The sequence below is a fragment of the Pinus tabuliformis genome, chromosome 5_1 (assembly GCF_031772625.1).
Source record: "Pinus tabuliformis cultivar Carrire ecotype Pingquan chromosome 5_1, CPIR1, whole genome shotgun sequence".
Taxonomy (NCBI): Eukaryota; Viridiplantae; Streptophyta; class Pinopsida; order Pinales; family Pinaceae; genus Pinus; species Pinus tabuliformis.
In genome coordinates, this window is record NC_142305.1 from 783,036,694 (window position 1) to 783,108,782 (window position 72,089).

The window sequence follows — 72,089 nt, forward strand, 5'->3', positions numbered from 1 at the left end:
TGGACAGTTCACAGGGCTATGGCCTTCACCCAAATTAGTGCAAAAATGGGTGGAAAGAAACTGGAATGCAACCACACAGGGGAAGATAGCAATACGATTTTGTGGAAGGGGATACTACACATTTCTCTTTGAAACAAAGGAGGACAGAGATTTGATATTTAGAAATGGACCTTACTTCATGGACTCTAGAGGTTTATACCTGAACAGGTGGATGCTAGACTTTGATCCGGAGATGGATGTCCCAAATGCAATGCCTGTGTGGGTCAGGCTCCTGCATCTTCCTCTTCACTGCTGGGGAGATGAATCTGTAAAGGCTATAGGAAATGCAGTGGGCAAATATATTGACAGATGTGAGCCAAAAGACAACATGCACACGTGCGCAAGAATATGTGTGGAAGTAGATCTTGGAAAAGGCCTCCCAGAGGCAATAAAGATCAAGGTCGACTAGTGGACACACATTCAGTAGCTGGACTATGAGCAAGTACCATTTAAATGCAAGGTATGTCACGAGTATGGTCATTTTGCAAATAGGTGTCTTAAAAAAATAGAGCATGAAAATGTAGAAGAGCAAGAACCTACATGGGAACAAGTGAAAAGGAAAAAACCTACCAATAAGCAGATCACATCAAATATCTATCAGTCCCAAGAAGCAAATGAAACAACCTCTCAGCTTCCAACGAAGGTTACTCCTCCTGATCACATAACTTTGAATCCTTTTGAGCCATTAGAAGACTCCTTTGATCCACCCTCTCCCAAATCCCCACCTTCAAACCCCATCTCTTTAGCTCTCATATCCTCCCCCAACCCTATATCCTCTCCACCTCCTCCCTTAGTGGACCACATTCTAACTAGAAACAAAGCCAAAGAAATCCCCCAAGCCTGGGATCAGCAAAAAAAAGTGGGAAGGAAATCCAATAAAGAAATCAGAGATGAGGCAATAGCTAAAGAAATGGCCCTAGGAACACAACAACCAATGGATTCATTCCTTGGGAAACAAACAGGAAGTCATGAAAAAATCAGCAAAGAGGAAAGGGAGGACCACACCAACACAACAATAAATAATGATAGTGGTCTCTTGGAATTGTCGTGGCCTTGGCACCTCCTTTAAAGTCAATGCAGCTTGAGACATTTTAGCCAAGGAACAACTAGACATATATATGATCCAAGAGACCAAACTAAACAAGCAAGAAAATCAAAAAATGATTCAAAAACTAAAAAATTATGAAGGAGTAGTTCTAGAAGCCACAGGAGCATCAAGAGGAATCAACACCATTTGGGATAAAATAAAATGGGAATTAATAACCCAAAAAATCAGCAGACACTGGATTCGAACAGAGTTGAGAAATATCAATACAAAAGAACAGTATAGCATTATAAATGTATACTCCCCAAACCACTATAGAGAGAAAGAACAGTGTTGGAAATCAGTTAAAGAAGTAATAGTAGAGAGACAAAGTAGGAACTTAATCTTGGGAGGGTACTTAAATCTGATAAGGAATACAGAAGAAAAATTTGGTGGAATCTTCCACAACGATCCGTCAAGAGAAGCTCTTGAAGGAATAATAGAAGAACACAAATTAATAGACATTCTGCCAAGCAATGGAAAATACACTTGGAACAACAAAAGAATAGGAAAAAACAATATAAAAGAAAGGTTGGACAAAAATTTTATTCATGAAAGCATAACAGCTGCTTATACTCTTGTGAAAAGTAAAATTGTTTAGAACTCAGCTTCAAATCACAAGCCGGTGGTGCTAACCTTGGGAAAGTTGGAAAATCAAGGACCCCTTCCCTTCAGATATAATTCAATTTGGGACAGCAAGGAAGATTTTGGCAAAAAAATAAAGGACAGCTGGAAAAAAAGTGTCACAGGATCTCCCCAGTATGTTTGGGAAACTAAGCTAAAGAACCTAAGGATGCACTTAAAAAATTGGGCAAGAGAAAATGATCTCCGGGACAAAGCTAGGAAAATTGAATTGCAAAAAAAATGGATAATCTTTGCAAGGAAAAAGAGAACAAGGAAGAAAGTAAGCAAGATCATATACAAGAAAAGGAAATATATCTGGAAATATATAAGAAAAATAGGCAAGAAGAAGAGGAAAGTAGACTGAAATCAAGATGCCTCTGGCTAAAATCCGGAGACAAAAATACAGCCTTCTTTCATAATACAATGAAAATAAGGAGGTCAAAAAATCAGATTGAATAGATTCAAGTAAATGGTCAAGAAATAAAAGGAGTTGAAGCAATAAAAAATGCAGCCCATAAACACTTTAAAGAACTCCTCTCAACAAGTGACCAGCAGGCAGCTAATGAAGAAATTTTGCAGCATATGAAAGAAAAAAAGAAACCAGCAAAACAGGGAATTAAACAAAGAAATTACTGAGGAAGAAGTCAGAGAAGCTGTGTGGAATCTCCACCTTGATAAGGCACCAGGTCTAGATGGGTTTACAATGGCCTTTTATAGACAACATTGGGAAATTATCAAAAAAGATCTAATGAGAACGCTCAAAAATGCTTTTCAAAAAAAAAGATTGGAGGAAATACAAAATCCTCCTTCCTAGCCTTCATTCCCAAAGAATACAATCATACAACTTTTAATATATATAGGCCAATCTCCCTTTTCAACTCGTCTTATAAGATACTCACCAAAATTCTAGCAAACAGAATGAAAACATTACTTCCGTAAATAATTTCAGAAAACCAAAGGAGGATTTGTCCCCAAGAGGCAAATCACAGACAATGTGATAATTTTTTAGGAGGCTATTCACAGCAGTATCCAAAGAAAGGAGAGAGGAATTATTGTTAAGTTAGATATGGCTAATGCTTTTGATAGAGTTAACCATAACTTTCGTGCAGAAACTCTCAAAAAGTTTGGCTTTTTAATAAATTCCATAGAGATTATCCAGGCATGTATATCAAATCCACGGATAGCTCCATTAATCAATGGATGGCCTAGTAAATTTTTCCAAAGCACATGAGGGCTAAGGCAAGGTTGTTCGCTTTCTCCATTCTTGTACATCATCATGGCTGAATCGCTGAGTGCTATGCTGGAAAATCAGAGAAAAGAGAAAAAAATAACAAGGATCCAAATATCGAGAGGAGTCAAAGATATAAACCACTCTCTCTTTGTAGATGATACCCTTCTCATAGGCAGGGCATCATGCATTATATCAAGACGATTCAAAAAAGTCTTGGATGAATTTCTCTTAGCTTCAGGAGGAATTTTAAACAACTCCAAATGCATAATTTATTGTTGGAATACCCCAACAAAAACAATGCAGCGTATCTCACAAATACTGGAAATACCTTTACAAATAAATTGGAGCCACTTCACTTATCTTGGGCTACCCTTAGCAAAGGAAGTGGTAAAATCAGAAGTCTGGAACAAGCAAGTGGAGAGAATGAGGGAAAAAATTCAGAACTGGGGAGTGATGTGGCTCAACCTGGCAGGAAGAGTGACACTGATTAAAGCACTTCTCTCGGCCTTGCCTATATATCAGTATGCAATCATTATGGCTCCGGAAAGTGCCCACAAGCAAATGGAACTGATAATTAGAAGCTTCCTCTGGCAAGGAGGAAAACAAGATAATAAAAAATTCAACCTTGTTAGATGGGAGCAAGTTACTCTTCCCTATGAAAAAGGAGGTATAGCAATACGCCTGCCAGGACTAATGAACATTTCTCTAGGGACAAAAAATCATCTAGAGAATGATAAATGGGAACAGTCACTGGTGGGAAAAAGTTCTAACAATGAAATACTTAAATTGTCATAGAACAAAGCTGCTCACTGATACTATTCTAGACAGGGCATGCACCCAAATCTGGAAATTGGTTAAAAGGATAATTCCTCTTACTATAGATCAAATATCCAAAAATCTAGGGAATGGCAAAACAATTTCTATCTTGGAGGATAGAATAATGGGGGAAAACCCCTTAAATCAGCAACAAAATTTAAGAGGACTTCAGAGATGGATGGAAGAGCAAACCACTCTTTATTCTATTTCGGATTAGGATCAGAATAACTGGGTAAGATGGAAAAAGCTGGCTACACCACCAAGACTAAAAAGTAAGTGGGAAATTTTAAAAGTTCATCTGGAAGGGGCCGCGCCCATCAACAAAGAAGAGCAAGATGACTTTGTTTGGAACCCAAATGGAGGGGATTACATAGTGAAATCTAGGTACAACCTCCTCCAAAAACTTCACAATCAAAACGATTCGAGTCTTTGGAAGGCAGCTTGGAAATCAGAGAGTTTGTCCAAAATTAAAGTCTTCACCTGGACCCTTCTCAAAGGTAAAATTCTTACCTCTAAAAATTAAAAAGAAAAGGAATACAAGGGCCCTCAAAATGTGTCATGTGTCGAAAGGAGGAAGAAACAATCCAACACCTCTTCATAAGCCGTATGGTGGCGAGGGAGTGCTGGAAATAGGCAACAAGTCCTCTAGAAATAAACATAAATCCAACAATTCAGTTGAAAACTCTTCATAAAAACTGGGATAAAAGCTACCCATATACAAAGAGAAAAAAGGCAACAATAAATAGGATATGGAAATGTCTCCATTCAATCCTATGTTGGCAAATTTGGTTAGCCCGAAACAAATGCATTTTCAAAGAACAAAAGCCAAATCTAGGCAAGATCCTAGCAAAAACTTGGAGCCAAGTTGCAGAGATAATAAGTACAAATGGAATCTCAAAAATGGACCAAAACAATTTACAACAAGAAGAGAAAGACTGGTACAGCAAAGCAATGTTAGAAAACAAAGCAAAAGCAGAAGCTATAGCAAAAAATAAAGAATTTCACACAAACAAGAAATGGAAATTAAGATTGGAGGATAAAGAATTTGCAGAATGGATAAAAGAATAGAAGAGACACATTCTTTTTTTTTACGGAGCTGCAAAAAATAACCCAGGTAAAGCAGGGGCAGGTGGAGTTATACTAGATCCAAATGGAAAAAAATAATAACCTATGAATGGAGCCTTGGAGAAATGACAAACAACAGGGCTGAAGCATACAACCTTCTCCTAGGCACAAGGATTTTAAACAAAAATGCAATCAAGGACCCTATAATAATAGGGGACTCGGCTATCATAATAGCCGCATTGGATGCCAAAAGGGACTTCAAAAGCATAGCCATCAACAAAATCTATCAGAGGATTAGAACAAGTTTTGGAAGTCTGGGAAAAATAACCATAGAGCATGTCCTGAGAAACCAAAATAAGGACGTTAATAGCCATGCCAACAAAGCAATTGACATACCAGTTGGGATTTTCAAAGAGAATAATGAAGTTTATGAAGAAAGTATACCATGACCCCCTCACCCAGTATGAGGATCGAGAAAGAAGATATAGATTCGAAGAATATCACAAGAAATATTACAAGGGGAAAAAATAAAAAAGAAGAATTAAAACATCGATTCAAGAAGGAGATTACATGAGGAAAACAGAGAATATATGTCAATAGAGGTTCTCAATTGTAATCATCCTTGCTCAGAGCACATGATTCTCACAATCCCAAAAAGGCTACGTTATATGATGAATCAAGATTTCAATTTTCCTCCTCTCCTAGGCAAAGACGACATTAGTCATGTCAATCACGAACACCTGGACTGTAATGGTATTGCAAGTAACAGTTAGGTCTCCAAGTACACCTGCGCAGGCTCCCAGGCGACACGAGACAGTATGGCAATCAACAGCAGTAGGTCTCTCCTCAACAGAGACCAATAAATTAGGAACAGAAACCACAAAACACTGAAGAAATGCCGCAAAGTAAGAGTGAGGAGACAGATGAAGAATCATCGCACAAGAACCGTTGGATCTCAAAGATCAATGGATGAGGATTGACTTCAGTAGTAGTGGAAGAGGAACTCAGAGAAGCCATCACAGCCATCGATGGTGGCAGATCTATGGTCATTGGGTGCTAACATGCTCGAGAGTTAGTCAAAGAGAAAAGGCGGGAATATAAGCAGGAATGGTATTTCGGGATGAGAATAAGCGGTAAGCAGTTTCAAGAGGGAACCACCTGATTCCACTCACCGATGGACACATAACAAGAGGGTGGAGTGAGAATACCGCTTTATTGAGCAGGTATTCTCCGCACGATTTTCCCACCCGAAATCCCTGATAGCCATTGGATCTATCGCGAGTGGATCAACGGTGGTGGAGTGACGTGCAAGTTGATTGATCAACGATTGGAGGTGTCCGTCAGATCTGATGGAGGAAAATCTACGGTGGAGATTGAGCCTAATAAAGGTAAGCATTGAAAATCGCGTCAAGGCTATGGAAAAGTCAAAAATGTTATTTCCCGTGTGTTTGGGTATATTCCCTCTATACGAGGATAAAGGTTTCTGGTTAAGTCCACTTTATCCAAAGTTAAGTGCGGGTTTGGTTACCATGCGAGGCTTAAGGAGATCAAGTCAAAATTTGGAAAGTTATCCCATAGCTCAGAACCACGACACTAGCACTATAGTTTTTGAAGTTTATAGAAACAGGGTTGTAAAAGTAGTTGTGGGGACTGCACTCCCATTTTGCGCACTACTTTTAAACCAGCCCTCCTCTGAATGTACAAGGAACTATCTTCCTTTCCCTTTTTTTTCTTTTTCTTTTTCTTTTTTTTGCAATATATAAAAAGTAACCGACTGTGTTAAACAAAAAAAAAAAAAATAAGAACCTTTCCTCGTAGTCCTCTGAAGACTCATTTTCCCCTTGAATCATTTTCAAAATATCATCTCTATTGTCCATTTCTCTACAATAATATTGATTATTATCATTAAAATATTGCTACATTTGATCCCAAGTGGTGATATTATTACCTTCATGGCTTATGAACCACCAAACAACTGCATCCTTCAAGGTGGAAGGAAACAACTTGAGTTTCTTCTCATCTGACACAATAGAAAACTCGAACATAAAGGTGTTAGGATCCTCTATGATTAAACCGTAGAAGTGTGGAAGAACATATGGGTTAATATTTTTCATTTTTTCTTCTCCATTTATCTCTCTAAGGGGAATATAAACACTCCATGTTGTCTTTATTCAAACATAGTAGTGGTTGGATTTGAATAATTTTCTCCTCTTGCAAGCTCCTCAAACATCCTTGCTTTCTCACTCAAAAGGGCCTCAAAGGTCCATGTAGATAGGGAAGGAGGCTCACAACGAGGTGAAAAGGGCTGGTTGCTAGTAGAAGACGGGTTTTTGGTAAGAATTTTCCTGTCTTGTCCCTAATTCAGCCAGGAATAAAAGAAATAAATTATATAAAACACACACACACATATGCTAATGTTTTTTCTTTTCTCTTTTTTGTAGAAGACAAAATAGAAGGAGAGAAAAAGTCAAAGAAAAAGGAAGTACATACTTCGACACCTCCCCACTAACAACGCCAAAAACTGATATCCCTTTGTATTGTAGCAAAAATGTTGAAACTCTAACGATATTAGATTTAATTATCAACCCAACATTCATACAAACCTAATAGGGGTCGACATTGTATGCGCATTAGACACTATCGCCTTCCTCTTTCAATTCTTATACAGGTGGGAGGTACTGGAGTGAACTTTAGATGAAAAAAACTAGGTTAATTTGTTGGAGTAAGATATGCTACAGGAAAGTAGATTTGTAGAAATAACTTGAAAAAAATGAAATGGCACACACACCTATGCTATATGCATCAAATGAAAAGAACACTTGTTGGAAATAAAATATTGGAAATCTAAAACCTAAATTGTAGAAAATAACGCTAAAAATAAATTGATAAAAGCATCTATGGGAAACTTTGTGAGGTCTCACTGCTTCTAAATTTCACCATCAACATCCTAGACATGTTGTACTACTTCTAGGAGGGTACACCAAACATTTATTGCTAAACTAGGCAAGACAAATGGATTATTCATGTGTTGCTGCAAGGTTCTCTGTTTTTCTGTATGAAGAGTCCATCGAGTCCATAAGATAATTAGAGTGTAAACCTAGGATGACAGAAGGAGATAGTAATGATGGAGAATGATTTCATTTAAATAGTAAAGGTTGGGGACAACCTAATGTAGTTGTATGATCACAAAACCAAATTATGTTTGTCTCCTCTAGCCATAAAATCAACTATACAAAAAAATAAGTTCCAAAATTTATAAAAACAAAAGGAATGGAATGGAAAATACTTCAAATATGCATTAATAAGTGATATGATTGATCAATAAGTCTGACATATTGCATAAATGACCTACAAATAATAACTTTTCAAGATAAAATCTACTTAATCATGCAAAAAACCATCAAACTGTAATTTCTAGAAATTCTAATGTTAGAATCTAAAAAAGACAAATGAAAATAATAATATCAATATAAGTACAAGAGGACTTTGAATCTCCTAAGGTGACCCAACCTAAGGATGATTAGAGTCCTTGAAGAAGAACCAAGCTAAGATCTAGAATAAGTCACTACTTCCATTAACCGAAAATGTGTTCTTACATTACAATAATGCAAAAATTTCTTGGGAATACAAAAATCCTAAGCTTGATTCTCTACTACCCTCTAGGGCCAATTTGAGCTTGTTATTTATACATAAAGTGGGGATTAGAATCGTTGAGAGGAGGGCTACATTTCCCTCCAAAAATCCTTGAAAAGGGGATCTTGTCCCAGATCCAAATCATGGAAATAGGAGGAGGCATTAAACACCCTAAGACAATTGATTTAAACTCTTTCTACTACAGGGATCAAGTCCCTAAAGTCTCTCCAGTGTTGGATTTCTCCGAATCTTCTCAATATCTTTGTAAATCTTGCACAATAAATATGTTAAGGAACATAAAATATGAAAACCACATCAAATTATTTAGGAACTCATTAAGCTAGGAAAATATACCAATAAATGAAAAATATGGGGTCAAACATTGTTTTATGTGCCTAGGAGTGGACTGATGAGCCTTATAATTTTACCAATTTTATGGGCCATCATCAACATTGACCCATCACCCTTTTATTTTCTTTTTGGTTAAGGAATTCATGCCTATGTCTACTATCCTTCTTATTTGACCTTCCCTTTCACTTAAGCAAGTGTGTTTGGTGCTTGCCACCAATCTTACCTTCATCAAGTAACTTATGTTGGTCCTTGATCAATAAATCACAAAGAGTGTCAAAGGTGTAGTCCTTACCATCTTTATTGTGTGGTCTCTAGTTGTTGTGTAATGAGGAACAAAACTCATAATAATGTGTTTTTAGATTCATTAGGAGAAATGCAATGAGTTTTCCATCATTCTTTGGAAATTTCTTCACACATTCCACCAATTTCAACTATATCTCCTTGAAATAAGTTAAGTAGTCCTTAATCCTTTCAAAGGAATGTGGATCAAGAGATATCAACTCATTATCTAACTACATTGCCTGAATTGTGTTAAACTTGTCAAACAACGTCTTCAACTTCTTCCAAACATCATGAGGATAATCAATCCTACTAATACGAAAATGAATTTCCCAAGAAATATATGTCATAATGACCCCGAAAACCTTATATTTATTTCTATTGATGACAAACTCCATTTGGTCATCCTTCAGATCTAGAATAGTGGTCTTTGTATACCAATATCCCTTTTCTCTTCAATAATATTTCCATGTATAGTTCCCAAACAACATAATTATGTCCATTAAAAATAATTGGTTCAATATTGGAAGCCATATTCAAACTTCTAATAGACCTAAATTATTCAAATATGTTCCCGTCAAAAAATCAATAATCCCAGAGTCAATCACTACAAGAGTCAACTCAACACAATTTAGAAATAACAAGGCTAGATCTAAATCGATAACTCTGACACCATGTTGGAGAATGAACCTGAATAGAGAATAGATAACAAAATATAAAAGAAATATATAGAATAGTTCTCACATTCCAAGATGATTTTTGATGTCTAAAGACACCATTACAACACTTCAGCACAGTTCCTAATTATGATCAAAACATCACAATGCATGATCGATATGATTATGATCTGATATATTATAATCTAATGCATTATAATTCAGTTCATAGGTTCCTTTGTTTATAGTGTATAAATCTAACCAATTTCCTTAAAATGTGAAAGATCCATTCCACAAATGGGTATCATCATTTCCAACCATTTCCTTGAAATATGTTCTACTATGTTAGATGTTTGACTATTCTAATTCTAGTTTACTCATCTTTTGTCAGCTAGTAAACTACCCAAGTCGGCCCATTTATTCTATCAATCCCATCCATTCAATTGATCATAAAGGCAACTACTTTACTAACCAACCACTTAATTGTCATGAATCCATTGATTGACTATCTCTTGGTAGTCATTTCCCTCTAGATAAATCCTTTTACATATTGCCTTTGGAATCTCCAAAGGCATGATAATCCAATAGGACCTTAGGTTCCAACACCACCCTCCACTTATATTTTCTCAATGCTATTATTCTAGTTGCGGCTTGTGATGAATATCAATTATGAGATGTTTTTATGACATCATTTCCTCTAGGTTATTGTTTTCATTTATGAAAGTATTGTAGTAGATCTTTGTTTTAACAAGAACAAGAATATCTTTCTATTAATTCAAATCTGCAAAATTTGTGCAATTGTTACATTAGAAGAGTCAGACAAAATTTGGGACTTAAGCTAGATTGATATTTTGAAACCATGATTTCTTCCAAGAACCTTATCCCCAAAATTTGGATTTTTTTCCTAGCTACTCTACTATGAATAAGCGTATATATGCTTAAAAACTTATAAAATTAAACAACATTTATAGAGATACATGTATGAAATATAGATAGTAGGGACATCGTATTCCTTGACTACTTCCTATAGAGGTGATTCTATATCAATTTTGCGACCTATTAAGAAATTATAGGTTATTGAGTGTTAGAATGAGTCGATTCAGTTGAACCTCTATCCACTGTGAATTGGAGATTTTCTACTTATTAAAGTAGGAATACCAACTCATCCTCATTTCTCCAAAGTATGTTAATTTTTTCTACCAAGATTCCATTATTGTTGTTATGCTTGAGATATATTTGTTGTGGTTCATGAACAAAGAGAAAATTTCCTCTTGCATTTGATTTACTCTTTCCCAGAGAACTCTAATCTTTGTGTCTTTTGAATTGGCAATTTTGGGGCACCAAGTTCATTTCCATGTGTGTATGTCTCCTACTATAGAGCTAGGTAGAGTGAATTCGAAATACAAAAGGATACTTAATTTACCACTGAATCCATGCCATGTTAGAGAGAGCATTGAGTATAGAAAATATATCTAATGGCAAAGCGCTAACCTCCATGAGATGACCTCCTAGAAACTTAAGTGACCATGAACCTATTAGTCTTAGAGGAAATAATTTCTATCCTCAGGAAGGACTCTGAGTTTGAAACAACCATCCCTATCTGTCAAATGACCAAACACAAGGAACCATTGGGACCAATTCTTTACACTCTTACATCCTCTAGCATAATATAGCTATGATTCAAGTAGATAAAATTGGGCTTACCATGCAAGGATACTCATAAAATCTTTGAAAAAATTGTAGTAATATATTCTTTCTTCCCAAACCAAGAAATCTCTCATAGATGCCAAAGCAGGGGCCTTGTGAAGCATGATTAAATATAAGACTATCACATCACTTTTATGATTTGAGGGGTGTATTCTATTAATATTTCCTAATTCAAAATGATTTCCAACTTCGTTCACACAAACTCTATTGTTGTAAAGAATAAATGAGTGTGCTAGACCACAAGGAGTACCCTGTCAAATTTCATCCATGTCGCCTTAACCAAGTATGAGCATCTACATAGTGTCATAGTGATGTACTTCATTGTCCTACTAGCCTAATTCTTCATATATCCTATGTGGTGGAGTGAATGTGTAGATATGATAAATTGGGAACTGTGTTTTTGAATGTGAGGCACACATGCATGTTCTTGTGGGAGATAGGAGGTAATTTTTCCCTTTCTTATTTATGGGGGAATCCCCTTTAATATAATTTTGTTTTAATGGTATTGTACATAGATTGCTAGAGAGTTTCCTTCTTAAAACTCATAGAGGAAACCCAACTCCTTTATTTTCCAAAAGTCTGCTAATTGATTGTGTTTCTTGAGGATGTGGTAGATTTCATAATTTTCTATCGTTGATAGAGGTCCCTCAATTTTTTATTTTACTATGGTCACCATGTGGATATGTGTTTGAAGAAAATTATTTCTTAAACTTTGTAGGACTATTTGGGAGTCTCCGGGATGATTAAGCATTGAATTCCTTACTCTATTGATAGTGTCAATCTCTGGTAAAGAGCATAGGCTTCACCTTAATTGTTAGATATTTTCCTAAGCCCCTAGGAGAAGGCTGATTCTATATTTTCATCAGGGAAAAGAATAACCCCTCCCACTCTTGCTACCCCTAGATTTGATTTTGATGCTCCATTAAATAAGAGAATAATCCCTATTCACGAGGACATCCATATCTTTGAATCCATAAATGAGAGTATTATTTTCAATTTTCAGCCTAGTAGAGGTATTTGGGAAGATTGCAAGATGATTGAAAGTTGCTTATATTCAACTGTATCCACCCATTTCAAACATGAGTCATGATCAACTCTCAATTTCCAATGCTCTCCCACCAACGTAAAGCTCTTAGAGAAACTTCGTGTGGATGTGTTCTCTAAATTTAAAATATGACATTGTTCCTTACCAACAAAATTTTCTAGCACGCACATCTAGGGATGCTATACCAGATTTGTTGAAATAAACATTTCCTTGAAACCTCCAAAGTATTTTTTGTTCCAAGAGCCAAATAATTGCTTGATTGAGTTTGGCCACTAAACTTGAGCTAAAAGAGATTGAAGAGAACAATTTCATACTTCTATTGAGAATATGCAATGAAGAATAATATAGGGCACATTTTCATTTACACTACAACATAATGGGAAATAAGACAGACCTTAAATATTCATCTTTGCTAGATTTTCAGCAGTGAGAATTATCTTATGGGCTAAAGTACAAAAAAATAAATTAATTTTGGGGATTCCATTTGGTTTCCGTATCTTGGTCCATAATCGTGATTTCGATGGTCACCTTGGGGAAAAGAAGAGGCAAATACCTTTCTTTTATTGAGTAGGTTTACTTTTTCCAGCCCCACATATCATCCTCATGGAGGTGGTTGGGTAAGTTTCCATATAATATTTATTTTAATTCATGTTTTACTTCTTGGAGGTCTCTTTTATTTTTGTATGAAACCAATTCACCATCCAAGGAAATTGATTTTATGTTGTTTTTTCATTGTCAAATCTTAGCCTAATTATGGAAGAATTTGGTTTTTCTATCTCTTTCTTGCAACAAAAGACTTCTTGATTTAAGTTTCCATTTCCCTTTTCATGTTTTAAAACCTTGTGATGTTGATTGAAACTTTTTTTCTTGTTGCAAAATTTCAAATGAAATTTCTTTCCTTTCTATTTTTTCTTACGCCTCTTCAATTTATCCTTGCATCTATGGATGTCCTTCTTTTCTTCATGTCAATGATGTTTTTCCCATTGTTTAAGAGCTACTTTCAAGTCTTTAATTTTCTTTTCAAAAATATATTTTGGGGATCCAGTTGCCCATTTGTTCCAAGCAGAGGCTATTTGATCAAGGAATCCTAAGGATTGTAGCCATAAAAAATTGAACTAAAAGGGGAGGGGGCGTAATTTTCTTGAGGTGTCAAGGGTAAAGAGATTGGGTTATGATATGATCCCCCCCCATGATATAATTTTTGAAGAAATCAAGAGAGAAATATATAAAAAGAAGCTTTCCACCAAGAATCCACCTAAACAGAATGTTAAATATCTTGGTCCAATTTTATTTTTGTTCCAAGTGAATTTCCTCGAATCTAGTTTAATTTCTACTAGCTCCATCGAGTACATTATATCTTACATATGTTCTCTTAAAGGGTCTCTCATTGGGAGGCCTCCTCATTTTTCCCATTGATAAAAAGTTAGAGTAAAATCCCCTCCAAAATAATGTGGAGATGGAATTCTGAGTCTTTAAAAATAACAAGAGAAGACCAACAAACAATTTATCATTATAAGTTGTGGGAATGTAGACATTTAAGGTAGAAAATACTTTTTGAGATGGGACATTTAACAAATTATTTTCTAACCAATAGTCCAAGTTGACCTTTGACACAAGTGTAAAAAAAATGTCATACAATAAAGTGCACATACCTCATGAGGAACCTCTCAATGCCAATATTTGCTTTGAACCTAATCCCCTGCAATTCCAGGAGACGATTTTCATCATTTATTTAATGAATTTGAATCCCTGTGAATAAGGGGTGGGTATTTCTGTTTCCTTGATGATTTAACTGCTTTGGTAAGAGCCACATATATTCTTTGATGTAGTCCCATTTCCTTATCCTTTTATACTTGTTCTTCCATAATCTCTATTAGAGTTCCTCCCCACCTTTTGGATATGTTTGTTTCAATTTAATCCTTTCTCTTTATCCTCCTCAAAATTGTCATCCAATGATCTTATTCATAAGGCAACCTAGCTCACATGTAGAGTTTGCGGTGAGAGAAATACTTCTTCTTTTGATTCAGGGGAGTCTTCGAACTTCTATTGGTTTTGAAGGTGTTTTATAGGAGAGTGCTCCATATTTCCTAGGTTGAAGAGCTTATGAGGGTTTCATTTCTCCTATTTTTTTTCCTCTTGAGTTTCTCCTTCCTCTTCTACAAATTCCAAAGCTTCAAATTTATTTCCTTGCATAGCATTGTTTTATTCCTTACTTGAGGCCAATGTTTTCCCTTCTTCTAGCAAAGGAGGGAGTTAGTTTGCATCCTCATTCTTGGTGGTTCCATTATTTTTCTCCCCAAATTTTTGGACCATATTATGACATTCTGGATCTCTCCTTCCTTTTGGCTACTACCATTTGGCTCTTTCTTCTTATGGCTACAAGTTATCTTTCCCTCTTTTGGAGTTTCTTGCAAATCGTCCATATTCATGACACAATTTATGTTTGAAGGGGAGTTGATCATAGTCAACTTCCTGAATAAAGTATCAATTATCTATGAAGAGGAGAATTTCTAAGGGTAGGCCTTTATCAAGCTCTACTTCCACACAGATCCTTGCACATGCTTGCATTCCCTCTCACGGCTCAACTTGATCAATATATTTCCCTAGCAAATTACAAATAGATTCGAAGGTTTCCTTATTCCAATAATGCATGGGGAAGAATGGAATTTTAAACCACACTGAAATCAGCGAGGGAACATCATTTTTAGGATTAAAATATGGGTTCCACCAGTCTAGATATAACCCTTGAGGTCCCATAAAATAGGGACCCGTTTGGAATATCAAGTCATGATATAATTTCTTTTCATATGGGAAGGTAAAAACCCCTCTCCCACAAAAAAATAGATATTTGACATTTTATTAGTGGTTTCTAATTTTTGTCTATCCAAACATGAAGGGATTTAGGAGAGGGCTAGATCCCTATAAATTATCCCATTATTTCTATTGTAGCCAATTTCAAATCCATTGCTCTTGATTGAATCATTTGAATTTCTATCTTTGGAATTTCCTCCAATTTAAAAAAAATGATGGTTTGGCCTTTGGATCTCAAGTATTTCCTACGATTAGCATGTTAAAAACATTGACATTAGGGTTGGAGTGGGGCAGTGGGGGGCCAAGTCCCCCAAACCCTTACACTATGGGAGCTCAAATCATTGGTTAGGGTTTCATGATCATCGGGCACATGACAAGCTTAATGGTAAGCACTTGATACTAAAGTATAATAGGTGATCTTATTGGAGTTAATTATCTTGACTTTCATTCTGTAAATATTACTAGTCATACCCATATTGGAGCAAAAATCCTTGAGTATTCTTAGGTTCTTGTAATGATGACAAATAGAAAGAAAAATGATGACTATACCAACAAGACTAGCCATTGCAACTACTTCTTCCAAATAATCTTCTTACTTGTCAATGTACATGCCAAAACGGGTAAAAGATAAGAGACAACCTTGCCTGATTTACATATTGTAATAAATTTCTTCCAACTAACCTTTAACTTGAGAAACACTTCAATTTCTTTATTCCAATGGTTGATAGTGAGTATGGTGTTAAATATATATATATATATATATATATATATATATTGAATTTAAAATATATTTAAGAGATTGAATATTTTTATTAAATTATTTTTTATTATTTAAATATTAATAATTATAATTGAAAAAAAAAAATTAAATATATATGAGAATTTGTATTTATTAAATATAGGCTACATACCACTATCATAATTTTACATTAAAGTTTTTTCAATGGGATGGACCATACACACAACTACCATAGTTTTACATTAAAGTTTTTTTAATTAAATGGACCACCATCATTTAAAAATAAATAAATTCAAACACAAATTTAAAATTGGGTTGAGTAAAACCAAAATGCATGAATGTATACAACCACCATAATGTCAAAAAAATTAAAAATTAAAACACAAATTTAAAATTGAGTTGACTAAAACCAAAACGCATGAATGTATACAAGCACCACCATAATGTTTACATTAAAGTTTTTTTTAATGGGATGGACGATACATGCAACAACCATCATCTTTAAGCGTTGACATAAACCAAAACCCATGAATATGAAATAACATATAATAGGCTGCAAACCACACATTGAATGACAATATTCACATCAGGTCCTTATCTTAAACTAGCAGAAAGGAACTTTCTAACTTTCTATGCATATTGTAAACTTGCAACCACACATTGAATGACAATATTCACATCAGGTCCTTATCTTAAACTAGCAGAAAGGAACTTTCTAACTTTCTATGCATATTGTAAACTTGCAATCATTCTTAAATTAATAATACAATTTTTAGCTCACAGTAAATCTATATCACCAAGTTCTTCTATTTGTATGGCATCTAGTACCATATTTGAATGGAAATCAAAACACTTAATAATTGAAGTTCACTAAATAGAAGTAACTTATTAATGGGTGACTTTTATTTCAGGTCATCTGAAGGACCACATAGAGACTTTCTCTGTCAAACAGTTTAGGCGACAATCTCAAAGAGGACCACAAAATAATATAAAAAGAGCAGAATCTATATAAATAATTATTTACATATAATCCTTTGAAAGATAACAAACTCATTAACTCCATGGTGGAGGGAGTATAATTTCCTAGCTGGTTGCCATACAATTTCTTACGAAGGACCACAAAAGTCACTCAGTCATGGTGGGTTCTACGTACTTGAATAAACTTAACAGTTGATAAAGGTAAACTGTTATAGATTGAGTTATGATTAGTCAATGGAGAGTCACTCAGTCATGGTGGGTTCTACGTACTTGAATAAACTTAACAGTTGATAAAGGTAAACTGTTATAGATTGAGTTCTGATTAGTCAATGGAGATGATCTTAAAGTTGACCAGAGATACCCACTTATCATTAAGTATCTCTTATGATTAGCCAATGGAGATGATCTTAAAGTTGACCAGAGATATGTATGATCTCTTTCTGAGAATCAAAATTAGATAGGGATCTAATTCCAGAAGTGGATTTAGATTTGGCCCCACTTTACCATGGATCCCATTTTATTATCCCCACTGATGAATAATGGCTGCACTGTTCTGAGAATTACGTTTTTTAAGAGGTTAATATACTGAGCACCTGTCACTGTAAAACACCTGAATTTTACCCATTGACCTCGCTGGTCGAATTCTAACATATTCCTCAAACATAAAATCCTATAAGAATGTCCAAACATTTTGATATATATATATATAAACAGCCACTAAAACTGAGTACACAAGAAACAAAAAGATTGTAAATGATGCTGGTTATTTTGTTGTACTTATCAACTCTGTTGTAGCAGAACAACTTTCAGAAAGTTTGATGAAACTGTAGAATCCACCCACTAAAATTACTAACCAGTAATTCTTTCGGAGCAAAACCCTAACAAATAATTATTTGTTTGACAGACCAGATTACAAGAGCGTGACTATTTCTCTCTATCTTTTCGATCAGTTTGTATTCCACACAGTTCGTTTTGTTTGTAAATGATAAAAGGAGTGGAAAGGCCGGTGTCTCCACTCCATAAAAGGTCTTTCCATTCCATATTGTAAATAAATAAATTTGTACAAATAAATTGTTATTGAACTGAGAGGCTTATTGTACAGCTCAGTATGATTGAGCTGAGATGCTTATTCTATAGTTCAGTATGATTGATTGAGTTAAGAGGCTCATTCTATAATCTAGTATGATTAGCCCAGTATGATATGTAACCACATCAAAGTTGAAATTTTGCTCATTTTAACTAAAATAAAATAAAAAATTCCACTTAAAAAAATTAAATCCTTTCAACTTATATTAAATCTTTATTTAAAATAACTCTATAAAATTTTTATTTAAAAATACTTTTAAATACAAACAAAAAAAGGTAATTATAAAGTAAAATGAAAATTGCTAGATAAATTTGATCTTCAACCATTTCTTTTGACCGATGGATCAGAAAGGATCACATCTCACTGTAACATCTCCACTTACAACTCATAAAATAACGATTTTTTTTCGACACATTAATGGTAATCCTATTCAAGTACACAGTTGGCACAAATTTCTGATGTAAAAACGTATCGTTATTACTCACAATATCCTCTTGCAACAAATATCCTCACCAAGGTTAAATTTAATCCATTATGCTTCTTGTAATTTAATCTATTAAGCTATATATATATATATATATTTATTTTAAAGGAATGAAGGATTTTTATATTAATAAAAGTTGGATTATGAACCAGAACTTTTACTCAAAATCTCATAAAAAATTTTGAGATAATCCATTCGAAATATTTGTCAACTCTAGAGTTGCAAATCCTTCTTATACCAAATATATGACCACTATAAACTTGACAAAAAGGCCTAAGTAAAAAGTGGAATTTACATAATAGCAATAAAAAACACGGAGATGAAAATACAATATACACTACTTAGAAACTCAAACCTTACCAACAACCTTTACCAACATCATCAGGCCCCCTCGAGCTATGAGTTCTCTTCCTTTCCAAAGAAACATTAGAAAAAACTCTTCCCAAGTCGCCTATGTGTTTCCAGTCTTAATGATGTCCAATGCAAAAACCCAATCACAAAGAGAATAAACCTCCTCACACAGACCTTCCAACAATTACTCCATATTTGTGTGGGTCCTGAGTAACTTGGCCTCCACAAAGAGCTGAAATGAACATCTTTGCTTTTCAACCATATCCTCCAATTGTTGAATAGAGCCTAAGAGCATTTGAGCTGCATCCAACAACCTGTCAAGCAACATGATGGTGTTAACATTATCCAAAGGTGTCAACCCAACACTCAATGAGTTAACACTGTATTAAGAATTCTCCCCACTCCTAGATCAACATGAATTAAAGGAGCTTGTATAAACTAGAAGGCTAGATGATTCAATAAATAGGATATCTTGCCACAAGCCAAAATGCACGAATATTTCTAGGGCCATCACAAAGACCTCCAAAGAACAGAGAATAGATAACTGATACCACAGGATGACAAAATTAATTCCATCTCATTGCACACTACACTAAACTCTGCAACATATCCCACCATGAACAAATTAAATAGACAATATGCCCATCATCGAAGAAGGTTAATAATCCATGCCACTTATAAACAACATTAAGACACCGGGAAGGAGCCTTGAGGATCTATGGCCAGGAAAAAAAGGTTATTGGATCATGAGGCCCTTCCACTTTTGGAGATGAGTCAAGGAACATAATGTGTTGGAGGAAGACGACCGCATGAATTTTATCAATAATGATTGTATTAATTGGGAATAATTATTCCTTGGGATTCCAAACATAGTTAAGGAATGGTGAAAACGAAAAAACTAAGGTGTAAGTGCACCTTCATAATCCAATCATAGTTAAGGAATTGGGAAATTTCTAAAACAATGATTCATTTCAAATCTGCTTTCACTCAAAGTCGAACCTTTACAGCTAAAGTGTCTGCCACAGAATTCAAATGCCTACACCTGGAAGAGATCTAATTGCTCAAATTAAGAGAATTTTTTGAAGCATGGGAGAAGAATAGCATATCACTTCTTAGCCTTGGTCATTTGTGAGATGACAAACATTGAATCTCCGAAAACTAATAGACAAGTAATATTCTTCGCAATAGCTATTTCCAAACATTTCCATAAGGCGAGATACTAAGCTTGATTGTTTGTGGCTAGGCCAAAGTCCCCATGCAGATTATGATACAATAAAACACCTCTGGCTCTTGCCTCCCCAGACTATGTATTATTAGGCTTTATAAGTTTTACATTTTAATCCATCAAGAAAAATGAATTCTGTCATATTTTAGTTTGACCTATCTTTTAAAGTGGATGAAATAATAAAAATTATTATACATATTTTAATTTTTTAAGATTAATTTAATAAAAAAAATTATATATTAATTTTTATTTAAATTGTTATATTATTTTTAATGTTATTAATATTTTTATTTTATATTTTTCCTTTTATCATATAATTAATATTATATATTCTAATATCATCTTCAAAATTATTTTATAATTTAATAATATTTCATATTATTCATCCTCCATTTATATATTAAATAGTTATTTATCTTATATTTTACTTAATGATAATCATACCTTTAATGTTTTATGTTATTTATTTTTTCTTTATTTTATATTTTAAATAATTATTCATCTACCATTTATATATAAAATAGTTATTTATATGATGATTATATTTTAATCACTTGATCATAATTATAATATTACAAGTTATTTTCTTTCTCTTTATCTTATACTTTAAATATTTAATTATAACTATATTTAGTAATAAAATCATTTTGTAAAAATATATTTAAAAATTTATTCTAAATTGAAGAAAATATATAATAAATTTTTACTTATCCCAAATGTACTAAACATCTATTTATTAAATATTATCTTTAAAATATAATTTTTTAATCAATCTTTTTAATCATAAAAATTTTCATATACCAAAAATTTATTTCTTCTAAGATTAAATAAAATTAATTAAATAAATTTGTAACATTATTATTACGGTATTAAATTAAAATATGAATTTAAAATAGAAAATTTGAAATGGAAATCCTTAACAATTGTTACATCATTAAAAATTGTGTAATATTTCATATTATTCATTTCCATTATATTAAATAATTATTTATCTTATACTTATATTTTAATTAGTGAATCATAATCATACTTTTAATGTTTCATGTTATTTTATATTTTAAATAATTGTTCATCTTCCATTTATATATAAAATAGTTTTTTTTTAGAATGGAAAAATCGTAATCTTTCATTATGTGGAAAAATTACATGTAGTAGATGCCCAAGGCATATGCAAGTGCTGTTGGCATTGTTTAGAGAAACCTGTACATATTCAGTATGTTTGTCTATATATCATCAAAAAATATATACATAGATTTTTGGATAAAACTAAGAAAAAGCAGTGAAAATGTATATATTTAGGGCCTTTCCACCCTATGGTAATCCTTATCTATATATGGCCTGTGGTGATATTGATAGAAATCTGCTCCCATCTGTTCAGAGATCATCCACAAGCCTCGAGGTAGTAGTGAGCCCTCCTTGGAAAGCCTGTCAGCATCTTCATTATATTCCCTGTATATATGATGACAAGAGACTGTGTTAAACACTACTTTGAAATTGTTGACTTCATCCAAAATATTTCGAAGTGAAATAGCATGACAATGATTTTTATTGTTGAACCAGTTGATAATAATTTTTGAATCCCCATAGATTTGAATGGTAGAGAAATCATGAGCTAGTGCAAAGTGGAGCAGATGTCTGAGGGTGATAAGCTCGACATAATTGTTTGTTCCCTCCCCTAGTCCTAATTGGACCTTATAGAAATGCTTATCAGAGATATATAATATGAAACCCCCTCCGCATCCATGTGTTTGGGCTGCTCCATTGAAGAAAGCCCATGGCCTAGTTTTGTCAATCCGTCCGGGGGCATAGGTTCTACGAATGTGGGAATTTGCATCTTCAGGGATGTCATGATAGGATGCCACAACCTTGGTAATGATGAGAGGCCATCGGACAGTTGCATCATTGAAAATTATATGATTTCGGATGAGCCATATAGTCCAACAGATGATGAGAGGAAGGCATTTTTTTTTTAGCCCTGGTGTGCTACGTTCTAATTGCTCCATGCTTCTAGAATAGTGGGACCCTGCCATGCATTCTGTATAGAGAGATGTTGTGTTGTAGTTTGCCAAAATTGGGCGATTGTCAAACAGAGAAAAAACAAATGCTCGTTGGTTTGAAAGTCTTGTTTGCATAATACGCATCAGATCAGGCCATGTATGGATCTGTGCAATAGGGCTTTGCCTGTGGGGGTTTTATTACTTAATACACTCCACATGAAAAGGTGCACTCACGGAGGAGTTTTCATTTTCCAGATCTGTTGCCACCATTATTTTGTATGTTCAGGTTTGTGATCCAAGAGAAGGTGGGTGTAGCCCATCTTTGGGGTATATTTCCCATGCTCAATTAGTATCCATACTAGTTCATCTGGATCGTCATTTATACACACATGAGCTTCAAACAATGTCGTTAGATAAGTTTCCCATGGCTGTTGCCATTGAATAGGAATGCCCACTTCAGGGGCTGACCTCTATTTATGTTTGATGATAACATTGCGCTCACGATCAGCAATATGTGCAATCACTGTGGTATCTCTATGATGAAGATATTGAATCAGTTCAGGTGGCAGCTGATACCTGTTTCCCCCTCCCCCATCCATGGGTCAATACCAATGCGTATAGAGTTACCATTGTTTATGCGCCATGCCAAACCAAATCTGATGAAAGGCAAAGTTTGTAGGATTGATTTCCATACTATAGAGATGCCCAAACGAGGCCAGTCTGGTAGGCGAACCCAGTCCAATATTTGTTGGGGAGGGACAGGCCAAGAACAGAGTGATTTGAATGTGAACCCACAAAGGGAGGGTGAGATCGCAGGTTATAAGGGTGAGGGGGAGCCAAGGGAGAAAAGGATGGGGAGGAGGATGCCTCTGGAGTTAGGGAAGGGGAAGTAGTGGAATAAACTAGGTGATGGGAGAGAAGGGGGTAGGGAATAGATGAGGGAGAGGTGGATCGATCTTGTACAGATGTATTATGTTGATGATGTGAAAAAAATGCATAAGTAGAAGATAGAGCAGGGAGCGAGGGGAGAGAAATACCCGAAGCACGAGCCGCTTCAACTACTACCCTGGCTCGAGTTAGAGGTGGAGATAGGGGTCGCGAGGAGTAGCCTGTAGATTGCAAGACTGGCTGAGTTGGGGTCACCTTTCGAGATGGAATGGGTACCGCTGATGGTGCCTTCCTGGGGATGTCTGAGGTATCCCTTCCATTACCATCCTCCTTTTCCATAGCTTCTTCCAGGGGTTTTTGGACCAATGGGCATCCCTTATATAGATTCCCGACCTTGTGGCAGTGTCGGCATCTAAATGGCACCCCCTCGTAATCAAGAATTTGAACCCTAGTGAAGTTATGCCATTGTAGAGTAATTTTTTCCTCCAGGCCCTCCCGAGTATCCAGATGCACCAGAATGCAAGCTAGGGTTCGATTTTTGGACTGTATTATGGATTTGTCGTAATCCAAGAAGGTGCCGAGGGTATTCCCAATTCGCACGAACACTTCTTCTGACCAGTACTAGAGGGGTAAACCTGATAGCCATACCCATAAAGGTCTAGCTCCTATTTATTCTCTTTCTGGATTGAAGAGAGGGCTCCATCTTTTGAGCAGCACAGGAGCCATTTCGATATGCCAATATCGTGCGAGTGCCATGTTTGTGTATTCTTCAAGGGAAAAATGAAGTGCAAACCATCCTCGAGGGAGGATCTGTACATCCGGGAGCTGTATGAATATCTGCCCCCAGATCTCTTTAACCCACAACCCCAATCGCTCTATCGTGTAGGTTCTTCCATGAACCCTACCCACCAGGACTTTCCCTGCCTTGTCGGCCACTTCACCCATGGTGAGTCCTTCCCCGAATTTGATGGTGTAGTCCTTGCCAGATGCCTTGACGCACCTTATTTTCCTCTTTCCTATTCTCAGCATAGTAGGGTGATCCTGCAACGGATCCGAGGGGCTTTTTGCTTCTGGATGAGGCTCCACCAACCTTGCTCGAATTACCGGAGTGTCGAAACAACCAGAAGGAGGAGCTGAGCCCTGAGTCGCCGCGCAATAGACGGGAGTGCCATGGGTCTTCAGTGCCTCTGGTGCCGTATCAGTATCGTTACCTGGACGAGATGGGGGGTTTTTGGAGAAGCAGTGATCTGCAGGGGGAGAGGGGTCGAAAAGAGGGGACGAGCAGGCGGCCAAAAGGTTTAGGGTTCCAGGAGACAACAACGGACAGTCTAGGGCAGGTGAGTCAATGGAGAGAGTCCCAATGTGAAGGGTGGAGGCCGTAAGCCTGGGGAGGGAGACAACCAGCGACGGGTTCGAGCAAGACGATGCTGAGGATGGAACGGGTGCCGATTTAGGGTTAGGGTTACAGAAAATAGACTGCTCCGGGTAAGGGTCCGGCGAATAATCCACGACGTCCAGCTCCATTCCTTCCATGTTGAGCCTAGGAATGATAGGCAGTTACCATCAACAGTTGGGAGCACATGCAAACAAGGGCAGCGGGTTGCGGAGGTAGCCTCGGAAGTTATGGTGCCTGCGGCTAATCGTAATCAGAGTTGTGGCTAGGGTAAGAATAGTAAGAGCTACAGCACGCCATCCTCCACCCTCCCATTTATATATAAAATAGTTATTTATATAATGCTTATATTTTAATTACTTAATCATAATTATAACTTTAATTTACATGTTATTCACTTTTTCTTGATCTTATACTTTAAATATTTTATTATAACCATATTTAATGAATAAAACTTTAATTTTGTAAAAATATATTAAAAAATATTCCAAATTGAAAAAATTATATCATAAACTTTTACTCATCCTAAATCTATTAAATATTTTCTTTAAAATATAAACCGTTAATTAATATTTTTTCTCATAAAAATAATTCATATACCAAATAATTATTTTTTCTCATATTTAAATAAATAAATTTACATTATTATCATTATACCAAATTAAAATATAAATTTAAAATAGCAAATTTGAAATGAAAATCTTTAACCATTTTTACATCATCAAAAATTGGGCCTTCAAAAGTTCATTATCAAAAATTTACACACAAATTCGATTTCTTCCCATGAATGTAAATTTGATTTTTTTTGTACTTGAAAGATGTAAGAATGAATCTACTCTAATATAATTTAACCAAATAGATCCATTTTAACATAAACTTAGAAGGATCCAATTTTTTCAAGTGCAATTTTTTATGAGCCTACATTATTTAAATGTTTTGTATAGTTATTTAATTTTTTTTTTAGTTTTTTAATTTTTATTTTTGCGGATATAGAAAAATTTCAACTTTAATGACAGATTATTAGTGTTACACATCATACTAACCTATAAAATAAACTCGTCGAACTTAATAAAAAAAATATAATTTAAAAAATATATATATATTCTACATTAACATAATTTATAAATCACAAAAATACTTTTGTAAAAGTTAGTGTAATTTATAAGTCACAAAAATACTTTTGTAAAATACTTTAATCAATTTAAACATAATAATCCTATTCCATTCCATTGAAATCACCAAAATATAAGTCACAAAAGTACTGTTGTAGAATGCTTTAATCACTGTCACATAATAATAATAATCATATTCCATTCCATTAAAATGCAAAACTCAGTTTATAGGATCCGATTTTCGTATACATCAAAATCATGGTTCTCTCTACTGTATTTGTTCCCTGTAACACCCAGAGAAATAGCGGTTCTGAGGAAGAGGGATATTTATTGATTGTAGAATGTATCTAAGTATTTTTTTAGATGGTATATTTTTAGAATATTTTGAAATCTGATAATTCAGAAATGTAAATTGCTTGACTTTTCTCTATCAAATTTAAGAATATTTCTTTTTTAATTTTTAAATTCCAAAATATTCCCTGAACCCTAAATTAACCTAAATTCACCAACTTTCCTTTTGCATGAATCTATTACTTTTCATCAACAGGCCCAAACGAATATGCAGGATGCATGATTTCATTGATGCTTCTCTGAGTGCAGTCCATGGGTAGCCCTAAAAGGGCAAGTGTTTTATCCCAGACTTGGAGACATTTATCAGTATTGGCAGCTTCTCCAGAAACTTTAGCTTGCTTGCAATTGGAACTGTAATATATACATCCGGCTGACTGGCCTTCCCGTCGAACCTCTCCTGCAGTGGCACAAAACAGGACACTTCTTGCACCTGTGCCACATATAAAACTAAGCTTATATTTCAATAAATAAACCAACCATTTAACACTAGGTTCAAAATATCAATAAAAATAAAAATTTTAAAATTATTAACGTAGCATTTTGTTTTGTTTTGGTGTGATCTAGACGAGTGTGATCACCAAAAACAATTTAGATATCACTATGAATGACTACTCAAACCACATGCAATCATCTCAAAACTTACATAACCTAACAAATCAAAAATATTAATCTATAAATGATTTTCCACCTAAACACAACCTCCAACACATTAATAACGTACCTTCTGCAGCATCGAATTTCCAAAAAACTATGACTACTCAAACCACATGCAATCATCTCAAAACTTACATAACCTAACAAACCAAAAATATTAATCTATAAATGATTTTCCACCTAAACACAACCTCCAACACATTAATAGCGTACCTTCTGCAACATCGAATTTCCAAAAAACTATAAACGACTACTCAAACCACATGCAATCATCTCAAAACTTACCTAACCTAACAAACCAAAAATATTAATCTATAAATAATTTTCCACCTAAACACAACCTCCAACACATTAATAACGTACCTTCTGCAGCATCGAATTTCCAAAAAGACTTTGCGCTGTAGCTAGGGACAGCTCCCATCTAGAGTGATGGTACCACTATTGTTATAATTTGTTTTGAAGAAAATGGTGATCACAGAAAATAGAATATGGGAAAGTTCTGAAAGGAATAGCAGATTACCACAATATTTGTGCCGACGATCCCTGGATTAACAGCCATCACTTGGACTGCTGCTTCTCTACGAAGTTTGCTCGACAGAACTCCCAGGAACATCAACTGCAAGAATTTATGTAAATTATCATATGCTTTATGAGATGATGTAAACAGTAATTCTTATTCTTATTTCAATTGCGGATTCTATATATTTGATGAACAATTTTTATTTTAATTGACTATGAATAAAGTCAACTATATAGTGATATTTATAATATATATCAGATTATAGATTTTATGAGCAAAACCTAATTTTACGGGAATTGTAGACTTTCCTTATACCATTGAGAGTCAAGACTTTGCCCATGCCATTGACGTTGTTAATAGAAGTTTTGTTTTTTAAATTTATCATCAAAATACAAATGGCTGATCAAAATTACTTTTCTAATAATTATTAGTTGATTTTAGGTTTTTTTTTAAACATACTTTTTTACAATGTATTATAAAGATTATATAAAACCAGGTTAGATGCAATTATGAATTTACCAAGTGACGAAAGGATTAAAATTTTTGTGATCTAAATCTGTTTTAGAGTAATTTTTTTTTATCCCTTTTCATAGTTGATCTATCTAAAATTAAAATAAATCTAAATTAATTTTATATGATTTTGTAAAAGTCTATGTTTATATGATCTTGTAAAAGTTTATGTTAAAAAAATAAACTGATTTTATACTATTTTTATAATACATCTAATTTATATGGTGTATGTTTAGAAAAATAAAAAACTCAATAGTCAAAATGAATGTTACGTTTTGTGTTTTGTTTATTTGTTTCATGGTTAAGTGGGTTTAATGGTTAAGAGCATGTATTTTCTCTTAAGAAGTTATAGGTTCAAAACCATAGGGGTTAGAGTATGTATGGGGTTTTATACACCAATTTAGTGTTTGACTTGGCCCTGACTTGACAGACTTAGCAGTCAGTCAAACACCAAATTTGGTGTCTGGCTTAATCTTGATCTTAAAATTATCTTCCTATGTCTCAAACACCTATTTATTGTCTGGCTTGACCTGACCTTAAAATTACATAATAATAATAATAATATAATTAGCCGACTCACCTACTATATTGCCAACTCACATGCTATGTTACTGGAGCTTGAGATTAAAATCACAGAAATTGCCAATTTTAATTGAATGAAAAGGGAGTGAATCTGAAGTTATAAAGATTCTTACATGAGCAAGTTTACTTGCAGCATAAGCGGTGAAACTGTTATAATCTTTCTGCTTAAACTCTCTACTCAGATACTCAGAGTCCACCACTGCGCAGTGATGAGCCTGCAATTCCATTAACAGAATCCATTTGTTGGCTTAAAAGAAAAAAGATGAGTATGGATCCACCCGAACCCAGATGCAGTGATAATAATAAAAAAAATTCAAGATACAAAGCCGAGGGTAATGTAAGAAACACTAGGAATTATAAATATATTTCACATTAATTAGTTCATGTTGTAAGCCAAGCCTAATGTTTAAGCCAAAAAACACTGTACTTCTCCATTTTAAATAAGTTCATGAGGTAAGGTCAGAAAAAAACAATTGTACTTGTATATTCGCTCAGTTAATTACCACAGAGTTGACATTTACTATTCGTGAAGGAGATCCTCTCATTAGAGAAGGCAGGAGGAGGATTGATAGGAGTGCAGGTCCCATATGGTTAACTTGCATGTGCTGCTCAAACCCATCCTTGGAGAACTTCTGTGGCTCTGATATAAACAATTAATTTAACCCACTTGTCACTTCTCCGAAGTATCTTAGTAAACATTTTTTATGGAGGAAATTCAAGAACCAAAGCTCACCACCCATCAAGAAGATCCCAGCATTGTTGATTAGAATATGAAGGGGAATCTCACGCAATAACCAATTATCAGCAAAGGATCGTACAGAAGCTAACGAGAGAAGATCCAGCTCCATGACCTGCTGTTTCACATGTAACACCATTAAATAGTTAGTCAGCTCAAGTTCAAAATGGCTATGACCTGTAAAATTAAATAGGCCCAACAGCAGATATGGTATTGATTCTTATAGTTTCACATGGTATATTTGTTAACTTTAGATAGCAAAATCATTAGCCATTTTTCAAAAAATCATTTAAAATAGCCTTACTTTAAAGTTTTTGGTCAATTTTCTCAGAAATTAGGTGGGCAGTTAGAATTACATTACAAGGTTGAGCTATGTACTTTATCAAATCTCAAGATTTTTGGAGGAATAAATCTATTTATATATTGGAAAAAACATTATTGTATCATCCAATTCCAGTAAAAAAAAAAAACTTAGAAGAATTAAACATAGCCAATGTGAATTTGACTTGAATTAATATCAGCATATGTTGAGATTTGTTCGGGGCCATGTCAAAATCCCAGAATTAAAAATAGCCAATGTGAACTTAACTTGAATTAATATCAACATATGTTGAGATTTGTTCATGGCCATGTCAAAATCCCAGCAGTGCAAAATATTATCATAAAAGCACCGTTAATGGACATATTACAAGATGACATGACGCAGAGAATTCACCAAGATGAGTGTCTTTCTGGGCATATCAAAACAGCTAAGAATCTAGACTTCTTACGGTTGTGTTTTAATAGATTGTTACAATGAAGAAATCTATAACATACAGTTTATAAGTATTGATGCCTATGAATTCAGATGCATGCAGATGGAATGCTTATAAAGAGAAAAAAATCATATATTTACTCTACATCTATCAACAGAGGATTCCCATTTTCTTTTCTCTGATTCTCTTGCCATTCCTGGACAAGCTCTGAAGCCATCCTTGTGTTACGACAGGCCATGACAACATGGGCACCTACCATTGCAAGTTTCCTGTGACATGTCCATCAGAAAAAGGGGGTTAAAATTTTCTTTACTGGAAACTCACTCCATTGACATTAACCACATGACTGGGAAAAAACAATAGCCCAAATGAAATTTATCCCCCACCTTGCGGTATGGAGTCCAATTCCACTGGTTGGACCAGTAACGATGCAGGAGAAACCAGTAAGGTCTGGAAGAGTAGGATCTGCGGGCAGATGGGAAGCAAGAATCTTCTGACACAATACATCCTTTGCTACCTCCCATATGCCATTCATCCACACCTTCATATTCATCATCCTCACTGCTCACTCCTCAAATATTAACCCCCCTTAGGATATTAACCAGACTGAGATATCTGTGCCCTTAAAATGATTTAAATATAAGTGCACAAGGACACACTAGGACTATAGTCAGGACAACCTTTGAGTGTAGGGGACAGTAGGCATGCTAGGAAGGTACCCAGCAATCTTTCTTGTCTGCCAATTCCCAAATATCAATGCATTGCATCCTTCATAAACATGCCTTATGGACAAGTTCACTGCATCCCAAGAGAAACACACGTCAATTTTACAACATTAAACACTCATCCCAAGCACCCACCACAACATCAAAAACTTATCGTTCTTATGTTTTGTCTATTCTCACCTGTCAAGCTCAGATGCTTTGACAAGAAAATAATCATTATCAATTGCAATTTGCATGTGCATTTTTCCATAGTTTTTGAATTCATGCGTTTTGTCATGAAGAAGTTAAAAAAATCTTTAAAAACTCAGTGCCCAAAGCATTGACTCTCACAGTCAAATCAGATTTCTTAAATATACCAACTTGGAATTCTCACTTTTCATCAAAGATTGCTAGGATCTGCTCTCAGTGCCCAAAGCATTGACTCTCACAGCGAAATCTGATTTCTTAAATATACCAACTTGGAATTCTCACTTTTCATCAAAAGATTGCTAGGATCTGCTAACTTTTCTTAGATAGCATAAATATACCCTGAATATATACTAATTAATAGGTAGTTACCAAGATTATGAGAGAATCCATTTAAACGCAGTTAACTACAAATATATTATTGTGGTTTTTCATTTAAAACAAAAAACTTTAACCTGAGTTCAAAGTCACTTCTGCATGTTAGACCCATATTTCATTTTTGGCCATTGCTTTCATGAGTTTTCAGAAATCCTCAGGGTGAATTTGACATATTTCTTCAAAACGAAAAAGAATCATTCCATCTGGATTTCTATGGTAGATCTAGAGAAATGTTGAAAATGTAATGGATATGAGGGAATCGTGATTTTATAGAGTTGAGACATTTTGAATGGATATGAGCGATTAGAGTTAGAGATATTTTGAAAATCTAATAATATGAGTGAAATTAAAAAGTTTTTTATACTTGCAGATTTCGGAATACTTCGAATTTTTTAACTTTGTCAATTAAAATTTTAAAATATTTTAAAATCCATTATAGAATGAAATGTTTTAGCTGTAATTTTTTATCTTAACAGAGGCCATAGTTGAAAATTAAATAAGCGTTAGATCCATGATATATATATATATATATATATATATATATATATATATATATAAAACATTTAAAACTAATTGTTAAATAATATTAATTTTATTTTAAAATATTTGATAAAAATTATATATATTAAATTTATTTTTAATTATAAATAATGTTTACAAATATATATTTTTTATTTTATTATTATTAATTTGGTTTCTTGTGGAAGGTTTCTTATTTCAACTTTAGATGGATGGGATATGTTGATTTTTATTTTTATTTTTTTAATTTACGATCTAGATTGATTCTCAAGGGAATTAGATTCGTCTCAAATGGCTCCCCCACCAATTTCTTAGGATTTGAGATTATTCCAATTCTAATAAGTTCATATTCTAATTAAATGGATAAATTAATATATAAGCGAATTTTATTTAGCAAAATGGTGTATTTTACAATAAGATTTGTAATTCCTTTTTTTTCTCAAGTTAATTAGATTCCAATTTCCTAGGGATTTGAGATTATTCAAATTCTAATAAGTTCATAGTCTAATTAGATGGGGAAATTAATATATAAGAAAATTTTATTTAACAAAATGGTCCATTTTACAATAAAATGTGTAATTTTTTTTCTCTCAAGTTAAAGTTGACCCATAACCTTTTCATACATGCTTGATCAGGTAAATGTGTGCATTGGTAAGACATTCTTAGTGTTGCATTAGTTTTTTTTATTATACTTATGAAGCCTTCCACTATATCAACCACATTAATATTTTTAATCTGGTTGTACTGGTTTAATTGAATTCAATATTATTCTATTTAAAAAAAAAAACAAAACAAAACAAAACAAAAAAAAACAAAAAACAAAAAACAAAATGATAATAATAATAATAATAAATATATTAATTTACTAATTTAATAACTAATTTTTAACTGCTAAATCTGGAATTGGATGATGCATCTTTGCTATTTAAACATTTGGATCGATTGATTTTTTCACTTTTTTCATGAGGATGAACCACATTAGATGGTTCGAAACCTAGACCAACAACTTATGATGTGATTAATCCGAAAAACATTATCAAAAAAAGAATTTATGTTAGTTTAAAAGTTATGATGAAGTGTTCTTATAAAACATATGGCATAATATCCATAGCATTTAGTTTCTAAAATAAAAACAATTATAAGAATACTAGAGAGGAATCACTTATAACCAAAGTTTTATTTTTTTTCGTCGTCATTTTCAACAAATTTACTTCATTTTAAATATGTAAAAATGATATGTACTTTCAAGTAATATCAATGTTCTCTATGAAATTGAAAGCTTTCAAGCCAATAAACCTTGATTGCAATTCTCATAAAACTTTGATAACGCTTATGAAAAAGATCCTGGAGCTTCCCAAAAATGGCCAAAATAGTTGGATCATATTTAGTGTTAAGAGTTAGTTTACACAAAAAGATGCTCATAAGGTAATGAAGCTTCTCACTGCAAATTAGAGTTTTCTTGCATGGACCTGAGTAGTGAATCGCCTCAATTTCTACTTTCTATTTATGGTAGGATGTATTATTAGGTTATATAAACCATAGAAGAATAAGAAAAGAGGGTTATTCAGTTAGTTGTAAAGAAGTGTTGTAGCGACTACAACCACCCTCCAAAATTTTGGTGAGCATGCAAATTTCGGAGCCTACCTTGGATCCTATGATTGTTCATCCTTGGTCACTTGTTGGTAAGCTGATGATCTCAACCTTCCCCTCCTTGATCTTAAGAGTTGTTCATGTTCTCACCTTTATCCAGCATGTGTCACCTTTGGGCATAGGAGTTGTTGTTTGGCATACAAAGGGAATGATGTTTTGCTTCAAGGGAATTGTGTGTGTATGAGTAGTTGTCCTCACATAGACATGTTTCACACTCACTTCACGCACTCTTGTCATGAAGGTTGTTGCATCAAGAAAAGTATATCTTATGCATTCAAGATGGTCTACGTTGTGTCACTAAGTGTCCATGTGCAATCACAATCGAGCCCTTTCACTGTTTACATCTATGTCACTGATATCACACTTAGCCGTTTCTGAAGCAACCTAGCGTCATCCAGCTTCCCAGAACTTTGCACTTTTCCTTTGCAACCATCAAGCTTCCTCCCTTACCTGCTGAAACCCCACAGTGCGCAGAGACCCAAACATCCCATGGCATCCAAAACTACATAGTGATTTCCTCCAGTGTCCTTCCCCAGTCGGAACCCACTATCAACAAAAACTGTGTAGTATTGCCTCTTAGTTGCTCGGGCTACACTGCACTCAGAAATTGCACAGAGGTGTCCTCCCAGGACCCCACCCCACAGCAGTGTCCTGTGCCTCAAAATTGTGCAGTGTTGTCCAAGTTGCCTTGTCTGTCTTGCATTCATAAATTGTAGAGTTGGGCCTCCCAGGGCTTCGTCCTAGTAGCAGTCACTGCCCATTGAAACTGTGTTGATATATAGATCACCCCCAAGGAGTCTATGAGAAGGACCAAGAGACTAAGTAATGGAAAAATCAGGACCACATGAAAAATCCGTCGGATACATGATCATCTCGAGGGTAAGTATGGTAAGTAAAGAACACCTTTCGAAGTACACCTCTTAGTTGAGTTTGCAGGACATCTTGTCATTTCCATATCATCCTATCCTCAGTAACATGCATGTGCACACAAAAGTCATTTCATGTGTCTCATCTACATTTCTTTCTTCCTTTTCACTTGTTTGTCCAACTGTCATCTTTGGCATGTTGATTGCTATGTCATGCTTGCGACATTGTTCTAGCGATGTTGAAGGTTTGTGTTTGAGTTGTGTTCTCTATGTAAACATATATCTCTCTCACACACACATGATGTTGTAAGCATTGTCGCGCAAGTGTCGCCACTGTTATAGACATTTTTGTGCCCTGCAACCCCAAGCATGAAATGTCCATAAACCAAGGGCTCCTAAGTCCCTAAAAGTGTTGTTCTAACCCCTAAAGGAACAAGGTCAACAGATTACAGCTTCTCCCAGAAGTTCTCCATGAAAAACTACTCAGAATTGGTCAAAACAGGATCATTGCAGCTGCTCCATTAGCTAGGTGCGTTGCATCTCACCCAAATGCATTGTGAGGGTGCGTTGCATTTCAAAAGTCCCTTCTGTGGGGTGCGATGGGTGAGAAATGACAAATGGCAGTGTCATTCCGCGAGGTGGAGAGGAAATGGAAGCTTCCAGAATCTTCTCCTGTGACACTTGCCTCACTGAATTCGACCAAGGATGAGTAAGAGACCCTCAGTCTCCAAGTGGAAGCCAGAACTGTCAGAGAGAAGACACTAATCAAATCACAAGCTGACTCATCCCCCTTACAGATATCTATATATGGATCCCTCATCCCAGAGATCCGGGGGCTGGAATTTGCATATTGTAAGGAATTGTTGTTGGTTTCTAGAGACAAAACATCAGATTGTTGGGTGATCTAAGCTTTGTTTGAGGTGAAGAGGGGCTTCTTTGCTGGGAGGTTGATGTTGGGTCAGAACAACCGGTTGTAACTCCTCCTGGATCTTTTCTTGTTTTATCAATAAAAGCTATTTGAGTTTTCCTCCATGCTTTTGTATCATTGATGCTTGTTACATTTGTATGGTCAATTTCCATCTGATCCTAGATTGTTTATGAATATAGATCCATGTCTTTGTATAGTGATATGCTTCTATGATCTTACAGGTACTTTGTGAAGCTGGGCGTGCAACGGAGCAGGTAGCTGGGGACTATCAAAGAAGAGAGGGATCGAATCAAAGGATTAGCGCAAGACAGAGGTCGGTCCTTCTATTCCTCTCTATCTATAATTCATAAAGGAAAAACATAAGTAGCTTTTCTCTGTTTGTTTCTAAGGCATCTATCACACCTTAGTGGGATAGAGAAGTTCTATATAGACACTTTTCCCTGTAACAAAATGGCGACTCCACTGGGGAGATAATTAGTTTGTTTGTTTATCATTCTTTGTTGTCTATTTCATAAACTTACAAGTAGCATTCAAACTGCATTTGCCATAACAAATGCAAAGTAGACAACTGCTACTTCAATCCATCTACTGGATCTGTTTATGATTTAAACAACTAATTTACAAACTATCTGATTGCCCTTATGATAGCTCTTAGATCCTCCTTAGATCTACCCCTGATTGTTGAGTTACTGATTGCTTTTTACTCGGCCAAAAACCAAGAACTAAACTGCAAACTGTGACCCGGAGACCGAACAGAGTCTCGTTTCTGGCCCAGCGCAGGTACTGTTCAGAGATTCTGAATTTCAGCGCACTTCCCGAGTGGGCAACCTGCGTTGCATTTCAGATTCTCTGTGTTACAGGTGCACTGATCAGACTGGCTCTGTGCAGTTGTGGTTTCTGTGGATCATTCTTTCCAGTTCTATTCCTGAATTTTGCTGCCTGTGATCAGTATATGTCTGTTTGAAACCCCTTTTCCTTGTTGTTATTCCGCCTCCTTTGTACAAAATAACTGTAGATGTTTTTGTGTGTTTGTTGAGTCATTTACAGTTCTCCTTTGCAAAAGTAACATAGTCGTACTGTCGCCCTTTGATTTGAAACTGTCGTAAGTGTCGATTTCAGTCCTAGGAAAGAGTTTGATTGCTATTGATGGTCGATTATCCTGTTACTATTGCTTTTGGTCTGAATTTGTAATTTTCTAGTGTCAAGAACGAGTATTCATTTCAAAATCGTAAGGTGTCGTAATCATCTCCATTTTTCGAAAAGAAGCTTGTTTATATTTGTCACTTGAAAAGAAATTCAGATTTGTGCATCAACTTTCTTTTAGCATCCATATACTAAGAAAGTCGAAAAACAAATACATGCATGTGCATTTGCATATAAACAGTCTGTTTGGCTTGATTTAGGAAAGTGAATTTACAGTGTGCTCTTTGCTCTTTGTGAAAAGATTCTGTCTTTCTTTTCCCTAGTAGCTAGGATTTTCATTGCATAAAAGAGATAAAAAGTTTGTTTATCATCTTAGATTGCATTTTAGGAATTACATCTACATCTCGTGGTGAACCCGAAAGGCAAACTTCATAAACAAGATCAACTTAAAATAAATTCAACGAATCTAACAACGCTTTGGAACTTAACGCACAACATTTAGAAGTCTAGGCTAGAGACGTATTCCGGCGTCGTAAAGCCTGGTAACTATTGTTCTCACTGATGGTTGGGTGATTCCTCCACTTTGAGACGATAAGTGCCAGTACGGACTTGTGCTCCCACGTACCGTCGAGTATATTTTGGGAGACCCCTATAGGCTTAAATCCTTTATCCATAGGAAGCCGTGTCTACCGCCCTATCGATCACAATGCATTGAACACAGCATTCGGGAAGATTGACTACTGTACCGTAAAAAGTATTCTGCAGTTTTGCGATTGGTTTGGTACTCCCTCTACCTAGACTTCCAGAGTAGTCCCTTTCATTCCTTTTCAGACTCCTTAATGGAAAAGGTCCATCTGAGCACTTGTCACTTCAGGCTCATTAAAAATCGAAGGCGACTAGAGTCATCTTTTGTTTTTTCTCGACTCTTAAAAACTGAAAAAACAAGTTGTGTCAAAGCGTCTAAAATTCATTTAATTCGGAAACATACTTCCCCTTTATTTTAGTTGATCGAGTAATCCGCAATCGTGGAAGAAAGTCAATTGAAACCCCATTGTTCACGAAGGCTTACGAGTCAACCGTCTTTGTCTCCGGAATCGAAGCCAGTACAGACAAAGCGAACTCGTTTAACCGAATCCAAATCTCCTATTAAAGTTAGAACAAGTGTTCCAACGACATCAGAGACTTCGGTTACTCCAAACATTTCTGGAATCCCTGCCTCTACAAAAGAAGTTCAACAGCCACAGAAGGACAGTGATACTGATCCTAGTCTGAGAGTAAACACTTGTGTTACCGAACCAGTTCCATCTACAACCGGTTCGGAGAGTCTTGCTCTTCAAACATCTGTCGCTGTCGATTCCATACCTTCTTCGGCACCAGAAATATTCTACGGACCTGACGGTCTTCCCCTTCCACCTGGTTTGATTGCCATAGAAGAAATTGTAGAAGATCCTCAAACGAGTACTCCATCGCAATTTGGAGTCGGGATCACTCTATATCCTTCTTCATCAGAAGTTAGTCTACCACTAGCGGAAGCTCCTGTAGAATCGCTAGGTAATCTTTTGGATAGACTACAAATTTCTGAACAACCGTTTACATCTAGGACTGTGTCGTCTGACACAGCGACGACAGAACTCCCTGCTATCACTCCGACAATGTTCGCCGGTATACCATCTGTCCCGACTAGCTCTCAACCGCTAGAAGGAGTCCACTCAAGGGCTATTTCGATAATATGGTATGTTCCTATTTGTTCATCCAGAATAATATCCAGAAACTCTTATGTTGAGTCTCAACAAATTGATCCATTTGGAGGTCAATTTGGGTAGTCTGGTCCCCAAGGACAAACAATTCCCTTGAGTTCTGGATTACCACCGTATGGGGGGCAGTATACCCTTTCATTATCCCCTCCGGGAGGATATCCATACGGGAGTTCACAACGACATTCGGGTTATACTGGAATTACCTCAAGCGGTTGGGTACCAATACTACCTCAACAACCAAGAGTTGTATATTCGATGCAACAATGCTTACCTATGTCAAATATCCCAACTACACCAGCTATTGTGACGGTATCGCAAGTTCAAGCGCTGCCTGTTGTATGCCAACCTCAGGTTTCTCAGGTTGTAATGCAACAGCCCCTTGACCCTGCGACTCAACCACAATCGCCGACCAGTGGAACGACACAGGTTCAGACGGGTACAATTACCCCTCATCTTGGTCAAACTGTTAGTATCGGGCAACAACACATGGCTTCACAACCATGGCTGGTGCAATACCAACAACCGCAATTCCAACAAGTATACCAAGGTTCTGAGCAACAAATCTTTGCTAATAGTGGGCAACCGTACATTCAAAACGGTCAAAATCAACCATTTTACAATGGTCATGCCCACCAACCTTACCAAACATACCAGCATCAAATGCATTATGCCGGTATGCAAAGACCAACTGCTCAGGCAATCCCATCTTATCCTGGGTATGCTTCGCCTAACCTAAATCAGCAGTTACCCTTTGTGGCGACTTTAGAGTTACCTGATTTAAATAGGTTAACAAACGATCCAATCACTTACGCCCCTTGGTGGCCGGCGATTCCGCATAAACTTCCATCAGATATTCCTAAATTTAATGGAAATCCGGGTGAAGATCCATCGAATCACGTGATGACCTTTCGTCTATGGTGTTCATCAAACAACCTAAATGATGATTCGATAAGACTTCGCCTCTTTCAGAGGACGTTAACGGGTCCAGCGGCAAAATGGTAAATTGAATTACCTATAGCTTCGTTCGACAACTTCAGTACCTTAGCCACAACCTTTTTAACCCATTTTCAGTTACCAATAAGGTACGAAATGGGAACAGAACTTCTTACCAACTTCAAACAGACAACGGCTACTCACATATCTGATCATATACATGAGTGGTGATGTCGTCGTAGAATGGTAAAGACGTATGTCCCCGATCAGCTTTTAGCTGAATGGTTTATCAAGTCATTACTACCTTCCATCACAGAATATGTGGCAAAGGGGGGAGTCGTAACAAAAGAGCAAGTTATCGCTCGTGCGCAATATTTGGACTTCATTTACACTCAGTCCGGCACGCTCTACGATAAAATACCTGACGCCCCTAGATCGGAATTCTCAATTCCTCCTCCTCCTAAATCAAACAATGACTCTCATGCCGGCGATGGAGTGATTGGCACAACAGACATGAAATCGACAAAGGCTACATCCAAAAAGGCCCGTAAGATTTCAAGTCAAAATGCAAAAGATGAACTTCTTGCTTCAGAAGTAAATGCCGTATCGACAGATAAAGGCAAAGAAACCAAACAACCAGGAAGCAAGAAGAAAGGCAAAGGGAAGAAGAAGAAACAGGAGGAATCATCACCTGAAAAATCTTCCTCAAACCCTCCTGGAGATAGGAAACCAAAGAATCCATGCTTTATATGCGATGAGGATCATTGGACCGCGAATTGTCCACACAGAGCTGAGCTTAAAAAATTCTTCAAGAATTCAAAAACCTCCGCAGTGTTAACTGATCCGTTTCCAAATCCAAGAACAAATCTGGTTGAAAGTGGAAATGCTTCCCCGTCTCAAGTGCTAATGTTGTCGGTTTCAAAACAGCAAAATGATGCTTTGATATCGACAAGGAACAAAGATTATGGGAATCCACAGCTGTCGAACAACAAGGATAAAGATCAACCTAGTAGTTCGACAACAACTTCGACAGAAGTTGCGCCGCCCATCATCCCTGAATTGACAATAAAACCGCCAAAGGGAGTAGTACACAAGTCGACGTTTAATCCCCGCGCTAGAGCGGCACAGCATTATAATATAGTGGAAGATTTGGCCCAATCGCCATCCGCTATGTCGACTCTTGAAATACTACAGAATTGCCCATCCCAAAGGCAGGCTTTATTATCAGCCATTGGTGGGATTGACCCAAAGGATTCAAATCTTGTATCTTTCAACCATAAAGGATACGATCCTCAATTACCAACTCAACTAGCTTTCCTTGTTCAAGTGAAAGCCCTCAACAAAACTGTTCATCGAACAATTATTGATGAGGGAGCATCTACATGTATTATGTCGATGAGTTGCTGGAAAACTTTAGGATCTCCAACCTTGTCGAGATCTTCGACGACATTAAAAGCATTCGACGGAAGGACATATACCCCATATGGTATCCTAAGTAACTTGAAAGTTGAACTAGGAGGGAAAACGGTAGAAATAGATGTTGAAGTCATCGATGGAAATCTTGATTACAACATCCTACTAGGAAGACCATGGATATATGCTATGGCAGCTGTTGTGTCGACCTATTTTAGGAAGATTGCATTTCCCTTTCAAGGAGGGATTACAATCGTCGATCAACAAAACTTCCTCCCCAATGGTTCTCAAGTTACAGGAAGCATTCCCATGATCCATGGAAGCCCCCATTCGCTTCAAAATATCGGAGTAGGCCTACTAAAAGATCCTATATTAATGGGAACTTTCGCCCTTCCACCTCCAATCAACCTGGCAGAAGTAGCGTCAGTAGGAACCTGCAATATGATATCTTCTAAAAAGATCTCAGAAAACGATATCAACATGGATCATGCAATGGTTTTGCCCCCAAGCCCAATGGAAATAGTGTAGCAATCAATGTTCCTAGCATGGAAGGCAAACCCAAATCAACACTCATCAAGCGTTTGGATAGATAGGTCTAGAGAATATGGTACCCCTTTAGATCCTTGGTCGCGAGTGCATGTCACCGACGAAGGAATTGTCCAATCAATGGTAATTGAAGGGGCACCATGGAATGATTCCCACCATCGTTCCCTTCTTCCGGATTGTGGAGAAGATACTCAAGATGACCTTTATCATCCTTCAGCTTTTGATTTCCTATCAAATACTGTAAACATGGTGGATTTTGAAGATGGTTCTTATCTCGTGTCGACCTCGTTAAAAAATGAAACAAGGAGTCATGAGGATAGTTCTTTTACTGTGCCAACCTCATTAAAAAATGAAACGACTCCCCTTCCAAATCGAGTCTTTGATTACGATCTCGTAAAATCAATGTCGAGTCCTTCGAAGATCTCGAAGGTAAACCTTCATTCCAACCACCAAGATGAATGCAATGAAGCTTGGGGGCATGCACCTCGATTTGCGTTATTATGCTAGGGGCATGCAAATTCATCAACGAGCAGTGTTACTGCAGGGTTCAAGCTCGTTAAAAAATAAACCCTCCATGAGCAGTGTTACTACAGGGTTCAAGCTCGTTAAAAAATAAACCCGCATCGAGCAGTGTTACTACAGGGTTCAAGCTCGTTAAAAAATAAACCCGCATCGAGCAGTGTTAAAAAATAAACATAATACATGAGCAAATGTTTCCACCCGCGTTTAAGCTCGTTAAAAAATGAACTATTCCCCGGTAAATAACCATTGTGAATGTAGTACTTCAGCCGTTAAAGCCTTGGTCATGTTTGCACCGTCACCTCCACTTTTTCATTGGCCGATCATTCACCTCCATTTGATTGTTTACCCATTTTGAGGAACAGCTGCGAAGAGTGATTTCACTAGCCATCCTTGTGACACTGCCGTGATTGGAAAATTCCAAACCTTACCTGGAATCAACTGCTACCCATTTTATCACTCGTTCCTCAAAAGACGAGTCTCCTTTAAGCTCTTTTCAACTGACTCGTAAAATATGAAAAGATTGCCGAGCCATTGGCCTCTCCAGCTCGTTAAAGGGACAGGAAGTGCTATCCCTCCTCTAGATTTTAATCTTTTTGGACCTGAGGGATTATTACACAAAAAGATCGAGCGCTTGTTTTGTTCGGCTCGTTAAAGTATCAAAAATCCATCCCTTCTGTATTGTTTTATACTTTTTTGGACTTAAGGGATTAGATGACGAAAAAGGAATTTTGGAGTTACCTTTACGTTCCTTTTCAGACTCTCTAAAATTGAAAAGGACCGAGTTATCTTTGTCGTTAAACTCGTTAAAAAGATTAATAGCGACAAACTTGTCTATAGAAGAGAACGAGTTTCACTATTGCTAGGCTCGTTAAAACATAGCGATGGGTTTGCCCGAAGGGCAAATTATAGAACAAGCATATGTTATCCTCCTCAAGCTTGACAAAAATAAAGAGGTACTGGTCAGCAATGACTGGGAAAAATTGGGAAGAAAACTCAAAGAAACTTTGTTGGTAGCAAGTCGCTCTTGAACATGACACTTCCGCTCCGTGTCCGAGTCGGGTTGGGTTGTTTCATTCACCGGTCACATCACCATGGTCACGCCATACCATCTACATTTGGGGTTAATGCTACCAATCCATCACATCAGTGTCGCCGATATGTTCAAGAGAAGTCATTCAGAGAATTCACCTGTGTCTCACCCACTACCATACATTATACTCCATTCTTTCATGACCGCCACCCTGAACCTTATATCACCAGATCGTCCTCACCTCCATTAAAATCATTTGCTCCGTTCTGTGTCATTCATGTGGGATTCATTAAGGCCCTCCTGTGACGGATCACTTCTTGTCGACATCAGCTCATTATCCAAGAAGTTGATCTAGGAACACCCCATTCAGTACTTTGAAGCTTACATGCCTCAATGGCAAGTTTCTCACTTCCGGCGACAGGTTTACATCAATGGCCTTCGACCGAAAGATTTTACGTGGTGTTTGACGCCAAGTCCTTTATTCACACCACGTGAATTGTACTGCAGTACCTTGAGGGTCATTATCATTATCGGTGATTCCTCTCGCGCTTGTTAACAGTTTACATCATCGACTGGTAATCAAGCGATTTCTTTCCATGTTCGACTTCAGAACATTTCTCACATGGATCGACTTGTACTTCGAGTGAAGATCAGACGAGATTGAAGGCCCCGGATCTAGTTTCATCCATCTAGGCTGCGATATATATTCAGCTTTATAAATTCATTTTCATGTACATAGGACAGACAATCGTCTGAGTGTAGACTGATGATTTTGGTAGAGCCATCATCCTTTTGGCGACTCCACTGGGGAGATAATTAGTTTGTTTGTTTATCATTCTTTGTTGTCTATTTCATAAACTTACAAGTAGCATTCGAATTGCATTTGCCATAACAAATGCAAAGTAGACAACTGCTACTTCAATCCATCTACTGGATCTGTTTATGATTTAAACAACTGATTCACAAACTATCTGATTGCCCTTGTGATAGCTCTTAGATCCTCCTTAGATCTACCCCTGATTGTTGCATTACTAATTGCTTTTTACTTGGCCAAAAACCAAGAACTGAACTGCAAACTGTGACCCAGAGACCGAACAGAGTCTCGTTTCTGGCCCAGCGCAGGTACTGTTCAGAGATTCTGAATTTCAGTGCACTTCTCGAGTGGGCAACCTGCGTTGCATTTCAGATTCTCTGTGTTACAGGTGCGCTGATCAGACTGGCTCTGTGCAGTTGTGGTTTCTGTGGATCATTCTTTCCAGTTCTATTCCTGAATTTTGCTGCCTGTGATCAGTATATGTCTGTTTGAAACCCCTTTTCCTTGCTGTTATTCCACCTCCTTTGTACAAAAGAACTGTAGATGTTTTTGTGTGTTTGTTGAGTCGTTTACAGTTCTCCTTTGCAAAAGTAACATAGTCGTACTGTCGCCCTTTGATTTGAAACTGTCGCAAGTGTCGATTTTAGTCCTAGGAAAGAGTTTGATTGCTGTTGATGGTCGATTATCCTGTTACTATTGCTTTTGGTCTGAATTTGTAATTTTCTAGTGTCAAGAACGAGTATTCATTTCAAAATCGTAAGGTGTCGTAGTCATCTCCATTTTTTATTTCGAAAATAAACTTGTTTATATTTCTCGCTTGAAAATAAATTCAGATTTGTGCATTAGCTTTCTTTTTAGCATCCATATACTAAGAAAGTCGAAAAACAAATACATGCATGTGCATTTGCATATAGACAGTCTGTTTGGCTTGATTTAGGAAAGTGCATTTACGGTGTGCTCTTTGCTCTTTGTGAAAAGATTCTGTCTTTCTTTTCCCTAGTAGCTAGGATTTTCATTGCATAAAAGAGATAAAAAGTTTGTTTATCATCTTAGATTGCATTTTAGGAATTACATCTACATCTCGTGGTGAACCCGAAAGACAAACTTCATAAACAAGATCAACTTAAAATAAATTCAATGAATCTAACAACACTTTGGAACTTAACGCACAACATTTAGAGGTCTAGGCTAGAGACGTATTACGGCATCGTAAAGCCTGGTAACTGTTGTTCTCACTGATGGTTGGGTGATTCCTCCACTTTGAGATGATAAGTGCCAGTACGGACTTGTGCTCCCACTTACCGTCGAGTATATTTTGGGAGACCCCTATAGGCTTAAATCCTTTATCCATAGGAAGCCGTGTCTGCTGCCCTATCGATCGCAATGCACTGAACACAGCATTCGGGAAGATTGACTGCCGTACTGTAAAAAGTATTCTGCAGTTTTGCGATTGGTTTGGTACTCCCTCTACCTAGACTTCTAGAGTAGTCCCTTTCGTTCCTTTTCAGACTCCTTAACGGAAAAGGTCCATCTGAGCACTTGTCACTTCAGGCTCATTAAAAATCGAAGGCGACTAGAGTCATCTTTTGTTTTTTCTCGACTCTTAAAAACTGAAAAAACAAGTTGTGTCAAAGCGTCTAAAATTTATTTTAAACGGAATATTCATTACCCCTTTCCTACGTTGATCTTGGGTTGAGAAAATGGAATCCACCAACCAAGGAATTCCCCTTGGAGGAAATCCTAGTCCCTTCTCCTCTTGGGGAGATGTTGGTGCACCCCATATGGCCACATTGTCGCTTCCAGGACTGACAATTGGTTTACCTGTATGGCTCTTCTCGACCTCTGTCATTCAGAACACCACAATTCCTGAACAATCGAATCAGCAATTAGACGAGTCCAGAGTTACCCACCAACCTTCTACTTCCTCTAATTCTTCCTCTCCTCCTTCCTCTTCGCTTGATGGAGCTGGTAAAGCCAAAAGTCAGGGACCTAAGGAGAAGAAGGAAAAGAAGAAGAAAGAGAAGAAGAAGAAGGAGCCAAAAGCGAATGGGGGCAAACGAGTGTCGTCTAGCGAAAATCCACACACTGCACCGACCAGGCCTAAATCACCATGTGTCATTTGCAAAGGATACCACTATCACAGAGATTGTCCTTGCATCCCTCGGATCCTAAGGGACTAGTCTCCTCGTTTGCACAACTCGGTGTCGTCAACCTCTGATGATCATGTTGAAAACACACCGTCAACTAGTGAAAGTGAAGCCCCAGGAAAAAAAGGAAAATATAGATTTCCTTGTAAACTGTGCGAAGGAGATCATGCTGTCCACCATTGTCCCTTCTTAGACGAAGCTAAAAGAGTTTTGGATGATTGTCCGGTTTCACCATTACGACTTCCTCCTAGATATAAAAAACTCTTGCCGAGTCCGTCACTAGTTGAAAATCCAGCTGGCCCGCTCAGGTGGTCGGCCGAAGCACCTATCATTGAAGATAAACCATCTGAATCCATGCCAGACGAAAGTCAAAAGGTCGAGGCGGCAGTTGACCCGGTCTTGCCTTCAGAGGTTCCATCTTCAGATGATACAGTCACTGAAGAGAACAAGGATGACACCGTCCAAATTCTTTTCATAAGCATAGACTCTGACGAACATGGGGGCAATTTACCCGTTCCTTTACCGCAGGAAGGAAGTTCGTCAGAGTCGTACCCAGCCATCTATTCGGTCCCACCTCCAAGCAACCTAGTTGTCTCCTTCAACTGGAATCAACTAGGCAGACCCCGTTTACCGGCCAGTATACCATTCCGGATTATTGTTCAAATATATAGAATGGTTATGGCTGGTACCATCATAGATGAGGGGGCTTCTGTGAGTATCCTTTCCTCAACTGCTTGGAAAGTGCTTGGTTCGCCATCGCTTTTTTCCTGAGATGAGAAATCTGACAGGCTTTGATAAAGGAACCAGTCGATCGTTAGGGATCCTTCCCAATGTGCCCATAACGTTGAGAGGGAAAACCGTTCACATGAACGTGATGGTAGTTCAAGGACCCCTGGATTACAATCTACTCCTTGGACGAAACTATATTTATTGCATGAGAGCCATTGTCTCATCACTCTTTAGAGTGATGTGTTTTCCGCACGAAGGAAGAGTGGTCAAGCTCGTAGACCAGCTTTCATTTCCCGAATCACGCATAGCAAATAGTCATATACCATCCCTGAATGGTCTTTTCACGCAAGAAATGTCTCAATCTCCAGTCTGTCCTCCCGATGAGCGCGAGTGATTCGGAGGGATATGACTGAAACCCAGGGGGCATGCACCCTGGTCTGCTTCGGCAGGAAAACTTCGGGTATAGGGTAGGTTTTCGTGAGAGAATATGACCTCCGTACTCCCGTCTGTGATTGGAAGGGGGAGTTGGACTGGAACAAGATTCTCTTGTCAAAGTTGTTTGAGTTGGCGAGCACCGCTGCTCACCTTTGTTTATCTCGGTAGACATCGCCGAAGAAGTGTTTTGTTTACACCGTAAATAGAACAATCTTTGGTAACCTGTAAGAGGTAGGCCTCTCTCAGTAAAACAAATGTTTTAACGGAATAAAGAAGGGGTAACCTTGAAACTCTGTTTTATACCTGGGGGCATGCAAACCTTTTGGAGTGCAAGCAAAGAGTGATCATTTATCTGTTTTTTGGATTGGTCGTTTCCTAACTTGCATAAAGAAAGGATGTGTGGCAAAACTCTAAAAGTTGCCGTTTTATATGAGACATTCTTATCACAAGACTGGATTAATCGAGCAGTGTTATCGCAAGGTTCAAGCTCGTTAAAAAATAAACCCGCATCGAGCAGTTTTAGCACATAGTTCAAGCTCGTTAGAAAATAAACATAAGACATGAGCAAATGTTTCCACCCGCGTTTAAGCTCGTTAAAAAATGAACTATTCCCCGGTAAATAACCATTGTGCATGTAGTACTTCAGCCGTTAAAGCCTTGGTCGTGTTTGCACCGTCACCTCCACTTTTTCATTGGCCGATCATTCACCTCCATTTGATTGTTTACCCATTTTGAGGAACAGCTGCGAAGAGTGATTTCACTAGCCATCCTTGTGACACTGCCGTGATTGGAAAATTCCAAACCTTACCTGGAATCAACTGTTACCCATTTTATCACTCGTTCCTCAAAAGACGAGTCTCCTTTAAGCTCTTTTCAACTGACTCGTAAAATATGAAAAGATTGCCGAGCCCTTGGCCTCTCCAGCTCGTTAAAGGGACAGGAAGTGCTATCCCTCCTCTAGATTTTAATCTTTTTGGACCTGAGGGATTATTACACAAAAAGATCGAGCGCTTGTTTTGTTCGGCTCGTTAAAAGTATCGAAAATTCATCCCTTCTGTATTGTTTTATACTTTTTCGGACTCAAGGGATTAGATGACGAAAAAGGAATTTTGGAGTTACCTTTACGTTCCTTTTCAGACTCTCTAAAATTGAAAAGGACCAAGTTATCTTTGTCGTTAAACTCGTTAAAAAGATTAATAGTGACAAACTTGTCTATAGACGAGAACGAGTTTCACTATCGCTAGGTTCGTTAAAACATAGCGATGGGTTTGCCCGAAGGGAAAATTATAGAACAAGCATATGTTATCCTCCTCAAGCTTGACAAAAATAAAGAGGTACTGGTCAGCAATGACTGGGGAAAAATTGGGAAGAAAACTCAAAGAAACTTTGTTGGTAGCTAGTCGCTCTTGAACATGACACTTCCGCTCCGTGTCCGAGTCGGGTTGGGTTGTTTCATTCACCGGTCACGTCACCATGGTCACGCCATACCATCCGCATTTGGGGTTAATGCTACCAATCCATCACATCAGTGTCGCCGATATGTTCAAGAGAAGTCATTCAGAGAATTCACCTGTGTCTCACCCACTACCATACATTATACTCCATTCTTTCATGACCGCCACCCTGAACCTTATATCAATAGATCGTCCTCACCTCCATTAAAATCATTTTCTCCATTCCGTGTCATTCATGTGGGATTCATTAAGGCCCTCCTGTGACGGATCACTTCTTGTCGACATCAGCTCATTATCCAAGAAGTTGATCTACGAACACCCCATCCAGTACTTTAAAGCTTGCATGCCTCAATGGCAAGTTTCTCACTTACGGCGACAAGTTTACATCAATGGCCTTCGACAGAAAGATTTTGCATGGTGTTCGACGCCAAGTCCTTTATTCACACCACATGAATTGTACTGCAGTACCTTGAGGGTCATTATCATTATCGGTGATTCCTCTCGCGCTTGTTAACAGTTTACATCATTGACTGGTAATCAAGCGATGTCTTTCCATGTTCAACTTCAGAACATTTCTCACATGGATCGACTTGTACTTCGAGTGAAGATCAGATGAGATTGAAGACCAGGTTAAAGGGATAAACAACAAAGAATGATAAACAAACAAACTAAGTGCATGCTAGGTTAAAGGGATAGCACTTCCTGTCCCCAGTGGAGTCGCCATTTTGTTACAGGGAAAAGTGTTTATATAGAACTGCTCTATCCCACTAAGGTGTGACAGCTGCCTTAGAAACAAACAGAGAAAAGCTACTTATGTTTTTCCCTTTATGAAATATAGATAGAGAGGAATAGAAGGACTAACCTCTGTCTTGCGCTAATCCCTTGATTCGATCCCTCTCTTCTTTGATGGTCCCCAGCTACTTGCTCCCTTGCACGCCCAGCTTCACAAAGTACCTGCAAGATCACAGAAGCATAGCACTATACGAAGACATGGATCTATATTCATAAACAATCTAGGATCAGATGTAAATTGACCATACAAATGTAACAATCATCAATGATACAAAAGCATGGAGGAAAACTCAAATAGCTTTTATTGATAAAACAAGAAAAGATCCAGGAGGAGTTACAATCGGTTGTTTTGACCCAGCATCAATCTCCCAGCAAAGAAGCTCCTCTTCACCTCAAACAAAGCTTAGATCACCCAACAATCTGATGTTTTGTCTCTAGAAACCAACAGCGATTCCTTACAATATGCAAATTCCAGCCTCTGGATCTCTGGGATGAGGGATCCATATATAGATATCTGTAAGGGGGATGAGTCAGCTTGTGATTTGATTAGTGTCTTCTCTCTGACAGTTCTGGCTTCCACTTGGAGACTGAGGGTCTCTTACTCATCCTTGGTCGAATTCAGTGAGGCAAGTGTCACAGGAGAAGATTCTGGAAGCTTCCATTGCCTCTCCACCTCGCGGAATGACACTGCCATTTGTCATTTCTCGCCCATCACACCCCACAGAAGGGACTTTTGAAATGCAACACACCCTCACAGTGTATTTGGGTGAGATGCAATGCACCTAGCCAGTGGAGCAGCTGCAATGATCCTGTTTTGACCAATTCTGAGTAGTTTTTCATGGAGAACTTCTGGGAGAAGCTGTAATCTGTTGACCTTGTTCCTTTAGGGGTTAGAACAACACTTTCAGGGACTTAGGAGCCCTTGGTTTATGGACATTTCATGCTTGGGGTTGTAGGGCACAAAAATGTCTATAATAGTTTCCGCCTAAAGTATGAGGCCATTAACCTTTTGATGTCGGGTGAAATGCTTTATTATGAGGATCCGAAGTTCTTTCAATGCTAGGAGGAGACCTGTAATAAGATACAATACAATACATTATCTTCATAATATTTTCATGATCTAGCTGAGGCGGGCATTCCCATGCTCAGCTTTATAAATTCATTTTCATGTACATAGGACAGACAATCGTCTGAGTGTAGACTGATGATTCTGGTACAGCCATCATCATTTTGGTAGGATGATTATCTGTGCTGCAATGATGTACATTTAATTTCTTTATTTCCCTGAATATATATCGCAGCCCGGATGGATGAAACTAGATCCGGGGTCTTCAATCTCGCCTGATCTTCACTCGAAGTACAAGTCGATCCATGTGAGAAATGTTCTGAAGTCGAACATGGAAAGACATCGCTTGATTACCAGTCAATGATGTAAACTGTTAACAAGCGCGAGAGGAATCACCGATAATGATAAAGACCCTCAAGGTACTGTAGTACAATTCACGTGGTGTGAATAAATGACTTGGCGTCGAACACCACGTAAAATCTTTCGGTCGAAGGCCATTGATGTAAACCTGTCGCCGAAAGTGAGAAACTTGCCATTGAGGCATGCAAGCTTCACAGTACTGAATGGGGTGTTCCTAGATCAACTTCTTGGATAATGAGCTTATGTCAACAAGAAGTGATCCGTCACAGGAGGGCCTTAATGAATCCCACATCAATGACACGGAACAGAGCAAATGATTTTAATGGAGGTGAGGACGATCTGGTGATATAAGGTTGAGGGTGGCGGTCATGAAATAATGGAGTATAATGTATGGTAGTGGGTGAGACACAGGTGAATTCTCTGAATGACTTCTCTTGAACATATCGGCGACACTGATGTGATGGATTGGTAGCATTAACCCCAAATGCGGATGGTATGGAGTGACCATGGTGATGTGACCGGTGAATGAAACAACCCAACCCGACTCGGACACGGAGCGGAAGTGTCATGTTCAAGAGCGACTTGCTACCAACAAAGTTTCTTTGAGTTTTCTTCCCAATTTTTCCCCAGTCATTGCTGACCAGTACCTCTTTATTTTTGTCAAGCTTGAGGAGGATAACATATGCTTGTTCTATAATTTGCCCTTCGGGCAAACCCATCGCTATGTTTTAACGAGCCTAGCGATAGTGAAACTCGTTCTCGTCTATAGACAAGTTTGTCGCTATTAATATTTTTAACGAGTTTAACGACAAAGATAACTCGGTCCTTTTCAATTTTAGAGAGTCTAAAAAGGAACGTAAAGGTAACTCCAAAATTCCTTTTTCGTCATCTAATCCCTTAAGTCCGAAAAAGTATAAAACAATATAGAAGGGATCGATTTTCGATACTTTAACGAGCCAAACAAAACAAGCGCTCGATCTTTTTGTGTAATAATCCCTCAGGTCCAAAAAGATTAAAATCTAGAGGAGGGATAGCACTTCCTGTCCCTTTAACCTGGCATGCACCTCGATTTGCGTTATTATGCTGGGGGCATGCAAATTCATCAACGAGCAGTGTTACTGCAGGGTTCAAGTTCGTTAAAAAATAAACCCGCCATGAGCAGTGTTACTACAGGGTTCAAGCTCGTTAAAAAATAAACCCGCATCAAGCAGTTTTAGCACATAGTTCAAGCTCGTTAAAAAATAAACATAAGACATGAGCAAATGTTTCCGCCCGCGTTTAAGCTCGTTAAAAAATGAACTATTCCCCAGTAAATAACCATTTTGAATGTAGTACTCCAGCCGTTAAATCCTTGGTCGTGTTTGCACCGTCACCTCCACTTTTTCATTGGCCGATCATTCACCTCCATTTGATTGTTTACCCATTTTGAGGAACAACTGCGAAGAGTGATTTCACTAGCCATCCTTGTGACACTGGCGTGATTGGAAAATTCCAAACCTTACCTGGAATCAGCTGCTACCCATTTTATCACTCGTTCCTCAAAAGACGAGTCTCCTTTAAGCTCTTTTCAACTGACTCGTAAAATATGAAAATATTGCCGAGCCATTGGCCTCTCCAGCTTGTTAAAGGGATAGGAAGTGCTATCCCTCCTCTAGATTTTAATCTTTTTGGACGTGAGGGATTATTACACAAAAAGATCGAGCGCTTGTTTTGTTCGGCTCGTTAAAGTATCGAAAATCCATCCCTTCTGTATTGTTTTATAATTTTTCGGACTTAAGGGATTAGATGACGAAAAAGGAATTTTGGAGTTACCTTTACGTTCCTTTTTAGACTCTCTAAAATTGAAAAGGACCAAGTTATCTTTGTCGTTAAACTCGTTAAAAAGATTAATAGCGAAAAACTTGTCTATAGACGAGAACGAGTTTCACTATCGCTAGGCTCGTTAAAACATAGCGATGGGTTTGCCCGAAGGGCAAATTATAGAACAAGCATATGTTATCCTCCTCAAGCTTGACAAAAATAAAGAGGTACTGGTCAGCAATGACTGGGGAAAAATTGGGAAGAAAACTCAAAGAAACTTTGTTGGTAGCAAGTCGCTCTTGAACATGACACTTCCGCTCCGTGTCCGAGTCGGGTTGGGTTGTTTCATTCACTGGTCACATCACCATGGTCACGCCATACCATCTGCATTTGGGGTTAATGCTACCAATCCATCACATCGGTGTCGCCGATATGTTCAAGAGAAGTCATTTAGAGAATTCATCTGTGTCTCACCCACTACCATACATTATACTCCATTATTTCATGACCACCACCCTGAACCTTATATCACCAGATCGTCCTCACCTCCATTAAAATCATTTGCTCCTTTCCGTGTCATTCATGTGGGATTCATTAAGGCCCTCCTGTGACGGATCACTTCTTGTCGACATCAGCTCATTATCCAAGAAGTTGATCTAGGAACACCCCATTCAGTACTGTGAAGCTTGCATGCCTCAATGGCAAGTTTCTCACTTCCAACGACAGGTTTACATCAATGGCCTTCGACCGAAAGATTTTACGTGGTGTTCGATGCCAAGTCCTTTATTCACACCACGTGAATTGTACTGCAGTACCTTGAGGGTCATTATCATTATCGGTGATTCCTCTTGCGCTTGTTAATAGTTTACATCATTGACTGGTAATCAAGCGATGTCTTTCCATGTTCGACTTCAGAACATTTCTCACATGGATTGACTTGTACTTCGAGTGAAGATTAGGCGAGATTGAAGACCCCGGATCTAGTTTCATCCATCTGGGCTGCGATATATATTCAGGGAAATAAAGACATTAAATGTACATCATTGCAGCACAGATAATCATCCTACCAAAAGGATGATGGGTCTACCAGAATCATCAGTCTACACTCAGACGATTGTCTGTCCTATGTACATGAAAATGAATTTATAAAGCTGAGCATGGGAATGCCCGCCTCAGCTAGATCATGAAAATATTATGAATATAATGTATTGTATTGTATCTTATTACAGGTCTCCTCCCAGCATTAAAAGAACTTCGGATCCTCATAATAAAGCATTTCACCCGACACCAAAAGGTTAACGGCCTCATACTTTAGGGGCAACTGTTATAGACATTTTTGTGCCCTGCAACCCCAAGCATGAAATGTCCATAAACCAAGGGCTCCTAAGTCCCTAAAAGTGTTGTTCTAACCCCTAAAGGAACAAGGTCAACAAATTACAGCTTCTCCCAGAAGTTCTCCATGAAAAACTACTCAGAATTGGTCAAAACAGGATCATTGCAGCTGCTCCACTGGCTAGGTGCGTTGAATCTCACCCAAATGCACTGTGAGGGCGCGTTGCATTTCAAAAGTCCCTTCTGTGGGGTGCGATGGGCGAGAAATGACAAATGGCAGTGTCATTCCGCGAGGTGGAGAGGCAATGGAAGCTTCCAAATCTTCTCCTGTGACACTTGCCTCACTGAATTCGACCAAGGATGAGTAAGAGACCCTCAGTCTCCAAGTGGAAGCCAGAACTGTCAGAGAGAAGACAATAATCAAATCACAAGCTGACTCATCCCCCTTACAGATATCTATATATGGATCCCTCATCCCAGAGATCCGGGGGCTGGAATTTGCATATTGTAAGGAATTGCTGTTGGTTTCTAGAGACAAAACATCAGATTTTTGGGTGATCTAAGCTTTGTTTGAGGTGAAGAGGGGCTTCTTTGCTGGGAGGTTGATGCTGGGTCAGAACAACCGGTTGTAACTCCTCCTGGATCTTTTCTTGTTTTATCAATAAAAGCTATTTGAGTTTTCCTCCATGCTTTTGTATCATTGATGCTTGTTACATTTGTATGGTCAATTTACATCTGATCCTAGATTGTTTATGAATATAGATCCATGTCTTTGTATAGTGCTATGCTTCTGTGATCTTGCAGGTACTTTGTGAAGCTGGGCGTGCAACGGAGCAGGTAGCTAGGGACTATCAAAGAAGAGAGGGATCGAATCAAAGGATTAGCGCAAGACAGAGGTTGGTCCTTCTATTCCTCTCTATCTATAATTCATAAAGGAAAAACATAAGTAGCTTTTCTCTATTTGTTTCTAAGGCAGCTGTCACACCTTAGTGGGATAGAGCAGTTCTATATAGACACTTTTCCCTGTAACAGCCACGATCATCCAAAGATCTATCTGAAGTGTCACACTTATCGCTTTCACCATTAGATAGTCTTGCAGTCGGTCACATTGAGCATATTTTGTCTTGTTGGTTCAAGATGTCTTGTCGTCAAGTCATGTTGAGTGTGCGTTCACAAGGTCATGTATACTTGAGTTCACTCGCTCACACACTTAACCATTTGGCCAAAAATCTGTCAATCAGACCACCCTCCAACGTACAGACCTCTACTGAGTTGAAATGTGAAATCTTAGCCCTCAGTGACCAAGTACTGCTGCCCAGAATATCACAGAGCTTGAGGCTGCCTCCCAAGCAGTCTGCACTGCACAATCCTAGAATCAACCTAGCTGACTATCACCTAGAACAATGCAGAAGTTTCCCAAGAATCCATCTCAATCTGTGTTTCCTGCAAGCCAATCCATCAAGCCTCTCGTTGGTCAACTAGAGAGTTTGATCGGGCAGTGACCTCGTGGTTCACTCCTCCCAAAAATTGCGTAGAATATGTCAGCATCTCTGCCTCCACTAACTGAAGAAATTGCGCAGACAAGAGAGACAGGCACCCGTTGTCTGTCACTGCACTGTCTCTGAAAATTGTGCAATTCTATTAGTCAATCCCCCTACCAGCTGGCCTGTTGTTGCTCCTGAAAATTGTGTAGTTTTCCTGTATTGTCCACCAACTGCCTTACACCCTGCTCAACCCAGAAATTTTGCATACATGTTCAGCATGAATGCCTCCCGGTTTTGCACATTTTTGGTCAGCAAGCTCCCACAGCCCGCTCCCAGCAATTTTCACATCTTTCACTGCTAGTGTCCTCTGCTGCCCACACTGCCTTCCCGGGAAAAATCATGCAGTTTTGCCTCTCAGCTGAGCCAAATCCTACAGAATGTCACTGTTGTTCCGAACCGCTCATCCCAGCCTCCCACTGACCTCTGTGCAATTTTTCTTGATAGTGCCTTGGAGCCTCCCATCCCAACCTAACATGCACTCTACGTTGTCAAGGCCTAGTCCTCTCTCCTGATCACCTACACCCGGAAATGAAAGACAATGAATCATGGTAGACTAGGGGATTTATGGGTTTGATGTTGTCTCGTCATGAGTGATTTCAAAAGCAAGTACATGGATGAGACATGGCACGATGACTAATGAGATGAACAGAAGCGCATTCTAGAAGACTTGCTTGTGGTTGGATGAACACACGAAGCATACCAAGTAGCAAGCGAAGGAGACACATGCGCATGCATGAACTATCAAGCGAACACCAAGACCATTGAAGACTCCGCGCACTCTGCCATGCGGAGGTGAAGCTATGGTACACCACGGGCACACTCATCACTCAGCAGCACAACAGCTTGACACGAACAACACAACCAGCATGTGCATACCTACAGTGTCATGTCGAGTTGTGTCATGAGTCACCTCAGCCACATCACTACTTTGGGTCATAACTATGTAATCAATGTAATGTAACGTGGAAGTCCAAGAGACCCATAGATGAAGTCAAAGAGTCATGTAAGTTGAAGAATCATGTAATTCAAACAGTCATGAGGGAAGTCGAATGATCACAAGGGTCAGTTTCACCCTTGGCTATATATACCCCTCATTTGTACATGCACAAGACTTTTCACCTTGGCTCCTTCCACATAGCCTTGAGAGTCTGTATTATTTTCTTTGAGGAGCGATCGATGGCTCCAATGCCCCACTATGGGGATTAGTGATGTAATGGTGTATAGATGCCCCACTTTTCATAAGCATGTTAACCGACTAGCACGTTTTCACACATGTATTGTATTCGTTTGTAAGACTACTCTTTGGACCCTTATAATGCATGTTGCTTTAACCTGTATTAAGACAATTGAACTATTTCGGTTGTTTTAGTACATATTCTATTGGAAATGTGTTGTATAAGTTGTTAACGATGTCTCACCCATGTGGACTATTCTATCAGACACTCGACAGGTTCATCCTCATTAACTTGTTATAACGACCGTCACACTCGTATGGACTATTCCATTGGGAGTTGTACGTGCTATTTGTTCACTGTGTGTTTGTGACTGCTACATTCATGCGGAATACTCCGTCGAAAGTTGCTCATGTCCTGCTGTGTTGTGTGTCTCTAACAGAGTTGGGACTATTCCCTTTCGACTTGAGACTCACTCTCACCCTCTCCCTCTGCAGTGAAAGAACTTAGACACAAGTTACACTAAGCACTCACCAGGAACACGAACCTCATTGTTTGAAGACTAAGTAAACCACTCTCATGTGATGACAAGAAAGACCTAAGGCACATCTTTAAGATAATGGCAACCGGGCCATCATACCGGATGGGACTCCTACACCAAACGGTGTGAGGTCTAGTTGGGACTTCATATTGAGGAGATCCCCTGAATGTTGGCGGGTCCAGCACCATCAACATTTATGGCGCTAGAAGGAGGACTAGATGACAAGTTGAGTCCTCACAATATGTTTTGTATCTTCACATATTTATCATGATTAACCATAGAATTTCTCCTCCGAAGTGTATGTCTTATGGAAACGACTTTGAAATCTCAGAAGAGTTCTGGAATGACTTTTCACGTAATAAATATGATGGTGGAGGCCAAGTAGCCTTGTTTAGGCACACGGTTGGTGTTGTAGGCTACTGTGAAAGACATGGAATCTATGAAGGTTACATAACATGTGTGTTGTTCACATACACGCTTCAAGGGCACCCACTGCATTGGTTTTCCACACTGCCCGAAAAATATATTCACTCTTTTCATCATTTGATTGTAGAGATAGACCGATATTTCAATCATTTTGACCATAAAGCACTCAATAAAGAAATTCTGAATTATGGAAAGCACCTAATGAATCCGTTGAGAAATTTCACACGTGCTTTTGTAATATTCCATATCGATTTCCCAAAGATGAAATTTATTGGGAATTCCTCGATGGAAGATTTAAGTATCTTCCTTACATATCCAAAAATCTGCAATTCTTAGAATCATTCAAACCCCTCCAAGCATACCTCGGTGTTAGAACTGCCAAATCCAAGATGGGCGAGGTCACTGTCACAAGTGATTGTTCGTCCTCTTCTCATCAAACATCTCTAGCTCCGCATTGCAAGGTGGGATAAGGTGTGTGCACATATATTGAACTGTCACATCCTCCCACCCCAATTGCTATTGATATCTGCGCAGATTTGGCTTACAAGCCTATTGGTTGTCATATGGAGTTGTTACCTCAATATTCATCCCCTCATTCTATTAATCATCTAGATTTTATTGTCTTGTGTTCTTCTGTTCCAGACTCCACACTTGTTATGAACAAGGATCAAGTTGTCGACGGAGTTGGTGTTGTGCAGCTAACCTGTGCTATCATTCATGATGAGTGTGTGTGAGAATCTGAAGAAGAACCCGCGATGAAGGATGACTCCCTTCCATCCATGCCTCATCCACTCTATCCTGACATCCCTTGTGATTCTGCCACTTTTAATTTCCCCTGTGAAAACTCATCTCCGGATGTTTCTACTTCCGATCATTCACAGGACACATCAGATGTCAGCCTGTCATTACATTGTGGAGAGGACACATATTCCTCTGAAAATCCATCCCATCTATCATCTATCATTTCTGAAAACACAGAGGGTGAACATCCTTGTTTCTCATCTACCCCTCTGCATGATTCATCAAATCATGAGGATGTCAATAAACATCCCAAATTTTCTAATCATGGTTGTCATGATCTCTTTACTTCTTCATTTGGTCACAATGTTGATTCACTCGTTGTTAATCTTTCTAAGCCACTGGTCACCGATGATCTATCTATTGACAAAGTGGAAACCTCATAGGATTTCGAGGCACTTCAGCCTAAGCTAATGGTTATGTCAGGCCCTCTCTCTCCTAAGGTTAGTTCCGCTTCCAATGAGAAAAATTTTGAAACACCCAAGGCTTCTCATCACTCTCTACTTCACATTGAAGACCAATCTAATACACGGAGTTCACTTCCTCCACCCAAATTACATGGTCCCATCACTCATGCCTTGGAGGAATCATACACAACAAACACACTTGCAAGGCATAATTTGTCTCTCTTTCTCATGTTTTCTAGTCTGTCACAGTCAAGATAGTGTGCATGCTTATCATCTGAATGCAATGTGTCACAACACCATGTTAAGTCCACAAAATCTCTGTCTTGTACATTCACTGTTTTCTTTTATGTTGATGTTTTAGAACTCAGAGCGTGTTGATATTCATTGTTAAATCTTTCTTGCTCACTCATTTACATGCATATTTTTCATTCCTTCGCCAACATGGGCCAGCCAATGTGTCGATGGCTACATTGGAAATATCACTTCACGTGAGTAAGCCCATGCACTATTTAGCATAGGAGTAGGAGTAGTCTTTTCTTCTTGCTTTGCTTTCTAGTTTGAATGTTTGTTTTCTTGCTTACTTGGTTTGGTTTTATTTCTTACTTTATTTTCTTATGGTTTTTTCTTTTGCTTTACTTCTTCTTTTTTATTTTTTGCTTTCTTTGCTCACTTGTACCCGTAGGTTAGTCTCTCATGAAACCATGTTTGTCTCTCGAGACAAGCCAGGAAAATATAAGAGGACTTGTACAACTATCAACATATGGTTATTTGTTGTCCTCTCTCTTTATGAAGAGCTTGTTGTCTCTAATTGATGATGCCTTGATGGAAAATATGTTATGTTCAGCATGAGTCTTGGTGAAAACACAATGCTTGCACTACTAACTAGTACCCATACTCTAATATGTTCTTTTCAGTTAACCCTTGTCAGCTTAGTCAAGTAGAGTAAGCTGAGGGGGAAAACCTTAACAAGTATGTCAGAGGTATATAACATACTTCTCTAAAGGAACAACCTCTTCTACTCTCAATAAGTCGGGATCCCTCTTCCCCCTCTGAAATAAATAAGTGCCTATGCACAGTTCTTTGAAAAATGGAGAAAATGAAAAATGGAAAATGAATAAGGAAAAAGAAGAGAAAGGCTTCATGCGCAAAGAGGTTATACAAGTAACTCTGTCGGGGAACTGACCAGGCTCACTGGTAGCGGAGCGATGCTTGTGTTCCTGCATGACTCTGTCGAGGTACTGTCCAGGTCTACTGGCAGTGAAGCAACACCAGAGATGAAACTTAAACTCTGACAGTTATATTACTTTTGCATCAATATACCCCTCATCCCCAATCAAAACAATTAAGTTGGCTTGTCTTGGAATGTGTGATGATCGATTAAGAGAATGGTAAGGGTTACATCTTTCACACAAGCTAGTGCAGAACCCATCATGATCAAAGAATTGAACAATACTTCTGGAAGGGTTAGACTCAATGTTAACGAAACAAGGTATATACAGAGAGTTGGAGTTCTACCATTGTGTCGCCATTGTTGTAGCGGCTACAACCACCCTCCAAAATTTTGGCGAGCATGCAAATTTTGGAGCCTACCTTGGATCCTGCGATTGATCGTCCTTGGTCACTTGTTGGGAAGATGATGAACTCAATATTCCCCTCCTTGATCTTAAGAGTTTTTCATGTTCTCACATTTATGCAACATGTGTCACCTTTAGGCATAGGGGTTGTTGTTTGGCATACAAAGGGAATGTTGTTTTGCTTCAAGGGAATTGTGTGCATATGAGTGGTTGTCATCACATAGACATGTTTCACACTCACTTCACGCACTATTGTCACGAAGGTTGTTGCATCAAGAAACGTATGTCGTATGAATTCTGGATGGTCTATGTTGTGTCACTAAGTGTCCGTGTGAAATCACAGTCGAGTCCTTTCACAGTTTACATCTATGTCACTGATATCACACTTAACCATTTCCCAACCAACCCAGCCTCATCCAGCTTCCCAGAACTTTTCACTTTTCTTCTCCAACTGTCAAGCTTCCTCCCTTACCTGCTGAAACCCGAGAGTGCATAGATACCCCAACATCTCTTGGCATCCAAAACTGCACAATGGTTCCCTCTAATATCCTTCCCCAACCAAAACCCACGATCAACAGAAACTGCGCAGGATTGCCTTTCAGTTGCCCGGGCTACACTGCACTCAGAAATTGCACAAAGATGTCCTCCCAGGACCCCACCCGTAGCAGTGTCATGTGCCTCAAAATTTCACAGTGTTGTCCAAGTTTCCTTATCTTTCTTGCATTTAGAAACTGCGTAGTTGGGCCTCCTAGGGCTTTGTCCCAGTAGCAGTCATTGCACGTTGAAACTACATTGATAGATCTCTCAGTGACTACAGGAAAAGGTGACATGCTAAGATCACCCCAAAGAGTTGACCAGAAGGAACAAGAGACTAAGTAATGGAAAAATATCAGGACCGTATGCAAACTTCATCGGTTGCTTGATCGTCTCAAGGGTAAGTATGGTCAATAAAGAACACCTTTCAAAGTACACGTCTTAGTTGAGTTTGTTGGAATTCTTTTCATTTTCATAACATCCTATCCTCAATAAGATGCATGTGCACAAACACAACAGTCATTTCATGTGTCTCCTCTACATGTCTTTCTTCCTTTTCACTTGTTTGACAAACTATCATCTTTGACATGTTGATTGTTATGTCATGCTTGCGACCTTGTTCTAGTGATGTTGAAGGTTTGTGTTTGAGTTGTGTTCACTATGTAAACATCTATCACACTCACACATGATGTTGTAAGCACTATCGTGCAAGTGTCGTCATGGTCATTCGAAGGTCTATCTGAAGTGTCGCACTTGTCGTTTTCACCATTAGATAGTCTTGCAGTCAGTCACACTGAGCATATGTTGTCTTGTTGGTCTGAGATGCCTTGTTGTCAAGTCATGTTGAGTGTGTGTTTGCAAGGTCATGTATACAAGAGTTCACTTGCTCACACACTTAACCATTTTGCTGAATATCTGTCGACCGGACCACCCTCTATTAGCCGGACCTTCGCTGAGCTGCACTACATAGTATCAGCACTCAGTGACCAAGTACTGCTACCCATAATTGTGCAGAGCTTGAGGCTAGCTCCCAAGTTGTCTGCATTGCACAATCCTAGAATTGACCTTGTTGACTTTCACGTAGAATAGTGCATAATTTTTCCAAGAATTCATCTTAATCTGCGCTACCCACAAGCCAATCCATCAAGCCTCTCGCTAGTCAACTGGAGAGTTTGACTAGGTAGTGACCTTGGGCTTCACTCCTCCCAAAAATTGCGTAGAAGTTTTCATCATTCCTGCCTCCATCGAATGAAGAAATTGTATAGACAAGAGGGATAGGCACCCGTTTCCTATCACTGTACTGTCTCTGAAAATTGCACAATTATGTAAGTCAGTCCCCCTACCAGTCGACCTACTACTCCTCCTTAAAATTGTGCAGTTTTCCTGGACTATCCACCAGCTGCCCGACACCCCAATCAGCCTGGAAACTATGCAGACTTGTTCAACATGAATGCCTCCCAGTTCTGCATAGTTTTGGCAGCCAAGCTCCCACATCCCACTCCTAGCAATCTGCGCAGTTTTCACTACCAGTGTCCTCTACTACCCGCACTGCCTTGCTGGGAAAAATTGTGTAGTTTTTCCTCCCAGCTGAGCCAGATCCTATAGAATGTCACTGTTGTTCTAGACTGCTCATCCCAGCCTCCCAGTGACCTCTGCATAATTTTTCTTGACAGTGCCCCAGAGCCTCCCATCTCAGCCTTACATGTGTTCTACGTTGTTTCAGATCCTTGTCCTCTCTCCCGGTCACCTGCACCTGAAAACGAAAGACAATGCATCATGGTAGACTATGGGATTTATGGATTTGATGTCGTCTCATCATGAGTGATTGCAAAAATAGGTACATGGATGAGACATGGCATGACGACCAACGGGATGAATAAGGAATGCATGCTACAAGACTTGCTCACGGTTGGATGGACACATGAAGCAGACCAAGTAGCAAGCGAAGGAGACACATGCACATGCATGAACTATCAAGCAAACACCAAGACCATTGAAGACTTGGCACACACTGCCATGTGGAGGTGAAGATATGGTACACCACAGGTACACTCATCACTCGACAACACAACAACTTGACATGAACAACAGAGCCAACATGTGCATACCTGCAACGTCATGTCGAGTTGTGTCATGAGTTGCCTCAACCACATCACTACTTTGGGTCATAACTTTGTAATCAATGTAATGTAATGTGGAAGTCCAAGAGACCCACAAATGAAGTCAAAGATTCATGTAAGTCGAAGAGTCATGTAAGTCAAATAGTCATGAGGGAATTTGAACAGTCATAAGGGTCAGTTTCACCCTTGGCTATATGTACCCCTCATTTGTACATGCAAAATACTTTTCACCTTGGCTCCTCCAACATAGCCTTGAGAGTTTGTAGTCTTTTCTTTAAGGAGCGAGCAATGGCTCCAATGCCCCACTATCGAGGTTAGTGATGTAATGGTGTATGGATGTGTCTTAGAACTTTCGCTTAATTCAAAAGCATGTTAACAGGCCAGCACGTTTTCACACATGTATTGTATTCGTTTGTAAGACTATTCTTTTGATGCTTGTAATGCATGTTGCTTTAACCTGTATTAAGATAGTTGAACTATTTTGGTTGTTTTAGTACATATGTTGTTAGAAATGTGTTGTATCATTTGTTAACATTGTCTCACCCATGTGTACTATTGCGTCGGAAACTCGAAAAGTTCATTCTTGTAAACTTGTTATAATGATCATCACACTCGTGTGGACTATTACGTTGGGTGTTGTACATGCTCTCTGTTCACTGTGTTTGTGACTTCCGCATCCGTCTGGACTACTCCACTAGAAGCTACACATGTCCTTTTGTGTTGTGTGTTTCTAGCAGAGTTGGGACTTCTCCCTTTTGACTTAGACTCACTCTCACCCTCTCCCTCTGTAATGAAAGAACTTGACACAAGTTACACTAAGCACTCACTAGGCACACAAACCTCACTATTTGAAGACTAAGAAAACCACTCTCATGTGCTGACAAGCAAGAGCTAAGGAATATATTTAAGATAATGTCAACCGGGCCATCATACTAGATAGGACTCCTACACCAAATGGCGCAAGGTTTAGTTGGGAATTCATACCGGGGAGATTCGTTGAATGTTGGCAGGTCCAACACTGTCAACATTTCTAGCGCTAGAAGGAGGGCTAGATGACAAGATGAGTCCTCACAATCTATTTTAAATCTTCGCATACTTATCATGACTAAACATAGAATTTATCCTCTAGAGTGTATGTCTTATGGAAATGAATTTGAAATCTCAGAAGAGTTCTAGAATAACTTGTCACGTAATACATACAATGGTGGAGGCCAAGTAGCCTTGGTTAGACACACGGTTGGCATTGTAGGCTCCTATGAAAGACATGAAATCTATGAAGATTACATGACTTCTGTGTTGTTCGCATACATGCTTCAAGGGAACCCACTGCATTGGTGTGTCACGATGCCCGAAAAATCTATTCACTCTTTCCATCATCTGATCACAGAGATAGATCGTGCTTTCAATCATTTTGACTGTAAATCACTGAATAAAGAAATTTTGGAATTAAGGAAAGCAACTGATGAATCCATTGAGCAATTTCACACACGTTTTTGTAATCTTGAATATCGATTTCCTAAAGATGAAATTGATTGGGAATTCCTTGATGGAATATTTAAGTATCTTCTTTACATATCTGAAAATCCGCAATTCTTAGAATAATTCAAACCCTCCCAGCATACCTCGGTGTTAGAGCTACCAAATCCAAGACAGACGAGGTCACTATCGCAAGTGACTGTTCGGCCTCTTCTCATCAAACAGCTCTAGCTCCACAATGCGAGGTGGGATAAGGTGCATGCACATCTGTTGAACTATCACATCATCCCACCCCACCTACTCTTGATATCTACGCAGATTTAGCTTACAAGCATGTTGGTTGTCATATGGACTTGTTACATCAACCTCCGTCCCTCCATTATATTAATCATCTGGATTTTATTTCCTTGTGTTCTTTCATTTCAAACTCCACACTTGTTGTGAATGAGGATCAAGTTTTCAACGGAGTTGGTGTTGTGCAGCCAACCTATGCTATCATTCATGACAAGTGTGTGTGATAATATGAAGAATAACCTGCGGTGAAGGATGACTCCCTTCCATCCGTGCCTCATCTTCTCTATCCTGACATCCCTTGTGATTCTTCCACTTTTGATTTACCCTGTGAAAACTCATCTCCAAATGTTTCTACTTCTGATGATTCACAGGACACATCAGATGTCAGCCTGTCATTACTTTGTAGAGAGGACATATATTCCTCTGAAAATCCATCCCATCTGTCATCTGTCATTTCTGAAAACACAAAGGGTGAACATTCATATTTCTCATCTACCCCTTTGAATGATTCGTCAAATCATGAGGATGTCGATAAACATCCTAAATTTTTTTATCATGGTTGTCATGATCTCTTTACTTCTTCATTTGGTCACGATGTTGATTCACTCATTGTTAATTTTCCTAAGCCACTAGTCTCTGACGATCTATTTATTGACGAAGTGGAAACCCCGTCGGTCGTCAAGGCAGTTCAGCCTAAGCTGATGGTTATTTCAAACCCTCGTTGTCCTGAGGTTAGTTCCTCTTCCGATCAGAAAATTTTTGAAACACCCAAGGCTTCTCATCACTCTCCGCTTCGCATTGAAAATCAATCTAATACATAGAGTTCACTTCCTCCACCTGAATTACATGATCCCATCATTCATGCCTTGGAGGAATCATACACGGCAAGCACACTTGCAAGGTGTAAGTTGTCTCTCTTTCTCATGCTTTCTTGTCCTTCACAGTCAAGAGAGCGTGCATGTTTATCATCTGCATGCAGTGTGTCATAACACAATGTTAAGTTCGCAGAATGTTTGTCTTTTTCATTCGCTCTTTTCTTTTCTTTGGATGTTTTAGAAATCGGAGTGTGTTGGTATTCATTGTTAAATATTTCTTGTTCATTGGTTTACATGCATATTTTTCATGCCTTCACCAACATGAGCCAACCAATGCGCTGGTGGCTGCATTGGAAATATCACCTGACGTGAATAGGCCCATGCACTGTTTAGCGTAGGAGTAGGAGTAGTATTTGCTTCTTGCTTTGATTTGCTTTCTGGTTTGCACATCTATTTTCTTGCTTAATTGGTTTGGTTTTCTCGCTTGCTTGATTTTCTTACTTGTTTTTCTTTCTCTTTACATATGCTTTTTTCTTTTTTTCTTCCTTTGCTCACTTGCACCTGTAGGTTAGCCTCTCATGAAATTGTGTTTGGCTCTTGAGACAAGCCGGGAAAATCTAAGAGTACTTGTACAACTATCAACATTTGGTTATCTATTTTCCTCTCTCTTTATGAAGATATTTTTTTTCGCAGTTGATGATGCCTTGATGGAAAATACGTTCTGTTCAGAGCGAGTCTTGGTGAAAACACAACGCTTGCATTGTTAACTAGTACTGCATACTCTAATCGGTTCTTTTGAGTTAACCCTTGTCAGCTCAGTCAAGTAGAGTAAGGTGAGGGGGAAAACCTTAACAAGTATGTCAGAGGTATATGTAATGTACTTCTTTGAAGGAACAACCTCTTCGGCTCTCAATAAATCAGGATCCCTCTTCCGCCTCTGAAATAAATAAGTTCCTATGCACAGTTCTTTGAATAATGGAAAAAATGAAAACTGGAAAATGAATAAGGTGAAAGAAGAGAAAGGCTTCATGCGCAGAGAGGTGATACAAGTAAATCCACCAAGGTACTGACGAGGCTCGTTGGTAGCAGAGTGATACTTGTGTTCCTACGTGACTCCGTCAGGGTACTTTCCAGGCCTGCTAGTAGCAAATAAACACTAGAGATGAAACTTAAACTCTAATAGTTATATTGTTTTTGCATCAATATACCCGTCATCCCAAATCAAAACAACTAAGTTGACTTGGCTTGGAATGTGTGCTGGCCGATTAAGAGAATGGTAGGGACTACATATTTTACACAAACTAGTGTAGAACCCATCACAACCAAAGAATCGAACAATACTTCTTGAAGGGTTAGACTCGCTGTTCACAAAACAAGGTCTATACAGAGAGTTGGAGTTCTACCAGTGTGTCTCCAATGTAGTAGCGGCTACAACCACCATCCAAAATTTTGGCTCGCATGCAAATTTCGGAGCCTACCTTGGATCCTGCAATCAATCATCTTTGGTCACTTGTTGGTAAGTTGATGATCGCAAGCTTTCCCTCCTTGATCTTAAGATTTTTTCATGTTCTCACCTTTATGCAACATGTGTCACCTTTGGGCATAGGGATTGTTGTTTGGCATACAAAGGGAATGTTGTTTTTCTTCAAGGGAATTGTGTGTGTATGAGTGGTTGTCATCACATGGACATGTTTCACACTCACTTCACGCATTCTTGTCATGAACGTTGTTGAATCAAGAAAAGTATGTATTATGAATTTTGAATGGTCTACGTTATGTCACTAAGTGTATGTGTGAAATCATAGTCAAGTCCTTTTACTATTTACATTTGTGTCGCTGATCTCACACTTAGCCATTTTCCCAAAAACCTAGCCTCATCCAACTTCCTAGAACTTTGAATTTTGCTTCTGCAACCATCAAGCTTCCTCCCTTACCTGCTGAAACCCCACAGTGTGTAGAGACCCCAACATCCCTTGGCGGCCAAAACTACACAGCGGTTTCCTCCAGTATCCTTCCCTAGCCATAACCCACTCTCAACAGAAACTATGCAGTATTTCCTCTCATCTCCCCAGGTTGCATTGCACTCAGAAATTGTGCAGAGGTGTCCTCTTAGGACCCCACCCCGCAATAGTGTCATGTGCCTCAAAATTGTGCATTGTTGTCCAAGCTACCCTGTTTTTCTTGAATTCAAAAACTACGCAGTTGGGCCTCCCAGGGCTTCATCCTGGTAGCAGTCACTGCCCGCTGAAGCTGCATTGATATATCTCTCAGTGACTACAGGAAAAGGTGACATGATAAGATCACCCCCAAGGAGTTGAGGAGAAGGACCAAGAGACTAAGTAATGGAAAAATATCAGGACCACATGCAAACTTCGTCAAATGCATGATCATATCAAGGGTAAGTATGGTGAGTAAATAACACCTATTATTTGAGTTTTCAAGACTTCTTGTCATTTTCATATCATCCTATCCTTAGAAATAGGCATGTACACAAACAAAAAAGTCATTTCATGTGTCTCCTCTACATGTCTTGCTTCCCTTTCTCTTATTTGACCAACTTTTCTTATGAAACCATCAAGCTTCCTCCCTTACCTGCCGAAACCCCACAGTGCGCAAAGACCCTAACATCTCTTGGCATCCAAAACTATGTAGCGGTTTCCTTGAGTTTCCTTCCCTAGCCAGAAGCCACTGTCAATATAAACTACACAATATTTCCTTTTAGCTACACTGCACTCAGAAATTGCACAGAGTTGTCCTCCCAGGACCCCACCCTGCAGCAATGCCCTGTGCCTCAAAATTTCACAGTGTTGTCCAAGTTTTCTTATCTATCTTGCATTCAGAAACTGCACAGTTGGGCCTCCCAAGGCTTCGTCCCAGTAGCAATCATTTCCTAATGAAACTGCGTTGTTATATCTCTTAGCGACTGCAGGAAAAAGTGACATGCTAAGATCACCCCCAAGGAGTTAAGGAGAAGGAACAAGAGACTAAGTAATGGAAAAATATTAGGACCGTATGCAAACTTCGTTAGTTGCATGATCATCTCGAGGGTAAGTATGGTAAGTAAAGAACACCTTTCAAAGTACACATCATAGTTGAGTTTGCTGGAATTCTTGTCATTTTCATAACATCCTGTCCTCAATAACATGCATGTGCACAAACACAAAATTCATTTCATGTGTCTCCTTTACCTGTGTTTCTTCCTTTTCTCTTGTTTGAAAAATTGTCATCTTCGACATGTTAATTGTTATGTCATGCTCGCGACCTTGTTCTAGTGATGTTGAAGGTTTGTGTTTGAGTTGTGTTCGCTATGTAAGAATCTATTAAACTCACATTGTTGGCATTATGTTTCTGGTATGGCTATATGTTATAGATGTTGTACTTGATGGCAACTCCCATGGCAAGGCTCTCATTTTATTGAAAATTAAGAAGGACGCAGGAAATCAGTTCATAAGGTGCGTACCCGCAGGTACACCATGCAGGGACCGCGTCCAGAGACGCAGGCCAGCCGTTCAGGAGGTGCGTCCCCCAGTGCACACATTTCAAGGCAGAGAAAAGCCACGTGGGGGTTTCTTGTGTTTTACTCTTGGTATCTAGCCGACGGTATTGGGTTATTATGGTGTCGGCTCGTGGTATTGTTCCATGATTTTAGGAGGAGCTTGCCTATATAAAGCAAAGGAGATCATTTGGCTTGAGCATGGTTTTGGTTGAATATCTTATGAGGGCTAGATCTGGTCTAGATCTAAAGAAGGCGAATCTACTGATGGACCGAGATCTCTTTGGCGCATGTTCAGATCTGTAGATCTGACTGTCTGGGTTACTTCTGAAGTCTTGAAATCATCTATGCCCGGAGGGACGCAGGCGCAGTAAGGGTTCAGGTGCGCCGGGACGCAGGCGCAGAAGGGTTCAGGTGCGCCGGGACGCAGGCGCAGAAGGGTTCAGGTGCGCCGGGACGCAGGCGCAGAAGGGTTCAGGTGCGCCGGGACACAGGCACAGAAGGGTTCAGGTGCGCCGGGACGCAGGCACAGAAGGGTTTAGGTGCGCCGGGACGCAGGCAGTTCAATAGACTCAGAGCGAGGGACGCAGGCTAGCAGTTGAGCAGGGTGCGTCCGGGACGCAGGCTAGCAGTTGAGCAGGGTGTGTCTGGGAAGCAGGCTAGCAGTTGAGCAGGGTGAGTCCGGAAGCAGGCTAGCAGTGGAGCAGGGTGCTTCCTTCTCTTAAAATCTTTGTTTATCATTGTTGTGTTCTGGGTTTGGTCCTATTACTGTTGATCTGGTTACTACAGTTGATTGGGTGATTCTCTCATACTTGATGATCAATTGATGCTTATGGATCCAGTTTGAAAATTTATGAAAAGTGGTCCTTGTAAGAAAATAAGTAGGGGGTTGTAGCTCCCTTCCAGGAGAGACTGGAAAACGAGAGAGAGTTGTAGCTCTCTGCAGGTTGCAGCCTGCGTACTGGTAAAGGACTGCACTAGTACAAAACCATTGTAAAAGAAGTTTCTAATTTGAAAGAAGATAGAGACATATTGCAGCAGGTGGTTTTCACCCACATTGGGTTTCCACCTTACATCTTGTGTTCTTTGGTGTGACTATCTGTTTTCTTTGTTCATGCACATTATTTTATGGTACTGACATGCAAATATAATTCAAAGATCAAATAAGGAAGGTTCATTAAAAGAATTAGATAATACTGATTCACCCCCCCCCCCCTCTCAGTATTATTTCCAACAATTGGTATCAGAGCAGGTCCTTCTGAGGAAGCTTGATCGCTTGAAGGAAAAGATCCATCAGAATGGCTAATCCAGAAAGAGAGGCACACATCAGGCCACCAGTCTTTGATGGGAACAATTTTTCTCACTGGAAGATAAGAACCACTGCATATCTACAATCACTTGGAGCAGAAGTTTGGGGAATCGTAGAAGGAGGATACAAATTCCCATCAGCAACTCCTACAGATCCAGCAGAGAAAAAGCAATATGAGCTCAATGCCAAAGCTGTTACTGTCCTATTGAGTAGTTTGACTCAATCAGAATTTATGAAGATCATGCATTTCAAATCAGCTAAGGAAATATGGGACAAAATCGTCATAAGCTACGAAGGAGATGATCAGGTAAAAAGAGCAAAGCTTCAAACTCTCAGAATCCGGTATGAAACTCTTAAGATGCGTAATAATGAAAGCATAGCTAATTATTTCCTGCGTATGGATGAGATTGTGAATTGTATGAGGGATCTGGGTGAAGAATTTGAGGAAGTTGTCTTAGTTGAAAAAGTTTTGAGATCTCTGTCTGCTAAGTTTGATTCTAAAGTATCTGCCATAGAAGAAAAGGAGAATGTGCAGAAAATCACCATGTCACAACTTCATGGGATCTTAACTGCTTTTGAAATGCGACAAGAGGTACCACCAGAGGCCGCATTCAAAGTGTCAGAGGAAGAAGATGAGGTAAATTTTGTCAAGAATCTTGAACAGGGAACTGGACGGTTCAAAGGTAAGCTACCTTTCAAATGTTTTCTATGTGGTAGAATTGGTCACTATGCTGCTAGATGTCCTCATAACAAAGGAAAGATATCTGAAGAAGATGGTAGAAGCTATTATACCCATATTAAAAGTTCATTCAATGATAGTGAAGATATTAGAAGTCTCATGGCACATAAGAAGAAGAATGCTTCATCCAATAATAGCGAAGATATTAAAAGTCTCATGGCACATGAAGAGAAGAATGCAGAAACTGAAGAAGTTGCCAAATTAAAAGAACAATTGGAGACAGAAATCAGGGTAAGGGAGCAATTGCAGGATATAGTAAAGGATCAGAGTACAACTATTCAGAAACTTGAATCAAGGATCCTCTCTCTAAAAGAAGATCTTAAAAAATCAAGAGAACAGAACAGAGAAGATCTTGAAGATCGAGAACATGAAGTGATCAAACTAAAGCGACAAGTGGAAGAAGGAAGAAAAGCTGAAGAAGACCTAAGGAATCAATGTCTGAAAAAGGAAGAACAACATCAAGTTGAGGTAAATATCTTGAAAGGTAAAATAGAAGAAAAGGATAAGCTTTTACGATTTCAAGATAGTACTAAAGTCTTGGATGATATTCTTAATAGTCAAAGATCTCCTGCTATCAAGACTGGTCTTGGTTTTCATGAATATGTTGAAGGTGAATCTAGTTCACAAGGTGAGGCAAGAAACTCTAATGAGAAATCTGAAATGCTCAACAAGGAACAACCAAGGAAAGAAATTCCTCAAGGAAGATCCTTTACTCCTAACTATGGACGTGATAGACGATTATTTCCTCCACTGAAAAATGTTGAATGTTATGTATGTCATAATCTTGGACATGCTGCAGCCAGATGTAGAAGTAGAATGGTTCAAGAAAGATCATCGCATCCCAGGTATTTCAGAGGATATTGTTTTGCCTGCAATGCATATGGACACAAAGCAATTGATTGTGATAGAAGGAACATGAAAAATGTAAGATGTTATACATGCAAAAACTATGGGCATAAAGCAAGGGAATGCAGGAGCAGATTTCAAAATTCAAAACAAAAGGACCATACATCATCACAGTTGCAGGAATTGAAGAAGACAGAGACAGAAAGGTGTGGCATAATTCAGACAGCGGACATAACAGACACAGGGGAATCTGAAAGTGATGAAATTCAGTATTCCATCTTGCATACGCTGATATAATGAAGACAAGTCGCGTATATACGCGAGTTACAGGCTGCAAAGTCGCGTATATGAAGAAAGGGAAGCAGAACAGACTCAGGAAATGGTTCAGTCATGGTTGGCTCACAGGTTCAGGGGGAGCATATAATGCATTGTTGGCATTATGGAGGATGGTCAGAAGGAGATCTTGCTGCAATATGTCTCTATCTCTTTCATGGTGGATTATGGTTCTTTGTTGCAGATCTGGTTCTTTTTCAGGGGGAGCATGATCTTAGGGGGAGTATACCCCTTTGCCCTTGATGTCAAAGGGGGAGAATGAAGCTGAATTTTGTGAGGTTGCCATCAAGTCCAAAGGGGGAGATTGTTGGCATTATGTTTCTGGTATGGCTATATGTTATAGATGTTGTACTTGATGGCAACTCCCGTGGCAAGGCTCTCATTTTATTGAAAATTAAGAAGGACGCAGGAAATCAGTTCATAAGGTGCGTACCCGCAGG

The 72,089-nt window shown here is 38.4% G+C and overlaps 1 protein-coding gene across 5 annotated transcripts; it reads right to left on the bottom strand.

Annotated features, from left to right (window-relative positions):
- Positions 1 to 25,774: 25,774 nt before the first annotated feature.
- Positions 25,775 to 30,439, bottom strand: LOC149167279 (dehydrogenase/reductase SDR family member FEY-like). Of its 5 annotated transcripts, none has more exons than XM_089431493.1 (8): positions 30,090 to 30,439; positions 29,844 to 29,972; positions 28,946 to 29,063; positions 28,716 to 28,852; positions 28,326 to 28,427; positions 27,121 to 27,216; positions 26,964 to 27,021; positions 25,775 to 26,376 (listed from the first exon to the last, which is right to left on the bottom strand). In XM_089431493.1, the coding sequence occupies exons 2-8, from the start codon at positions 29,895 to 29,897 to the stop codon at positions 26,126 to 26,128; spliced, it is 816 nt and encodes a 271-aa protein (XP_089287619.1). In that variant the 5' UTR covers positions 29,898 to 29,972; positions 30,090 to 30,439; the 3' UTR covers positions 25,775 to 26,125. The 5 variants fall into 5 exon arrangements, with proteins under 5 accessions (XP_089287619.1, XP_089287617.1, XP_089287616.1 ...); XM_089431491.1 differs by having other exon boundaries at positions 28,946 to 29,066; XM_089431488.1 differs by having other exon boundaries at positions 25,781 to 26,376; positions 28,946 to 29,066; positions 29,849 to 29,972; positions 30,090 to 30,433.
- Between the last annotated feature and the right edge of the window lie 41,650 nt (positions 30,440 to 72,089).

What these genes read in the sequence shown, in the direction of transcription:
- LOC149167279 (XM_089431488.1), bottom strand. Translation starts at nt 30,259, where the DNA reads ATGATGAATATGAAGGTGTGGATGAATGGCATATGGGAGGTAGCAAAG. An exon ending in TAGTAAATGTCAACTCTGTG is followed by an intron (nt 28,428 to 28,715) that starts GTAATTAACTGA and finishes ATGGAATTGCAG; the next exon opens with GCTCATCACTGCGCAGTGGT. An exon ending in CTGCAAGTAAACTTGCTCAT is followed by an intron (nt 27,217 to 28,325) that starts GTAAGAATCTTT and finishes AAATTCTTGCAG; the next exon opens with TTGATGTTCCTGGGAGTTCT.